Raw genomic sequence first — 71,178 nt, forward strand, 5'->3', positions numbered from 1 at the left:
GTCATAGGAACATGTATAAGTCATGAAGAAAGCAATAGCAACATACTAAACGATCGGGTGCTAAGCTAATGGAATGGGTCATGTCAATCAGATCATTCACCTAATGATGTGATCCCGTTAATCAAATAACAACTCTTTGTCCATGGTTAGGAAACATAACCATCTTTGATTAACGAGCTACTCAAGTAGAGGCATACTAGTGACACTCTGTTTGTCTATGTATTCACACATGTATTACGTTTCCGGTTAATACAATTCTAGCATGAATAATAAACATTTATCATGAAATAAGGAAATAAATAATAACTTTATTATTGCCTCTAGGGCATATTTCCTTCACTAGGGCCCGAGTGCCATGATTTCATATCTGAACCTATTATGTTTTCATGAATATATGTGAGTTCTTGATCCTATCTTGCAAGTCTATAGTCACCTATTATGTGTTATGATCCGTTAACCCCGAAGTGACAATAATCGGGATACTTACCGGTGATGACCGTAGTTTGAGGAGTTCATGTATTCACTAAGTGTTAATGCTTTGGTTTGGTACTCTATTAAAAGGAGGCCTTAATATCCCTTAGTTTCCAATAGGACGCCGCTGCCACGGGAGGGTAGGACAAAAGATGTCATGAAAGTTCTTTTCCATAAGCACGTATGACTATATTCGGAATACATGCCTACATTACATTGATGAACTGGAGCTAGTTCTGTGTCACCCTATGTTACAACTGTTGCATGAGGAATCGTATCTGACGTAATTATCCATCACTGATACATTGCCTACGAGCTTTTCACATATTGTTCTTTGCTTAGTTACTTTTCCGTTGCCACTATTACAATCACTACAAAACCAATACTGTTAATTTTGCTGTCGTTACCGCTACTATCATATTACTTTGCTACTAAATACTTTGTTGTAGATATTAAGTCTTTCAGGTGCGGTTGAATTGACAACTCAACTGTTAATACTTGAGAATATTCTTTGGCTCCCCTTGTGTCGAATCAATAAATTTTGGTTGAATACTCTACCCTCGTAAACTGTTGCGATCCCCTATACTTGTGGGTTATCAAGACTATTTTCTGGTGCCGTTGCGGGGGAGCATAGCTATATTCTTTGAGTCACTTGGGATTTATATCCGCTGATCACTATGAAGAATTTGAAAGACAAAAGAACCAAGATTTTTTCCCTCAACTACGAGGGGAGGTAAGGAACTGTCATCTAGCTCTGCACTTGATTCACCTTCTGTTTTGAGTAAACTTGCGACACCTACTCCTGCCATTCATTCTGATATGTCACATGTTATTGATGATTCCACTTCTGCTATGCATGATGCTTATGATGAAACTACTTCTATGCTTGATAATACTGTGCCACTAGGTGAATTTCTTGATGAACAACTTGCTAGGGTTAGAGAGAATGAAATTATTGAAACTGATAATATTGATGAAAGTGATGATGAAGATTCTCCCCCTAGATATGAATTGCCTGTTGTGCCTGAGGGCTATGTTATGGATGAAGAAACTTCTAGAGACTTTTTAGCTTGCAATGATAGATATGATCTTAATAAATTGTTAGCTAAGCTTAAAGAAAATTCTTTGAATGCTAGAATGAAATATGACCCTGATTTTGCTACTTCACCTATCTTTATTTTTGATAAGGATTATGATTTCTCTGTCGACCCTGAGTTAGTTACTTTGGTTGAATCTGATCCTTTCTATGGCTATGAATCTGAAACTGTTGTGGCACATCTTACTAAATTAAATGATATAACCACCCTGTTCACTAATGATGAGAAAACTCGCTATTACTTTATCCTTAAGTTGTTTATGTTCTCATTAAAGGGTGATGCTAAAACATGGTTTAATTCTCTTGATCCTGGTTGTGTGCGTAGTCCCCAGGATATGATTTATTACTTTTCTGCTAAATATTTCCCCGCTCATAAGAAACAGGCTGCTTTAAGGGAAATATATAATTTTGTGCAAATTAAAGAAGAGAGTCTCCCACAAGCTTGGGGGAGGCTTCTCTGATTACTTAATGCTTTGCCTGATCATCCTCTCAAGAAAAAATGAAATACTTGATATCTTTTATAATGGACTAACTGATGCTTCCAGAGACCACCTGGATAGTTGTGCTGGTTGCGTTTTCAGGGAAAGAACTGTTGATCAAGTTGAATTGCTATTGAATAATATGTTGAGTAATGAAAGTGATTGGACACTTCCTGAACCAACTCCTAAGCCAACTCCGAAGAAAAGGTGTATTCTATTTCTCAGTCCTGAAGATATGCAAGAGGCAAAGAAACCTATGAAAGAAAAAGGTATTAAAGCTAAATATGTTAAGAATTTACCATCTATTGAAGAAATACATGGTCTTGATAACCCGACATAGGTAGTAAAGGTAAATTCTCTCGATAGATTTGATGAAGGTGATATTGCTCGTAATAAGTCTGCTAGCCAATGCATGGATGAGTTTGATAATTTTATTGTTAAACAAGAAAACTTCAATGCTTATGTTGGTAGACAATTGAAACGCAATGCTTATATGATTGAACACTTGAGTGATTATATGGCTAGAGTTAAAGGTGAACTTAAACTTATTAGTAAACATGCTTCTATGGTTACCACTCAAGTAGAACAAGTACTTTAAGGCTCAGAATGATTTTCTCAATGAATTAAATAATAAGAAAAATGATAATGATGTTAGAGTTATGACTAGAGGGGGTAAAATGAATCAGGAACCTTTGTATCCTGAGGGCCACCCTAAGAGAATTGAGCAAGATTCTCAGAGAACTAATGTTGATGCACCTAGTCCTTCTAAAAGGAAGAAAAAGAAAAATGATAGGACTTTGCATGCTTCTAGTGAACCTGTCATTGACACACCTGAGAATCCCAATGATATTTCTATTTCTAATGCTGAAACACAATCTGGTAACTAACATGAACCTAGTGATAATGTTAATGATGATGATCATGTTGATGCTCAACCTAGCAATGATAATGATGTGGAGATTGAACCTGCTGTTGATCTTGATAAACCACAATCAAAGAATCAACGTTATGATAAGAGACTTCATTGCTAGGAAGCACGGTAAAGAAAGAGAACCATGGGTTCAGAAACCCATGCCTTTTCCTCCTAAACCATCCAAGAAAAAGGATGATGAGGATTTTGAGCGCTTTGCTGAAATGATTAGACCTATCTTTTTGCATATGCGTTTGACTGATATGCTTAAAATGAACCCTTATGCTAAGTACATGAAGGATATTGTTACTAATAAAAGAAAGATACCGGAAGCTGAAATTTCCACCATGCTTGCTAATTATACTTTTAAGGGTGGAATACCAAAGAAACTTGGAGATCCAGGAGTACCAACTATACCATGCTCCATTGAAAGAAACTATGTTAAAACTGCTTTATGTGATCTTGGAGCCGGTGTTAGTGTTATGCCACTCTCTTTATATCGTAGACTTGATTTGAATAAGTTAACACATATTGAAATATCCTTGCAAATGGCTGATAAATCAACTGCTATACCTGTCGGTATTTGTGAGGATGTGCCTGTTGTGGTTGCAAACGGTACTATTTTAACGGATTTTGTTATTCTTGATATTCCCGAGGATGATAGTATGTCTATTATTCTTGGAAGACCCTTTTTGAATACTGCAGGGGATGTTATTGATTGCAACAAAGGCAATGTCACTTTTCATGTTAATGGTAATGAGCATATAGTACACTTTCGGAGGAAACAACCTCAAGTCCACAGTATCAATTCTATTGGAAAAATTCCAACAATTACTATTGGAGGTTTTGAATTTCCTCTTCCTACAGTCAAGAAGAAATATGATATTCTTATTGTTGGGGATGTGCATATCCCAGTTGAGGTAACCTAGTGTTATTTGAAATTTATCCTGTTTCATGCAATTCGGAATGAGTTTGTTAACAAGACATGATCAACCTTGTTAGTGGATTCCTTTTGATGAGCATGAGATGGATGAAGTTAGAAAGCACAACTCTCTGTACCCTCCTTTTACTTTCTGTTATTTAGATTAAATAAAGTAAAAAAATAGTATTTTCTGTCTATTTTCTGAATTATCCTTGTGATAAAAAATACCTCGAAAATAAAAGTTCTCCAAATGCCCTGAAAATTTAATATGATTTTTTCTGGAATATTTAAGAATTATTGGCACTGGAAACACACCAGGGGGACCCACCATGTGCCCACGAGGGTGGAGGGCGCGCCCTACCCCCTGGGCGTGCCCCCTGCCTCGTGGACCCCACGTGGGCCCCCTCCACTTATTCTTGCACCCACATACTTCGTCTTCCTCCAGAAAAAATCATCCACCAACTCAAACCCGAGTTCTAGCTCATCTTGCTGCCATTTTCGATCTCCTTGCTCAAAGCTCCATTCACAAAACTACTTTGGGTGATTGTTCTTCGGTATGTGACTCCTCCAATGGTCCAATTAGTTTTTGTTCTAGTGCTTTATTTATTGCAAATTTTTGTTGTTTAGGTGGCCCTGTTATTGAGCTTGCATGTCAAATTTATGTGGTCAAAAGTAGTTTTAATGCATGATATGGACTCTAGGCACTTGTAGGAGTAGTTTCTATCAATCTTGTTGAGTTTGGTTCACTTTTATTTTGAGTCACTAAAAATTTCAGAAATTTTTAGAAAAAGATGAAGAGATTTTTGAGGGGCTCTTCAAGCCGAAGCTCGAAGGATAAGCAAAGTGAAGAGAATAAGAAGCCCAAATATAATCTCCCTCATACTGCGAAAGTTCAACCGTGTGAATGGCCTTGCGACGAGTTCTTGAGAGAAGCCTGGATTTATGAAGATTTTTTTATTTGGCTGAGAATGCAGGCCTCACCAACTTCCTCCACGACCAGCTCGAACAGTATCTCCTACTCACTAATATTTTTGTGCAAAATTTTCATTTCCATGCTAGGAGGTCGCCACCTTCTGTGGATTTTTATTTGTATGATGAGTATAAGGAGATGTCACTTTACAACTTTTGTGGGGTTTGCAAGTTGCCCTTTGAGGGCAGCATAGAGGAACCACATCGTAATGATGTGGAAGGGTTTATTGATATGATCACTGTAGGGGAGACGAGGAAGGTTTCTGATGAAAGAATTACTAGCATACATTTTCCTGTTCTATGTTACTTTGCAATATTTGCTAGTAGATGCTTAATTGGCCGCGGGAACTGTGGATACCTTAGTGCCCCTGATATTGTTATTTTGCGCCATCTTTGTTTCATGATACCACTTTTAGTTTAGGCGCTATCATTGCTAAACGGTTAAATCTGAACCGCACAAAGGGTCCCGTCTTTGGAGGCATCTTTGCCTCGCACCTTGCTGCACACTTTAACATACCAATTAGGCATTATGAGAAATAGGAAAAGTTGTTGCCTCCTATTTTTCTAGATTATAAGAGTATGGTAGCACATGATTTTATTGTTAAGAATAAGAAGAAGATGCTTAACTATAGACTGATATTTGATAAAAGTTACTTTGAGACTATTACCTTGCCTGCTCCCTCTTTGTTCAACATATTTTCAAGCACGTACCTTGTTTTGCCGGAGGCCGTTCATGCATACCGGAGCCTGACATCAGCTCCAGAGCCTGAGCCGGAGCCACCACTTGATCCTCACTGTCAGTCTGTTTATCAGTGGGATCCGGAGGAGATCGCTAACCAGTGGCACCCTGAGGATCCTCCTCAGTACACCGGAGAGGGCAGCTTTGATCCGTGGGCATAGACCAACTTAGGTCAAAAGCCTAAGCTTGGGGGAGTACGTATTTCTCACTGACATTACATTCATGTTCACACACTCATGCCAGTTGTCGGTGCTCATACTTTTTCATTGTATTATCCATGCTAGTTTAATTTCTTTTTAAGCCTTCTTCTTGTGTGTTTGAAAAACCTTAAGAAAAAACAAAAAAAATTAGGTGTAGCTTTTAGCTAGTTTATTTTCCATGCTTGTAGTAGTAGTAATTAAAAAGTAAACCCAAAAAGATTTCTCGTTCTTCTTTTGCTTGTTGGGAGCTTTCCCGTGTAAATAGTTTTTGTTCTTTTCTTTTCTTTGGGGGTCGAGAGGAGAAGACCATAATGAAAATGTTGAGTGGTTCTTTTATGCATTATGGTTGATCTAACAAAGAGCCCATATTACCTTGTCTTCTCCCTTGAATTGAGTGCTTGCAGATTCTAGCTTAGTCCAATGCACGTGCACTATTATTATTATCCACACCATTCGGTCATGCAAGTGAAAGGCAATAATGACGATATATGATGAACTGATTGAGATGAGAAAAGCTGGTATGAACTCGACCTCTCTTGTTTTTGTAAATATGATTAGTTCATTGTTCCTAATTCAGTCTATTATGAATGAAACATGTTTGCAATGACAATTAGAGATTATAGTTGCTCATGCCATGCTTAATTTGCTAGGAGTTTATCATGGTTTACCTTGCGTGCCAACATGCTATTAAAATGGTTGTGATGTGGTATGATAGGGTGGTATCCTCCTTTGAATTATTCGAGTGGCTTGACTTGGCACATGTTCACACATGTAGTTGAAACAAATCAACATAGCCTCCACGATATTTATGTTCATGGTGAATTATATCCTACTCATGCTTGCATTCAGTGTTGATTAATTTTAATGCATGTTCATGACTGTTGTCGCTCTCTAGCTGGTCGCTTCCCAGTCTCTTTCTAGCCTTCACTTGTACTAAGCGGGAATATTGCTTGTGCATCCAACTCCATAAACGCCAAAAGTTATTCCATATGAGTCAACCATACCTTCCTATATGTGGTATCTACCTGCCGTTCCAAGTAAATTTGTATGTGCCAAACTCTAAACCTTCAAATGAAATTCTATTTTGTATGCTCGAATAGCTCATGTATCAACTAGGGATGTCTATATCTTCCATGCTAGGCGGGTTATTCTCAAGAGGAGTGGACTCCGCTCCTCATTCACGAGAAAATGGCTGGTCACTGGGATGCCCAGTCCCATGCTCAAATCAAATCAAAATAATTATAAACAAAACTCCCCCGGGATTGTTGTTAGTTGGAGGCACCCATTGTTTCGGGCAAGTCATGGATTGATGCTTGTTGGTGGTGGGGGAGTAAAAACTTTACCATTCTGCTTGGGAACCGCCTATAATGTGTGTAGCATGGAAGATATCGAGATCTCTCGGTTTTTATGTTGACAATGAAAGTATAACGCTCAAAATATTATTCATCTCTATTTTAAAACCGAGCTCTGGCACCTCTACAAATCCCTGCTTCCCTCTCCGAAGGGCCTATCTATTTACTTTTATGTTGAGTCATCATCCTCTTATTAAAAAGCACTAGTTGGAGAGCACCGCCGTCATTTGCATGTATTATTATTAGTTTACATTGAGTATGACTTGACTGGATCTCTTTTATCATGAATTATGATTTCCAGTTAGGCCTTGATCTTCAGAGGTGCTCTGCATTTATGTTTTGCGGTCTTAGAAAGGGCTAGCGAGATACCATCTTGTTATATCATATTATGATTGTTTTGAGAAAGTGTTGTCATCCGAGATTTACTATTTTACTCGCTAGTTGATTATGCCATTGATATGAGTAAACATGAGACCTAAATGTTATTGTGAATATGGTTAGTTCATAATCTTTGCTGAAAACTTGGATGTTGGCTTTACATATTTACAACAACAAGAGAAAACATAGTTTGTAAAAGTTTTTCTTTATCACTTTCAGTTTGTCAACTAATTACTTGAGGACAAGCAAAGGTTTAAGCTTGGGGGAGTTGATACGTCTCCATCGTATCTACTTTTCTAAACACTTTTGCCCTTGTTTTGGACTCTAACTTGCATGATTTGAATGGAACTAACCCGGACTGGCGTTGTTTTCAGCAAAATTACCATGGTGTTATTTTTGTGCAGAAATAAAAGTTCTCGGAATGACCTGAAAATCAACGAAGAATATTTTTGGAACATATAAAAAATAGTGGCGAAAGAATCAAGGCTAGGGGCCCACACCCCTATCCACGAGGGTGGGGCGAGCCTACCCCCCTAGGCACGCCACCCTGCCTCGTGGGCCCCCTGGTGCTCCACCAACCTCAACTCCAACTCTATATATTCACGTTCGGGGAGGAAAAAAATCAAGAAGAAGGATTCATCGCATTTTACGATATGGAGCCGCCGCCAAGCCCTAATCTCTCTCGGTAGGGCTGATCTGGAGTCCGCTCAGGGCTCCGGAGAGGGGAATCCGTCGCCATCGTCATCAACCTTCCTCCATCACCAATTTCATGATGCTCACGGTCGTGCGTGAGTAATTCCATCGTAGGCTTGCTGGACGGTGATGGGTTGGACGAGATTTATCATGTAATCGAGTTAGTTTTCTTAGGATTTGATCCCTAGTATCCATTATGTTCTAAGATTGATGTTGCTATGACTTTGCAATGCTTAATACTTGTCACTAGGGCCCGAGTGCCATGATTTCAGATCTGAACCTATTATGTTTTCATGAATATATGTGAGTTCTTGATCCTATCTTGCAAGTCTATAGTCACCTATTATGTGTTATGATCCGTTAACCCTGAAGTGACAATAATCGGGATACTTACCGGTGATGACCGTAGTTTGAGGAGTTCATGTATTCACTAAGTGTTAATGCTTTGGTCCGGTACTCTATTAAATGGAGGTCGCCATGGGAGGGTAGGACAAAAGATGTCATGCAAGTTCTTTTCCATAAGCACGTATGACTATATTCGGAATACATGCCTACATTACATTGATGAACTGGAGCTAGTTCTGTGTCACCCTATGTTATAACTGTTGCATGAGGAATCGCATCTGACATAATTATCCATCACTGATCCATTGCCTATGAGCTTTTCACATATTGTTCTTTGCTTAGTTACTTTTCCGTTGCCACTGTTACAATCACTACAAAACCAATACTGTTACTTTTGGTACCGTTACCGCTACTATCATATTACTTTGCTACTAAATACTTTGTTGTAGATATTAAGTCTTTCAGGTGTGGTTGAATTGACAACTCAACTGTTAATACTTGAGAATATACTTTGGCTCCCCTTGTGTCGAATCAATAAATTTGGGTTGAGTATTGTACCCTCGAAAACTGTTGCGATCTCCTATACTCATGGGTTATCAACCGATTCAACTAAAGTTGGAGAAACAGACACCCACTAGCCACCTGAGTGCGAAGCACGTCGGTAGAACCAGTATCACGTAACCGTACGCGTAATGTCGGTCTGAGCCGCTTCATCCAACAATACCGCTGAATGAAGAATCAACTAGTGACGGCAAGCAATATGTATATACCCATGCCCACAACTCCTTTGTGTTCCACTCGTGCATATAACATCTACGCATAGACCTGGCTCGGATGCCACTGTTGGGGAACGCAATATTTCAAAAAAATCCTATGATCACGCAAGATCTATCAAGGAGATGCATAGCAACAAGAGGGTAGAGTGTGTCCACATACCCTCGTAGACCGAAAGTGGAAGCGTTAAGTAACACGGTTGACGTAGTCGAACATCTTCGCGATCCAACCGATCAAGTACCGAATGCACGGCACCTCCGCGATCTACACATGTTCAGCTCGGTGATGTCCCTCGTACTCTTGATCTAGCTAAGGCCGAGGGAGAGTTTCGTCAGCACGACGGCGTGATGACGGTGATGATGAAGTTACCGACGCAGGGCTTCGCCTAAGCACTACAACGATATGACCGAGGTGGAAATCTGTGGAGGGGGCACCGCACACGGCTAAGACAACTGTCAACTTGTGTGTCTATGGGGTGCCCCCCTCCCCCATATATAAAGGGGTGTAGGAGGGGAGGGCCGGCCCTCTCTATGGCACGCCCCAAGGGGGATTCCTACTCCTAGTAGGAGTAGGTTCCCCCCCCCCTCCCTAGTTGGAGTAAGAGAAGAAGGAAAAAGGAGAAGGGGAGAAGGACAGGGGGGCCGGCCCCTCCCTAATTCAGATTGGGCTTGGGGGGCGCCCCCCCCCCCCACTTGGCTGCCTCCTTCTCTCTCCCACCATGGCCCATTAAGGCCCATTGACTCCCTGGGGGGTTCCGGTAACCTCCCGGTACTCCGGTAATTGCCCGAACTTATCCAAAACCATTCCGGTGTCCAAACATAGCCTTCCAATATATCAATCTTTATGTCTCGACCATTTTGAGACTCCTCGTCATGTCCGTGATCACATCCGGGACTCCAAACTACCTTCAGTACATAAAAACATATAAACTCATAATACCGATCGTCATCGAACGTTAAGTGTGCGGACCCTACGGGTTCGAGAACTATGTAGACATGACCGAGACTCACTTCTGGTCAATAACTAATAGCGGAACCTGGATGCTCATATTGGTTCCTACATATTGTACGAATATCTTTATCGGTCAAACCGCATAACAACATACATTGTTCCCTTTTGTCATCAGTATGTTACTTGCTCGAGATTCGATCATCGGTATCTCAATACCTAGTTCAATCTCGTTATCGGCAAGTCTCTTTACTCATTCCATAATGCTACATCCCGCAACTAACTCATTAGTCACATTGCTTGCAAGGCTTATAGTGATGTGCATTACCGAGAGGCCCAGAGATACCTCTCCGATACACGGAGTGACAAATCCTAATCTCGATCTATGCCAACTCAACAAACACCATTGGAGACACCTGTAGAGCATCTTTATAGTCACCCAGTTACATTGTGTTGTTTGATATCACACTAACTGTTCCTCCGATATTCGGGAGTTGCATAATCTCATAGTCATAGGAACACGTATAAGTCTTGAAGAAAGCAATAGCAATAAACTAAACGATCATAGTGCTAAGCTAACGGATGGGTCAAGTCAATCACATCATTCTCTAATGATGTAACCCTGTTCATCAAATGACAACTCATGTCTATGGTTAGGAAACTTAACCATCTTTTGATTAACGAGCTAGTCAAGTAGAGGCATACTAGTGACACTCTGTTTGTCTATGTATTCACACAGGTACTAAGTTTCTGGTTAATACAATTCTAGCATGAATAATTAACATTTATCATGATATAAGGAAATATAAATAACAACTTCATTATTGCCTCTAGGGCATATTTCCTTCAGTGCCTTCTCCCCCATATATAAAGGAGTAGAGGAGGGGGTTGGCCAGCCTCATGGGGTGTACCCCAAGGGGGGATTCCTACTCCTACTAGGAGTAGGTTCCCCCCTTTCCTAGTCCAACTAGGAGGGGAAGGAAAGGGAAGAGGGAGAGAAGGAAAGGGGGCCAATCCCCCCTCCCAATTCGGATTGGGCTTGGGGGGGGGCTTGCCCCTCCACTTGTCCGCCTCCTCCTCTCTTCCACTAAAGCCCATGAAGGCCCATTAACCCCCTCGGGGGGTTCCGGTAACCCCCCCGTTACTCCGGAAAATGCCCAAACCTATCCGAAACCTTTCCAGTGTCCAAACATAACCTTCCAATATATCAATCTTCATGTCTCGAACATTTCGGGACTCCTCGTCATGTCCATGATCACATCTGGGACTCCGAACAACCTTCGGTACATCAAATCACATAACTCACAATACATATCGTCATCGAACGTTAAGCGCGCGGACCCTACGGGTTCGAGAACTATGTAGACATGATCGAGTCACATCTCTGGTCAATAACCAATAGCGGAACCTGGATGCTCATATTGGCTCCTACATATTCTATGAATATCTTTATCGGTCAAACCACATAACAACATACGTTGTTCCCTTTGTCATCGGTATATTACTTGCCCGAGATTCGATCATCGGTACCATCATACCTAGTTCAATCTCGTTACCGGTAAGTCCCTTTACTCGTTCCATAATGCAACATCCCACAACTAAATCATTAGTCACATTACTTGTAAAGCTTATAGTGATGTGCATTACTGAGAGGGCCTAGAGATACCTCTCCGACAATCGGAGTGACAAATTGATACGTCTCCAACGTATCGATAATTTTTGATTGCTCATGCTATATTATCTACTATTTTGGACATTATTGGGCTTTATAATCCACTTTTATATTATTTTTGGGACTAACCTACTAACCGGAGGCCCAGCCCAGAATTGTTGTTTTTTTGCCTATTTTAGGGTTTTGAAGAAAAGGAATATCAAACGGAGTCCAAACGGAATGAAACCTTCGGGAACGTGATTTTTGGAACGAAAAAGATCCATGAGACGTGGACCCTATGTCAAGCAACCAACAGGGAGGCCACGAGGTAGGGGGCGCGCCTACCCCCCCCCCCAAGCGCGCCCTCCACCCTCGTGGGCCCCTTGTTGCTCCACCGACGTGCTCCTTCCTCCTATATATACCTACGTACCCCCAAATGACCAGATACGGAGCCAAAACCCTAATTCCACCGCTGTAACTTTCTATATCCACGAGATCCCATCTTGGGGCCTGTTCCGGAGCTCCGCTGGAGGGGGCATCGATCACGGAGGGCTTATACATCAACACCATAGCCTCTCCGATGAAGTGTGAGTAGTTTACCTCAGACCTTCAGGTCCATAGTTATTAGCTAGATGGCTTCTTCTCTCTTTTTGGATCTCAATACAAAGTTCTCCCCCTCTCTTGTGGACATCTATTCGATGTAATCTTCTTTTGCGGTGTGTTTGTTGAGACCGATGAATTGTGGGTTTATGATCAAGTTTATCTATGAGCAATATTTGAATCTTCTCTGAATTCTTTTATGTATGATTGGTTATCTTTGCAAGTCTCTTTGAATTATCAGTTTGGTTTGGCCTACAAGATTGATCTTTCTTGCAATGGGAGAAGTGCTTAGCTTTGGGTTCAATCTTATGGTGTCCTTTCCCAGTGACAGTAGGGGCAGCAAGGCACGTATTGTATTGTTGCCATCGAGGATAACAAGGTGGGGTTTTCATCATATTGCATGAGTTTATCCCTCTACATCATGTCATCTTGCTTAAGGCGTTACTTTGTTCTTATGAACTTAATACTCTAGATGCATGCTGGATAGCGGTCGATGTGTGGAGTAATAGTAGTAGATGCAGGCAGGAGTCGGTCTACTTGTCTCGGACGTGATGCCTATATACATGATCATACCTAGATATTCTCATAACTATGCTCAATTCTGTCAATTGCTCAAAAGTAATTTGTTCACCCATCATAAAATACTTATGTTCTTGAGAGAAGCCACTAGTGAAACCTATGGCCCCCGGGTCTATCTTCATCATATTAATCTTCCAACACTTAGTTATTTTCATTGCCTTTTATTTTACTTCGCATCTTTATCATAAAAATACCAAAAAATATTATCTTATCATATATATCAGATCTCACTCTCGTAAGTGACCATGTAGGGATTGACAGCCCCTTATCACGTTGGTTGTGAGGATTTATTTGTTTTGTGTAGGTGCGAGGGACTCGCGCGTAGCCTCCTACTGGATTGATACCTTGGTTCTCAAAAACTGAGGGAAATACTTACGCTACTTTGCTGCATCACCCTTTCCTCTTCAAGGGAAAACCAACGCAGTGCTCAAGAGGTAGCAAGAAGGATTTCTGGCGCCATTGCCGGGGAGGTCTACGCAAAAGTCAACATACCAAGTACCCATCACAAACCCTTATCTCCTGCATTACATTATTTGCCATTTGCCTCTCGTTTTCCTCTCCCCCACCTCAACCTTGCCGTTGTATTCGCCCTCTCTCTCTATCTCTCTCTCTATCCTCCCTCTCTCTCTATTTGCCTCTTTTTGCCCGTTCCTCGTTTGCTTGTGTGTTGGATTGCTTGCTTGTCACGATGGCTCAAGATAACACTAAATTATGTAACTTTACCAATACCAACAACAATGATTTTATTAGCACTCCCATTGCTCCTCTTACCGATGCTGAATCTTGTGAAATTAATGTTGCCTTGCTGAATCTTGTCATGAGAGATCCGTTTTCCGGCCTTCCTAGTGAAGATGTCGCTACCCATCTAAATAGCTTCGTTGATTTGTGTGATACGCAAAAGAAGAAAGATGTTCACAATTCCTTTTTCGCTTAGAGATCGTGCTAAAGCTTGGTTTTCGTCTTTGCCTAAAAATAGTATTGATTCTTGGAATAAGTGCAAAGATGCTTTTATCTCTAAGTATTTTCCTCCCACTAAGATCATCTCTCTTAGAAACGTTATTATGAATCTTAAGCAACTTGATCATGAACATGTTGCACAAGCTTGGGAGAGGATGAAATTAATGATACATAATTGCCCAACACATGGTTTGAATTTGTGGATGATTATATATAAAAATTATGCCGGATTGAATTTTGCTTCTAGAAATCTTTTAGATTCGACCGCGGGAGGCACTTTTATGGAAATCACTTTAGGAGAAGCTACTAAACTCCTAGATAATATTATGGTTAATTATTCTCAATGGCACACTGAAAGATCTACTAATAAGAAAGTGCATGCGATAGAAGAAATTAATGTTTTGAGTGGAAAGATGGATGAACTTATGAAATTATTTGCTAATAAAAGTGTTTCTTCTGATCCTAATGATATGCCTTTGTCTACTTTGATTGAGAATAATAATGAATCTATGGATGTGAATTTTGTCGGTAGGAACAATTTTGGTAACAACGCGTATAGAGAAAACTTTAATCCTAGGCCTTATCCTAGCAATTCCACTAATAATTATGGTAATTCCTACAACAATTCTTATGGAAATTATAATAAGATGCCCTCTAATATTGAATCTAATATTAAAGAATTTATTACTTCGCAAAAGAATTTCAATGCTTTGATTGAAGAAAAAATGCTTAAGATTGATGAGTTGGCTAGGAACGTTGATAGAATTTCTCTTGATGTTGATTCTTTGAAACTTAGATCTATTCCACCTAAGCATGATATCAATGAGTCTCTCAAATCCATGAGAATTTCCATTGATGAGTGCAAAGAATGAACCGCTAGGATGCATGCTAAGAAAGATTCCTTTATAAAAGCGTGTTCTTTTAGTTTCCATGATAATAAAGATGAAGATCTAAAAGTTATTGATGTGTCCCCATTAAATCTTTGTTTTGCAATATGATTCTTGATAATGATGGGACTGAATATGATCCACCTTTACCTAGAAGACGTTCCAAAAATTCAGAGCTTTTAGATCGTGATGCTAAATTTGATAAAAGTGGGATTGAAGAGATCAAAACTCTTGATGTTAATGAACCTACTATTTTGGATTTCAAGGAATTTAATTATGATAATTGCTCTTTGATAGATTTTATTTCCTTGTTGCAATCCGTGCTAAATTCTCCTCATGCTTATAGTCAAAATAAAGCTTTTACCAAACATATCGTTGATGCTTTGATGCAATCCTATGAAGAAAAACTTGAGTTAGAAGTTTCTATCCCTAGAAAACTTTATGATGAGTGGGAACCAACTATTAAAATTAAAATTAAAGATCATGAATGCTATGCTTTGTGTGATTTGGGTGCTAGTGTTTCCACGATTCCAAAGACTTTGTGTGATTTGTTAGGTTTCCGTGATTTTGATGATTGCTCTTTAAACTTGCACCTTGCGGATTCCAATATTAAGAAACCTATGGGAAGAATTAATGATGTTCTTATTGTTGCAAATAGAAACTATGTGCCCGTAGATTTTATTGTTCTTGATATAGATTGCAATCCTTCATGTCCTATTATTCTTGGTAGACCTTTCCTTAGAACAATTGGTGCAATTACTGATATGAAGGAAGGAAATATTAGATTCCAATTTCCGTTAAGGAAAGGCATGGAACACTTTCCTAGGAAGAAAATTGAATTACCTTACGAATCTATTATGAGAGCCACTTACGGATTACCTACCAAAGATGGCACTACCTAGATCTATCCTTGCTGTTTATGCCTAGCTAGGGGCGTTAAACGATAGCGCTTGTTGGGAGGCAACCCAATTTTATTTTTATTCCTTGCTTTTTGCTCCTGTTTAGTAATAAATAATTTATCTTGCCTCCTCTTTGGTTGTGTTTTTTGTGTTTAATCAGTGTTTGTGCCAAGTAGAACCGTTGGGAAGACTTGGGGAAAGTATTGTTAATCTTGCTGTAAAAAACCAGAAACTTTAGCACTCACGAGAACTGCTGCCATTTTTATTTAGAAAGTGCTATTTAGTTAATTATTTTTAAGATGATTAATAGATAAATTCCTCACATCCAGCAATTTATTTTAGAATTTTTGGGGTTCCAGATCTTGCACTAGCTACAGATTACTACAGACTGTTCTGTTTTTCATGTGTTGTTTGCTTATTTTGATGAATCTATGGCTAGTAAAATAGTTTATAAACCATAAAGAAGTTGGAATACAGTAGGTTTAACACCAATATAAATAAAGAATGGGTTCATTACAGTACCTTGAAGTGGTCTTTTGTTTTGTTTCGCTAACGGAGCTCACGAGATTTTCTACTTTAAGTTTTGTGTTGTGAAGTTTTCAAGTTTTGGGTAAGGATTTGATGGATTATGGAACAAGGAGTGGCAAGATCCTAAGCTTGGGGATTCCCATATCACCCCCAATATAATCTAAGGTCGCCAAAAAGCCAAAGCTTGGGGATCCCCCGGAAGGCATCCCCTCTTTCGTCTACTTCCATCGGTAACTTTACTTGGAGCTATATTTTTATTCACCACATGATATGTGTTTTGCTTGGAGCGTCTTGTATGATTTGAGTCTTTGCTTTTTAGTTTACCACAATCATCTTTTCTGTACACACCTTTTGAGAGAGACACACATGATTCTGAAATTATTAGAATACTCTATGTGCTTCACTTATATCTTTTGAGTTATATAGTTTTGCTCTAGTACTTCACTTATATCTTTTAGAGCACGGTGGTGGATTTGTTTTATAGAAACTATTGATCTCTCATGCTTCACTTAGATTATTTTGAGAGTCTTAAATAGCATGGTAATTTTCTTAAATAATCCTAATATGCTAGGTATTCAAGATTAGTAAAAACTTTCTTATGAGTGTTTTGAATACTAAGAGAAGTTTGATGCTTGATGATTGTTTTGATATATGGAGGTAGTGATATTAAAGTTGTGCTAGTTGAGTAGTTGTGAATTTGAGAAATACTTGTGTTGAAGTTTGCAAGTCCCATAGCATGCATGTATGGTAAATGTTATGTAACAAATTTGAAACATGAGGTGTTCTTTGATTGTCTTCCTTATGAGTGGCGGTCGGGGATGAGCGATGGTCTTTTCCTACCAATCTATCCCCCTAGGAGTATGCGCGTAGTGCTTGGTTTTTGATGACTTGTAGATTTTTGCAATAAGTATGTGAGTTCTTTATGACTAATGTTGAGTCCATGGATTATACACACTCTCACCCTTCCATCATTGCTAGCCTCTTCGGTACCGTGCATTGCCCTTTCTCACATTGAGAGTTGGTGCAAACTTCACCGGTGCATCCAAACCCCGTGATATGATACGCTCTTTCACACATAAACCTCCTTATATCTTCCTCAAAACAGCCGACATACCTACCTATTATGGCATTTCCATAGCCATTCCGAGATATATTGCCATGCAACTTTCCACCATCCCGTTTATCATGACACATTCATCATTGTCATATTGCTTTGCATGATCATGTAGTTGACATTGTATTTGTGGAAAAGCCACCATTCATAATTCTTTCATACATGTCACACTTGATTCATTGCATATCCCGGTACACCGCTAGAGGCATTCATATAGAGGCATACCTTGTTCTAGTATCGAGTTGTAATCATCGAGTTGTAAATAAATAGAAGTGTGATGATCATCATTTAATAGAGCATTGTCCCGATAAAAAAAAGAGAAAGTCCAAATAAAAAAGGAAGGCCCAAAAAAAGAGAAATGAAAAGGGACAATGCTACTATCTTTTTTTCCCACACTTGTGCTTTAAAGTAGCACCATGATCTTCATGATAGAGAGTCTCTTGTTCTGTCACTTTCATATACTAGTGGGAATTTTTCATTATAGAACTTGGCTTGTATATTCCAACAATGGGCCTCCTCAAGTGCCCTAGGTCTTCATGATCAAGCAAGTTGGATGCACACCCACTAGTTTCTTTTGTTGAGATTTCATACATTTATAGCTCTAGTGCATCCGTTGCATGGCAATCCCTACTCCTTGCATTAACATCAATCGATGAGCATATCCATAGCTCATTGATTAGCCTCGTTGACATGAGACTTTCTCCTTTTTTGTCTTCTCCACATAACCCCCATCATTATACTCTATTCCACCCATAGTGCTATATCCATGGCTCACGCTCATGTATTGCGTGAAGGTCTATAAAGTTTGAGATTACTAAAGTATGAAACAATTGCTTGGCTTGTCATCGGGGTTGTGCATGATGAGAGCATTCTTGTGTGATGAAAATGGAGCATGACTAAACTATATGATTTTGTAGGGATGAACTTTCTTTGGCCATGTTATTTTGAGAAGACATAATTGCTTAGTTAGTATGCTTGAAGTATTATTATTTTTATGTCAATATTAAACTTTTGTCTTGAATCTTTCGGATCTAAATATTCATGCCACAATTAAGAAGAATTACATTGAAATTATGCCTAGTAGCATTCCGCATCAAAAATTCTATTTTTATCATTTACCTACTCGAGGACGAGCAGGAATTAAGCTTGGGGATGCTTGATACGTCTCCAACATATCTATAATTTTTGATTTCTCCATGCTATATTGTCTACTATTTTGGACATTATTAGGCTTTATTATCCAATTTTATATTATTTTTGGGACTAACCTACTAACCGGAGGCCCAGCCCAGAATTGCTATTTTTCCCTATTTTAGGGTTTCGAAGAAAAGGAATATCAAATGGAGTCCAAACGGAATGAAACCTTCGGGAACGTGATTTTCGGAACGAAAAAGATCCAGGAGGCTTGGACCCTACGTCAAGCAACCAACACAAAGGCCACGAGGTAGGGGGCGCGTCTACCCCCCCCCCCCCCCCCGCCCGGCGTGCCCTCCACCCTCGTGGGCCCCCTGTTGCTCCACCGACGTACTCCTTCCTCCTATATATACCTACGTACCCCCAAACGATCAGATATGGAGCCAAAACCCTAATTCCACCACCGTAACTTTCTGTATCCACGAGATCCCATCTTGGGGCCTGTTCCGGAGCTCCGCCAAAGGGGGCATCGATCACGGAGGGCTTCTACATCAACACCATAGCCTCTCTGATGAAGTGTGAGTAGATTACCTCAGACCTTCGGGTCCATAGTTATTAGCTAGATGGCTTCTTCTCTCTTTTTAGATCTCAATACAAAGTTCTCCCCCTCTCTTGTGGAGATCTATTCGATGTAATCTTCTTTTGCGGTGTGTTTGTTGAGACCGGTGAATTGTGGGTTTATGATCAAGTTCATCTATGAACAATATTTGAATCTTCTCTGAATTCTTTTATGTATGATTGGTTATTTTTGCAAGTCTCTTCGAATTATCAGTTTGGTTTGGCCTACTAGATTGATCTTTCTTGCAATGGGAGAAGTGCTTAGCTTTGGGTTCAATCTTATGGTGTCCTTTCCCAGTGACAGTAGGGGCAGCAAGGCACGTATTGTATTGTTTCCATCGAGGATAACAAGATGGGGTTTTCATCATATTGCATGAGTTTATCCCTCTACATCATGTCATCTTGCTTAAGGCGTTACTTTGTTCTTCTGAACTTAATACTCTAGATGCATGCTAGATAGCGGTCGATGTGTGGAGTAATAGTAGTAGATGCAGGCAGGAGTCGGTCTACTTGTCTCGGATGTGATGCCTATATACATGATCATACCTAGATATTCTCATAACTATGCTCAATTCTGTCAATTGCTCAACAGTAATTTGTTCACCCACCGTAAAATACTTATGCTCTTGAGAGAAGCCACTAGTGAAACCTATGGCCCCCCAGGTCTATCTTCATCATATTAATCTTCCAACACTTAGTTATTTTCATTGCCTTTTATTTTACTTTGCATCTTTATCATAAAAATACCAAAAAATATTATCTTATCATATCTATCAGATCTCACTCTCGTAAGTGACCGTGTAGGGATTGACAACCCCTTATCGCGTTGGTTGCGAGGATTTATTTGTTTTGTGCAGGTGCGAGGGACTCGTGCGTAGCCTCCTACTGGATTGATACCTTAGTTTTAAAAAACTGAGGGAAATACTTACGCTACTTTGCTGCATCACCCTTTCCTCTTCAAGGGAAAACCAACGCAGTGCTCAAGAGGTAGCACAAATCCTAATCTCGATCTATGCCAACTCAATAAACACCATCGGAGACACCTGTAGAGCTTCTTTATAATCACCCAGTTATGTTGTGACATTTGATAGCACACTAAGTGTTCCTCCGGTATTCGGGAGTTGCATAATCTCATAGTCATAGGAACATGTATGAGTTATGGAGAAAGCAATAGCAATAAAGCTAAACAATCATTTATGCTAAGCTAATGGATGGGTCTTGTCCATCACATGATTCTCTAATGATGTGATCCCGTTCATCAAATGACAACACATGTCTATGGCTAGGAAACTTAACCATCTTTGATTAACGAGCTAGTCAAGTAGAGGCATACTAGGGACACTCTGTTTGTCTATGTATTAACACATGTACTAAGTTTCCGGTTAATACAATTCTAGCATGAATAATAAACATTTATCATGATATAAGGAAATATAAATAACAACTTTATTATTTCCTCTAGGGCGTATTTCCTTCACCATTAGGCCCAATAACTTTCTCAGGTGGTTCCGGTAACCTCCCGGCACTCCAAAAAATCCCCGATCTTCTTCGGAATGATTCCCGTGTTCGTATATAACCTTCCAATATATCAATCTTTACCTCTAGAACATTTCGAGACTCCTCGTCGTGTCCATGATCTCATCCGGGACTCCAAACAAACTTTAGTCATCAAAAACACATAACTCATAATACAAATTGTCATCGAACGTTAAGCGTGCGGACCCTACGGGTTAGAGAACTATGTAGACATGACTGAGACACATCTCCGGTCAATAACCAATAGCGAAAACTGGATGCTCATATTGGCTCCTACATATTCTACGAAGATCTTTATCGGATAAACCGCATAACAACATACGTCATTCCCTTTGTCATCGGTATGTTACTTGCCCGAGATTCGATCGCCGGTATCATCATACCTAGTTCAATCTCATTACCGGCAAGTCCCTTTACTCGTTCCGTAATGTATCATCCCGCAACTAACTCATTAGTCACATTTCTTGCAAGGCTTATAGTGATGTGCATTACCGAGAGGGCCCAGAGATACCTCTCCGATACTCAAAGTGACAAATCCTAATCTCGATCTATGCCAACTCAACAAACACCTTTGGAGACAGCTGTAGATCATCTTTATAATCACCCAGTTACGTTGTGACGTTTGATAACACACAAGGTGTTCCTCCGGTATTCGGGAGTTGCATAATCTCATAGTCAGAGGAATATGTATAAGTCATGAAGAAAGCAATAACAATAAAACTAGACGATCATAATGCTAAGATAACGGATGGGTCTTGTCCATCACATTATTCTCTAATGATGTGATCACGTTCATCAAATGACAACACATGTCTATGGTCAGGAAACTTAACCATCTTTGATTAACGAGCTATTCAAGTAGAGGCATACTAGGGACACTCTGTTTGTCTATGTATTCACACATGTACTAAGTTTCCGTTTAATAAAATTCTAGCATGAATAATAAACATTTATCATGATATAAGTAAATATATATAACAACTTTATTATTGCCTCTAGGGCATATTTCCTTCAGTAATAGTAGTAGATGCAGGCAGGAGTCGGTCTACTTGTCTCGGACATGATGCCTATATACATGATCATTGCCTTGAATATTGTCATAACTATGCGCTTTTCTATCAATTGCTAAGAGTAATTTGTTCACCGTATGCTATGTATTTGAGAGAGAAGCCTCCATTGAAAAATATGCCCCCGGGTCTACCTTTATCATATCATAAAATACAAAATACCATTGTTGCAATTTTATTTCTTTTAATTTTTTTGCAATTTATCTATCTACCACTACAAGATTTGATGCTTGCAAATAACGAGTTCAAGGGGATTGACAAACCTCTTGCCCGCATTGGGTGCAAGTATTTGCTTTTATGTGTGCAAGTGTTGTTCACGAGGCTTTGCGTGATTCTCCTATTGGTTCGATAAATCTTGGTTCTCACTGAGGGAAATAGTTATCTCTACTGTACTGCATCTCCCCTCCTCTTCGAGGAAAATCCCAACGCAATTCAAGCGCTCTGACATCAAGGAGGTAAAGAAGGCCGAGAGGTTTAATATGTTGGTGGCGGCAATAAGCTCAACCTCGAACAGAAGATAGAGACCGCGGCCGCTTTAGAGGATAGGAAGATGTTGAACTTGAAGATGAGGGATTTGGATTGCGATACAAGGATGATCGTGCAAGATGTTTGTATTAGGTTGTTGAAGCGCATGACAGCCGAGCTGCAGGCGGCCGAGAAAGAGGCGGATAGTGAGGAGGAGCCGGCCCCGGAGTGAGCGTGGAAGCTCGGATAGCCGGTCCAACAGGGCAAAAAATGCACGGACTGTCGAACTGAAATTCTTTTGTGATCGGGAATGTAAAAACTATGCATACTTGCCCCCTTTTTTGGTTGTTTCCGGACACTATGTGGTCGGGCACGCGCTATGTGATCTGGTGCTATGCGTTTGAATTTGAAATTGGCCGGATCTAGGTGATGAAGTCAAATCCAGCTGATCTCGAATAGGGGGTCCCAAGCTGGTAGCCTTGGTATGATGATATCAGAAGACACATGGATTTGCCCATATTCGGGCTCTCTCGGAAAGATAATACCCTATGTCATGCTTGATTGTATTGATTTCGAGGAAGTACAAGTTACAGGTTAGTTTGCCACAGATCATGTTTGTATGAGTTGTATGATTACAATGATCTCTCGACTAGCCTAGTCTCAGCTTATATAATGTATCGGAGGCTTATGATAACAGGAGTCCTAGTCGGCTGCATTGGTAGAAGAGTCATCGTCTTGTGTGTCAAGTCTGAATCTTACTTGTATACGTCATTGGCTGCCTGAAGTGGCCTGGGACAGAACCGGCAAAAGGAGTCAGGCGTGGCCCACCTGGCGAGAGTCGACATGATAAGCATCCCCTGATCTAGAACACCATCACTAGGTAGAAGTTTAGGGGATGCGGTTGGATGTCCAGCTTCTAAATCACTATCAGCGAACTGATTTTTGTCTGTCCGCGAATAGATACTGATACAGTATCTGATTTAGCGGACCGATATAGATACCGTGTCCGATTTAACGGTCACCATTGGAGATGCCATAAAGCCCAGCAGCCTGGTGAGAGTCGACCAGCGGCAGAAGATAAGCGTGGAACTAAGAAAAGCTTTTTCTTCACCTCAACGGGAGGGGTACCTCAGGATAATCCCTCGTTCATTGTTGCTTCCTTGAAGAAGTGTCGTATCAGTTGGACCATCACCCGAAAGATTTGCACGGCAAAACCCTCGGTGGCGTGTGGGGCGTAGTCGTTTCTCGATTTTCTGCTGATTATGGTTCAGGGTAGGTTAGCGTGAGGTGCGCTTAGTGCGTTTCTGCAAAGCTGTTATACATCCCAGCAAACCACATTTTTGCTTTCCATAAAGCAGGGCGCATAGGCTTTGTCTATAAAATTGCCCATTCTGTCTTCTTTCTTTTCTTTTTTCTTTTCTGGACAAGAGAGGAGAGAGGGGTCCAAGCTGCATTAATAATGACTAATGAGGCGGTGGAATACAGCAACATACGAAAGGACCCAAAACAAACAAGCCACTAGCCCGTAGCTGGAAGATGATGTGTATCCCATGGTCGGCGTGCCGTGCAAATATGTCCCCGGGGTTTATGCGGCTCCGCGGCCCACGCCATCCCACCGCCCGCCAAGCGCATTCAAGACCGTCGTTCGGTCCTACTCTTTGCACACGAGCGCAAACGTTTTGAGAACATCATCAAACTCTGGGATTATTGGAGGACCTTTCCTTGGATTCTAGGGCCGTGAAATGGGCAGGAAATGGCACGCCGTCGCGGCACTGGGCATGGCGTACGCTGTCGCCGCCGCCGTCGCCGATGGCGACAAGGGCCTCTCCTTCGCCGGCACCATTGCAGGGCCGGAGGAAGCGAGCTCCCCGCGCAAGCTGGCCAGCTTGTACGGAACCACTTATCACCACGTCTGGCCGGTAAGTTTTGTCTGTACAGTTTGTTCAACTCTGTGTTTTTTCCTGGGGAGTTTATTTTGTAAGCTAGCTGTTGTGACCCCTTCTGCATGCACTTCCTTTCTGACGCGTGAATCGTCAGTAACTGGGTTGCATGCCATGTTAATTTGGTCGGCTTTGCTATTTCTCAATTGCCTGAGAAATTTGGGAGCGTCAGTCGATTCCGATGAGGCCCAGTCATGACCTCGATGGAGATGTGGATGACACGACTGTTTCCGGCGTAGGAGAGGATGAGTGGATGACCGTCTGCAAGGTGAGAGAGGGGCTTTTTCGTTTTGGCCGCTGCTTGGATTAGATTGAGCCCGAGCTTGAGACACGGATGCCGCAGCGTCACTGGTGAGGCCTCATCGGGAGGCAAAGTTTCGTGATTTGACCCTTTTTCAAAAGCTATTCGAAATCTGGAAAAAAATCGAGATCTGACTCTTTTGCTACCGCCAGAGTCCATGGCAGTAGGGTCTAACAGCCTACCGCCAGGGACTTTGGCGGTAGGAAACATCTCTACCGCCAAACTGGCTGGCGGTAGCCTGCATAACCCTACCGTCAAGGTGGTTGGCGGTAGGCACGAGCACGCACTGTGTTTAATACTTAGGCGGGTTTTGGCGATAGGGCATGCAACCCTACCGCCAGGTTCCTTGGCGGTAGGTTGTTATACCCTACCGTCATGGTCCCTGGCGGTAACAAAAGAGTCAGATCTTAATTTTTTTTTAAACTAGGGTCAGATCTCGAATATGTTTGGAAAAAGGATCAAAACAGGAAATTTAGCCTCATCGGGATATGCAGAGGAGCGGCAAGGGGTGGAAGGAAGAAGAACATTTTTTTCGAAAAGGGAAGAAGAAGAACTTTTTTTTTGCGGTGGAAGAAGAAGAACATTTGCCGTTAGATTTTTATAATCCAAAGGCGGAAAGATAAAGAAAATCGACCGAAAGTAAAATGATTTTCTGGTGCCTGACCTATATGTGCTCCCTAATTTGATGTATTTTTTTTTGACGGAAACGTCTTTATGGCTAGCTTATTAATTTCAAATAACACTTACATTATCCATGAGAAAACGAGAGATCAAACTAGGGGATGAGTTCAACAACATGGTCAATGGATCAATATGTCCCTGTTAAGCAATCATATGAGCGACCATGCTTGGCTCTTTCTTACAATGTTAGAAAAGAACCTTCCTGAAGTCACCACATAACCGCCGACACTCTTCTACAATAGGGCCAATCACCATTACATGATCTACGTTGAGATTAAGAGCATCCACAACGATCAGATTATTCATATGCACGACGATAGAGCTACCTCCAATCAAGAGAGCGAGCTTCAAGCCCTCGGTTAGAGCAGCCACTTCAGCCGAAAAAGCGCCCACGACATGTTCTAGCTTCGCTGTTGGATTTTGGTGCTCCCTAATTTGGTGCATTTGTTTGTACGTAGCCCATGAAATTTGGATGGCGAATTGTGTTAGGGTCATTCATTGGATTCTTCGGGGCAGCATTTGGCAGCGTTGGTGGAGTAGGCGGAGGCGGGATCTTCGTTCCAATGCTAACGTTGATCATTGGCTTTGATCTGAAGTCATCAGCAGCGATGTCAAAATGTGAGGATACAATTCATTTATTGTGCTAGAACTTGTTTCTCATTGTTCAAGAAATATTGTCGTTCTTAATTTTTATATTCAGTTTGCAACGACTCCCTACATAATGGTCATTATTGTGGTATTTTGCATATTGTGACATTATATACCTCCATTCGTAAATAGATGATGTAATCTTCTTCCGTAGATAGATGATATTTTAGAGATGCACAGTTTTTAATATGTTTGACCATTCCTTGTTGTATACTTAGTATATAGCATTTTGTACCATGAAAACATTTTTCGTGATAAATCTCATGGTACATTTCCACTTAATAATATAAATTTGTATACATAAGTTAACTTCTGATTTTTTTTACTACACGCTTTCTAGTAAGTCGGCATATTTACGGCTGGGTGTCGTAGCTTGTAATGTGGCTTGGTATGTTCTCCATATTTAGTGTAGAAACATCTGCTCAGATTTTTTTTAATCAAAGTCAAGTGAAACAATTTGAATTTTACCAATAAAGTGTGATCCTGATTTGAAATGACATCATTAGTCTTGAGAAGGTCAAAGTTACCTCTTGCTCTCCGGCAGGTAGATTATCGTATAGCAGTTAAGCATGGATTTGCTCAAATGTACTCCGTTGATCAATTGAACATGGATTTGCTCTTAACATCTATCATAATAATATAACAAGTGAAAATATGAAAACCATCACCAAAGAAGCATGTCCAAGGATGTTATTTTGTGATTGTTTCATTTTTCAAAAAGGAGGAGAAATCCCCCATTTCTAAGAATCTCTTCCCCAGGTATGATCACGGGAGCTACTGTTTCAACCGTGTATTGCAATCTCAAGCTGAAACACCCAACTTTGGACATGCCAATGATAGACTATGATCTAGCCCTCCTCATACAGTCCATGCTCATGATGGGGGTTAGCATTGGAGTTATTTGCAATGTGATATTCCCCGACTGGCTTGTCACGGTCCTCTTGATCATCCTCTTTCTAGGTTCTCAGTCTTTTCTTCAAACTGCCGATGACACTTTACCCTTTCTAGCAAGTAGCTGACTTCATAATGCATTTTAAATTGAAATTACAGTTACTTCGGTTAAAGCTTTTCTGAAGGGTGTTGAAGCATGGAAGAAAGAGACGGTGATAAGAAGGGTTTGGTACATTTTTCGTACGTTTTTTTTGCGGTACCTATCTTTTAAGGATGCTAACATGTTACTCATTTCAGGAGGCAAAGGCAAAACAACTAGAGCAATCTAGTAAGATCAATACACTTATTCATCATTATTAACAAAATGTAGAAAATTCTTCATATTTTCTTGATTTACCAGATGAAGATACTAGATATACGCCACCGCCTACAGGACCCGATCCTGCATCTGACACAAAAAAAAACCCACAGATGAAGCGGTGATTTCCCCCCCTACCTAGCAGAGATATCAAGTACTATATATGTATAACACAAGAGCTCGCTTGATGATGTAAGTATCATTTTTTTAACCATATGTAGGTATCCATTTGGAAGAACATTTACTGGAAGGAGTTTGGCCTTCTGGCGTCCGTTTGGGTAGCATTCCTTACACTTCAAGTCACCAAGGTGATAAACTAATTCTCTGGTCTACTTCATGTTTTTTATGTCAATGTACATTTGTTTTTATATATAAGACATTGGGCTCCACGCTCTAATTCTTAGTTTTTTCCTACCTTATCTATTAAATATGAATAAGCAACCTGAATCTACACATGAGATATTGAAAATTGGAGAATACTACCAGAACCCGATATTAAATTCCAAATACCCTTTTGTGTATATCCTCGCCAGATAGGAATCAAGCAAATATGCCCTTTTTGTCTATTATATTTAGCCATGTGGCTATCATTATTAATTATTATGTAATAAAACTCGTGTTTTATACACAAAATCGTTTGCCAAGCCATGCCAATACAAGACTTAGTGCTTACACTTCCCTCACAAAATTTTAAAAATGTGGATTGGTCCTTATGGTGTCACAATGCCAGTGCAATTACAATAAAGCTAAAGTGCTTCGCACCAACCTTAACAAACAGTTTATCTGTCACACGTGTAAGTTGTAAATTTCAACAATAGCAAAATTTAGAAAGAGTGGTAATATTCCTTAGCTAACAAGATAACATGGTTTCATAATATTCAAGACAATGGAAAAGGATGGACATAATTTAAGGTGGGGTGAGCTCCTTCACTTGCCCAGCTCAGCCAACAGAAAGATGATCCAACATCCCAGACTACAAGACTGCTTCCTCACCGTTTCACTTCCCCTATCAGACGTAGGAACTCGACCTAGCCAGCGATGCATACATATATAATATATTTTTGGTACAATATTAGGTAGCGCGGCTGCCCCACCTTATCCAATGGGGTGCTCCACCCATGACTCTAGATAAATCAGGGTGACAAAGTCAAAGTTTTATCTTTTTATGGCCCAGTAAATCATTCGAGAATATAATACATGTTTGATAAAACAATAGCATGACAATGCATCACAAAATATTAGATCAAGGTGATCAAGGAGAGGTAAGATGCCTTTGTGATGATCTAGTCAACTTCTTTGTTATCTTGTCCTAGTTCAACATTGTCACCTACTTACCATAAAAGCAAACATAAGCAAATGTCGGGGGTTGGGTGCGACATATGCCAAAGGATGGTTTATCATGGTGGGGGCGAGTAGAACGTCGCCGGTGCCTGAAAACGGGATGAGGCGAAGACATGCACGCCGGCGAATCTTACCCAGCTTCAGGGCTCTCCGGGGAGATAATACCCCTACTGCTGCTCTGCGGGGTCTCCGCATGATCACTACGGCAAAGTGTTTACACGATTGCTCCTTGAGCTGTTTCCTGAAGGTAGGAGAAGGCAAGGCTAGCTCTCTCCTTCCTATATGGTCTGGTCTAGTGCTAATGGATTCCAACCCTTTACATGGGTGCCCTGGGGGGTTTATATAGGCCTACCCCCCAGGGGTACAATGGTAATCCGGCTGGGCGCGGGCCCAGCCGTCAGTCTCTCTGGCCGCCATCTTATCCGCCTACTCCTGGGGCCCGCCGACTGGTGGGCCCCGCCGACTGGCTCGGTACGGAGCCGACAGGCCGCGTCCGCCGCGGGCGGGTCTTGCCGACTGCAGATTACTGTAGCCGTGCTTCTAATGACGCGGGCTCGGTCATGGGGTCGTGGCAACAGCTCCGCCGTCTGGCGGGCGATCACTGTTGCCATTCCCTGTCACATCTGATTGATGGCGCGTGGGACCCGGGGGAGGAGCTAGCCGACTCCCGGGGGCCGACTCCCAACGAGTCCGACTGGTGGTGCACTTGCCGTCTTCTGGGGTCCCGCTGGCTGGTGGGACCCGCTGCCCCAAGGTCGTACGGACAAGCCGTCGTGGGCGTAGGATTCGGTCCACCGGCGCTGATGGCAGGGCTGGCATGGCAACAGTGCCACACCACACGAAGATCTCCGCGAGTACGGCGTACTGTAGCCATGCCTGCCTCTAGAAAGGGGCAGGAGCAGGCTTCACTGTAGCCACGCCCCTGCCCTATCCCTCTTGATGAGGACAGGGGCTTTGTTGGAGTCGCGGGCCGACTCCCCAAGGCCGGCTTCTCGGGAAGCCGTCAGTCAAGAGTCGGCTTATCCTGAAGTCGTTCCTGGGGCTCGTCCGCGAGTGGCTAGTTGGTTGCCTTACTGCCGACTTCTCAGAAGGCGGCTCTTCATCCCGGGGTCTTGAGGGGCGCAGCCTGCCCCGATGTCTTGAAAGGTTCTGGGACTCGGGTTAGCCTACCCGTGGCCCATTACTCCGACAGTAGTCCCCGAAGCTGATGAGGCGCTGCGGACGATCGGCCGAGGAGCCTCAGCAGTTTCTCTTTCCGGGTGCCCGAGACATGGATTTTGCTTTACTTCTGCCGGGCCGACTAGAAGGAGTCGGACTCGCCCAATTCTGACTTGCGCAATATTTCGAACGTCGCGGCGGGATCCAAGTAGCGTGCAGGCTAAGCTTCCTGGCCGCCGCCCGTTCTGGGCCTGTCATGTGGCAATACACGGCCGGGCCAGTCTGCCAGCCTACGTGCGTGAAGGGACAGGCCTGTAGGCGGGGCCCGCCACTACCACACCTCGGCGCTCGAGCGGATCCGCTGTGGTCCAAGCGGACGGTTGGGATTCCCGTGAAGTTACTGCGCAGTAACTTTGGTTGTGGAAACGTGGGGGTCGTGGGGTCATGGGCGCAGTAAATCCCACGATCGCCCCCTCGGCTTCGCAGCCCATGAGGCTATAAGTAGGGGGAGGAGGGGGCGCGGCGAAGCACGCGCGCCCCTTCTCCACGTTACTCCTTGCTCTTCTTCTTCTTCTTCTTCCTCGCACCGCCGCGCGTCCAAGCTTTGCCGAACGTCGCGGCAATCCGCTCTCGATGAGTTCTTCTTCTGCCGCCGCGCCTCCCTCGGTGCATTCCGGCACCTGGGATGGCTCAGAAGTCCACGACGATCACATCGAGTTCCTCCGCAAGACTCGTCGGCTTCCCGGCAAAGATTAGTGCGGGTACGCCTTGCGCCGAGAGGGGAGATCTCTCCGGTGCCGGAGGAGGGCGAGCGGGTTATCTTCCGCTCGCACTGCCTGCGTGGATTGGGGCTGCCGGCGAGCAGCTTCTTCCGCTCCTTTCTGGAGTTCTACGGCCTCCAGCCGCACCACCTCACACCCAATACGGTGGTGCTGCTGTCCGCCTTCGTGGCCTTGTGTGAAGGCTTCCTCGGAGTCCTCCCCACCCTCGAGCTCTGGGGGGAGTTCTTCTTCTCCAAGCTCGGCACCCAGGCTGCAGGCGTGCCGGCTCAGTGTGGCGCATTCATCGCCATGCGGAGGTTGGGGGCCGACAACCCCTTCCCCACCATCAAGCTGATAAAGTCGGTGAAGATGTGGTAGCGATCGTACTTCTACGTGAAGAGCGTCTTCGCGAGGGGGCGATTGGGTCAACCTGCCGGCCTTCGAAGCCGGCCCGCCGGCTGGGAGACTGCCCAACTGGTCGTTCCGGGCCAAGTCGCTAACGCCTGTGGGAGCCGGCGCCGTCGCACGACTCCGAGTGCTGACGCAATCGGAGGGCCTGACCGGTCCAGACCTGCTGGCCGCCTTCATGGCGCGCCGAGTTCTCCCGCTCCAAGGCCGCCCCCACATGATATGCCAAATGAGTGGGCGCCGTGACCCGAGTCGGATGTGCACCAAGGACATGCCTCACGAGGAGGTGGCCTATATGATGAACTACCTCTTGGATAGCAAACTGCTGGAGGACTGGCGGTTCGGCAAGCAGCCGTACTCCCGCGCCAAACCCCCACCTACAGTGAGTTGCCCTTTCTTTCTTTCTTCGAGTTGTCTTCTTTCTTGCCGAGTTTGTTTTGTGCGACCTGACCAGTCGGCTTTGGTCAGAATCCCCTCCTCCATCCACCAGCCGGCACCTCGGGGTCGGCCCGCGAGTTCCTTGCCGACCGGGCGGAGAGCGACGTCGACGACCCCGATCTGGGGGCGGCGGCTTTGGAAGACGACGCCGAAGGAGGAGGCGGCCCGCAGCTCGGGGCCAGTCTAGAGGATTGGCCTGACGATGATGAGGAGGTCGCCCCCTGCCCCGGCCAGGAGCCAGCCATCCCGACGCGGGCTCTTCTGCCGCGCCGGGTGCTCCAGGCGGCGGGAAGAAGCGCAGGGCCGTGCCGACTTTGTTCGGCAGTCGGCCGAAGAAGCCCAAGAGTTTGGCTGCGGCGACCAAGCGGGACGAGGCGGCCGCGAAGGCCATCCGCTTCCGCAAGGAAGTAAAGAAGCCGCCACTGGTCTCCGCCTGAGTATTCCGTCTTAACACTTTATTCTTTCTCTATAGCTTTGTCTGAGTCTTTTACTGGCTTCCTTCGCTTCAGGGCTCCCCTCACTCTTGAGAGGGTTGTCGCCGCCTCTGTCATGGGGTCAGCGGAGACGTCCGCCACCACTCGGTGGATTGACCCCGCTGCTGACCTCCGGGAGGCGACGGAGCGGAACGCGCAGGAGAAGTGCAACGAGGAAGAGGCCGCCCGCCTGGAGAAGGTGGAGGCCGATAAGGCGGAGGCCTCCGCCAAGAAGAAACTGGCGGAGGCCGAAGCCGTCGCCGCGACGAAGCGGCAGGCTGAGGAGGCCGCGCACCGCCAATCGGCAGTGTTCGTCACCCCGCTGAACTCTACGCCGCCGCCTCCGGAATTCACGGGGCAGACTGGGGAAGCCGGCCGCGAGAACCCCGTCATGGAGAAGGAAGGCAGTGACTCCTCCACGCCGGACGTGATCGTTCCGCCGCCGCCTTCGCCGCCGTCTGGGAGCGCGCAAGGCAAACAGCCAGCGGACCCTCCGGTGTCGCTGACTGAAGACGAGGCCGTGGCGAGGCTACTCCTTCAAGTCGGCTCGCCAACGCGCCGCCGTCTTGAGAAAGCGACCTCGGCGCCATGTTCCCTGGAGACCGGCACCGCCAGCTCAGTGATCCCGGATGCCGAAGCGACGAGCGCCGCGCCCATTGGGTGGGTGCGGGGAGGAGGCACAGGGCCGCTGAACCAGGCGCTTCTGGACGTCCAAACGAAGCTTCGAGCTGAGGGCGACGCCATCCAGAACTGCACCAAGGCGTACCTGGCATCACGGGCAGCCGTCCAGGTATGTTTTCTCTTTGGTCCTTGTTTTCTTGTTCCTCTCTATGAGAGCGCGCCGGCGCACCCACTGGGTGTAGTCCCCGAGTTTCGGGCCGGCTGCTGAGCAGGCGGCCCGGAACTCCAATTGGTGAGCTCCGGGTACTAACTTTTGTCTAAAATATTTGTCGCAGGACTACCACAACCTCCGCGTTACTGCCTTCAACCGTAACATTGAAGAGCTGGGCAAGCGGACCGCCGACTTGTCGGAGAGCCGGAGTAAGTCCTTTTTCTTCTTTGCGGGGGTACGCTGGCGCACCCGCGGGCTGTAGTCCCTGAGATTCAGGCCGACTGCTGAGCAGTCGGGCCGGATCTCCCCAGCGACCTTCTTTATTGATGACTTAACGCCTTCTTTCTTCCTTCTTTTCAGAAGCCAACGATGTTCTTCAATAGCATCTGAGCAAAGCCAACTCCGTGTTGCGCGCCAAGGGGGAGGAGTGCAGCAAGCTCGCCACAGAGCGTGATCTGCTGGCCACACAATTGGCAGAGCAGAGGGACCTGCTTGCGAATACGCAAAAGGAGGCGGAAGAGGCGGAAGCCGCCCTCCTGGGCGAGTTCGCGAGCAAGCGCTCCTCCTGGACTGACAAAGAGGCAATGCTGGCCTCCGGCTTCCATGAGATTGAAGACATTGTTGATGGTGAGTCTCTTTTACTTTTTTTCGAGCTGCCGATTATAAGTCGTGCCGACTCCTGGTTTTTGACTTGCTTCTTCATTTCTTCCGTCTTGGCAGACTTCTTTCCCGGGCATTCGCAGGCTGCCATCCAAGCCATCAAGGCAGATCATGAAGGTCGGAGGGCGGAAGGCGCAGAGATCACCGCCGACGCTCCCCGAACCCTTGATGAGCATATCCTGAGCATCGAGGCTCGCCTTCGGCCGACTCACCGGATGCTGCGCTGGCTTCAACATGTCGGCGCCCAGGCGATTGCCGCCCTGTGGTCGGACATGCAGGCTCCACGCACCCCCGGTCAGACTACCGACTGGCTGGAGGTCGCGGCTGGTCGTCTTGAGGCCTGGACGGGTTCCTCGGCCCAAGCTGGAGCGCGCCGGGCCTTGGAGTTCGTCAAGGCGTGGTATCCGGGGCTGGACTTAGACCAGCTGGCCACACTCCGGTCGGAGGCCCAGCCGGAGCTGGCAGCCACGGAAGACGCCCTCGTCAAGCGTGCTGTGGCGATCGCCGAGTACACCGACACCAGCATCTTCATCCCTGAGCGGTCTGAAGACGGCGAGGAGGTACCGCCGGAGTGGTTTGGGATGAACCCAGACTACGGCGAGGACTCGGCGGAGGTGATCGGCTCCAGTGTCGAGGAGGAAGGCGAGGCGGAGGACGGAGGCGATACGGAAGCACCAGAAGACGGAGCAGACGGCCAGCCTCAGCTCGACCGCGCCTCCAGCAACGAGCCGTGTGCGACCAAGCCGACTGCCGCCAGAGGCAATCAAGCCAAGACTGCCCAGCCGGCCGCCCCAACGCCTGGCGCTGCCGCCTCTTTCGACCCTCCGAATCCGTCTGCTGCTTCCTAAGCTACCGCCTTATCTTTATTTTATCTGCTTTAGTAGTCTTTGAAGAACTTGTTAATTCGCACAATTCCACCCGCGGGGTGTATTTTGAACTTCTGCTCGAAGATTCGTCCAAGGGCCTATGTTATGTAAATATTTATCCGAATTCTATCTTTTCTTGCTCGTCGCTCTTTTGGCCTTTTCCTTTGCCGCTTTCCCTTAGTTGCCTGTCTTGCCCGACTTTTGGCCTTTTCCTTTGCCAGTCAGACAGACGCTCTGCGGACTGCTGTTGGATCAAATGCTTGGCTACTTTGGGAAGGCAAGTACTTAGCCATTTTTAGAGTTTTTGAGCAAGTTGAATAGAAGGCGGCAAGCCGACTATTCAAGAGTCGGTTTGCGAAAAAAGGCTGGAAGCCGTCTTAAGCTATGTTTTATGCTTTGAGTCATTAGCCATTTTTCATGCGAACGCCCATTCTACCTTACTCCTGCCCACCGTACAGTCGCTCTGCGAGCTGCGGCTTCTGACAGGAGATGGCTTAGGCACCACACACTACTTGTCCGGCTGCAGGAAGCATTTCATAGTGCAAGGCGGCAAGTCCCCGGGCTGACCTGTCGAGCCCGGTGCCAGGCGGCATAACAAAGAGTAATATACTCGTAGGCGTAATTTTTATCATATAGACAAAAGAGGGCAGTCCCCGAGCTCGTCTCGGGGGGCCCGAAGCCTTGGTACTTTAATACAAAAGGTAGCATGGTACATACTGCATTAACTGTAAAATCTTCGAAGGAGATTTGCATCCCATGGCCGCTCCGTCTCTTTGTCGAAGTCGTCCCTCTTGCGTGCTCGGGGCTTCTGAGCGTCAATCAGGTAGTAGGAGTCATTGCCCAGTACTTTGCTGATGATGAAAGGGCCTTCCGAAGGCACCGACAGCTTGTGCTGGCCGGCTGTTCGCTGGATCAGTCGGGGCACAAGGTCGCCCTCTTGGAAAGATCTCGGCTCGACCTTCCTGTTGTAGTATCGGCGCAGGTTCTGCTGGTAGATGTTGGACCGGCTGAGTGCCAACAGCCGGCCCTCTTCCAGCAGATCGACGCCGTCTTGACGTGCTTCTTCTTCTTCCTCCTTGGTGTACATGGTGACTCGTGGGGAGTCGAACTCTATGTCTGTTGGGATGACGGCTTCAGCACCGTAGACGAGGAAGAAAGGCGTAAAGCCGGTTGACTTGTTTGGAGTCGTGCGCAGGCTCCAGAGGACGGCTGGCAACTCATCGAGCTAGCAGCCAGCCGAACGCTCCAGAGGCTCGACCAGTCGGGGCTTGATGCCGGACAGGATGAGGCCGTTTGCTCGCTACACCTGGCCGTTTGACTGTGGATGGGCGACGGACGCTAGGTCCAGTCGGATGCCCTGTGTTGCGCAAAAATGGGCCAAAGCGCCTTTGGCAAAATTTGTGCCGTTGTCGGTGATGATGCTGTGTGGTATGCCGTACCGAATTGTGATATCGGAGATGAAGGTCATGGCAGTCAGACCGTTCAGTTTCTTGATTGGCTTTGCTTCTATCCACTTGGTGAACTTGTCCACTGTGACAAGTAAGTGAGTTAAGCCACCTCGTGCCGTCTTGAATGGTCCCACCATGTCTAGACCCCAAACTGCAAAAGGCCAGGCAATGGGGATGGTCTTGAGTGCAGAAGCCGGCTGATGTGGCTTGGAGCGGAATTTCCGGCACCCTTTGCATTTTTGGACCAATTCCTTGGCCTCTTCTAAGGCCATTGGCCAAAAGAAGCCGTGTCGGAAAGCTTTGGCGACGAGTGCTCTTGAAGCCGCATGATGGCCGCACTCGCCTTGGTGGATGTCTTTGAGAATTGCTTGGCCTTGCTCTGGCTCTACGCAGCGCTGGTAGACACCAGTGACGCTGCGCCTGACCAGCTCTCTGTTGACTATGGTGTAGGCTGCCGCTCGACGTTGTACTTGCCGAGCTAAGGTCTCATCAGTTGGCAGCTCTTTGCTCACCAGAAATTTGAGGATGGGCTGGGCCCATGAGGGTGCTGCTATTTCTTTGGCTGCCAGAACTGCGACTTGGACGAGGGCGGCTGGGTTGGGAGGCGGCGGGTTGGAGTCAACAACCGCTTGCTGGGTTAACGAAGTCCCCGGGCTGACTGGCGCGGCTCTTGGGCCGAGTTCTGGAGTCTTCAAGCCCGCCGCCGCCGTCCCCGGGCCGGGTTCTGCAGTCCCTGGGCCGGCCTCGACTGTGGCGGCTTTGGAACCGACTGCCGAAATCCTCGTACCATCTGTCGGGGCTCTGGAGTCGGATCCGACTTCTTCGGGAGGAGCCGGCACGAAGATGGAGTCTGATTCTGGTGAAGGCTTGACAGACGTCTTGAGGAGGTGTTGAAGGGCAACGCCGGATGGTATTGCTTGGCGGGTAGAGCCGATTCGTGCCAAGGCGTCTGCTTGGTCGTTGTCGTTTCTTGGCACATGGAGGAATTCGCACCCCTCGAAATACCCACTGATTTGCTGCACGAGGAAACAGTAACTTGCCATGTTTGCATCTTTGGCGTCCCAGTCGCCAGACGACTGCTGGACCACTAAGTCCGAGTCGCCATAACACAAGATCTGACGAATACCGAGTTCTTTGGCAAGCCAGAGCCCATGAATGAGCGCCTCGTACTCGGCGGCATTGTTGGAGGCGGCAAAATGGATTTGCAATGCGTATTTGAGATTGTCGTCTTTAGGAGAAGTGAGGACAACGCCGGCTCCCAAGCCGGTGCGCATCTTGAAGCCGTCGAAATGCATCCGCCAATGGGTGGAGTCGGGCGCTGGAGGTAGGTACTGGGTCTCGGCCTAGTCGACGAGTAAGTCGGCCAGTGCTTGTGACTTGATGGCGGTGCGGGGCTGGTAGTGGATGGTGTAGGGAGCCAGCTCTATGACCCACTTGGCCACTCGGCCAGAAGCATCTCGGCTTCCGATGATCTCGGCAAGCGGGGCCGTGCAGACCACGGTGATTGGATGCTCTTGAAAGTAAGGCTTCAATTTCTTGGCGGTAAAGTGCACGCCATAGCACATCTTCTGGTAGTGGGGATAGTTCTGCTTGGAGGCTGACAGCACTTCGCTCAGGTAATATACCGGTCTCTGGACAGGTAGTGCCTTGCCTTCCTCCTTGTGTTCTACTACAATGACCGTGTTGACTACCCGGCTGGTGGCGGCGATGTACAGGAGCATAGGTTCCTTAGGAGTCGGAGCCACCAGAATGGGTGGAGTAGTCAGCATCTTTTTCAACTGGAGAAAAGCTTCGTCCACCTTGTGGTTCCACTCGAAAAAAATGGTCTTCTTCATGAGTTGGTATAAGGGGAGATCTTTCTCGCCCAGCCGACTGATGAATTGGCTGATGGACGCCAAGCAGCCGGTGAACTTCTGCACGTCCAGCAGTCGGCTGGGTACCTCCATCCTCTCGATGGCCTTGATCTTTACAGGGTTGCACTCTATGTCGCATTCAGAGACCAGGAAGCCAAGGAGTTGGCCGGCTGGTACTCCAAAAACGCACTTCTCGGGGTTGAGCTTGATCTGGAATCGGCGCAGGTTCTCAAAGGTCTCCTTGAGGTTTTCCAGCAGTGTTCCATGCTTTCCGTCTTCACCACCACATCATCCACGTAGACGTGGGCGTTTCTCCCGAGTTGCTTGAGGAGGCACTTCTGCATGCAATGCTGAAAGGTGGCGCCGGCATTCCTCAAGCCGAATGTCATGGTGAGGTAGCAGAAGGCTCCAAACGGCGTGATGAAGGCGGTCTTTAGTCTGTCAGCCGGGTTCAGCTTGATCTGGTGATATCCTGAATATGCATCCAAAAAACTCAACAGCTCGCATCCGGCGGTGGAGTCTATCACCTGATCAATTCTTGGTAAAGCAAACGGGTCCTTGGGGCAGGCCTTGTTGAGGCTCGTGTAGTCAATACACATTCGCCACTGCTTGTTCTTCTTCAGTACCAGGACCGGATTTGCTAGCCACTCTAGAAAGAATACTTCCATAATGAAGCCGGCTGCTAGGAGTTGGGCTATTTCTTCTCTGACAATTCTTCTCTTCTCTTCTGACAGGCGGCGCAGGGGCTGCCTGACCGGCTTTGCATCAGATCGGACATGTAACTTGTGCTCGGCAAATTCCGTCGGCACACCTGGCATGTCTTTGGGGGACCATGCGAAGATGTCCCGATTCTCACGGAGGAAATCGACGAGCTCGCCTTCCTATTTGCTATCGAGGTTTGCGCCTATGACAGCGTACCTCTCTGGGTGCTCTGGGTCCAAGGGTATCTTCTTTGTCTCCTTGGTCGGCTTGAACGAACCCTCAGCCTCTGACTCCTTTGGGTTAGGCGACACCTCTGGCTGCTTGCCGGCCATCGCCACAACCCGTTCAAGGAGTCACTTCTCGGCTGCGATCACCAGGGACTCGGCTAGCCGACTGCTCTCAGCCGCACATGCAGACGACTTCCGGTAGTCACCGGCTACGGTCAGAATTCCCCTGGAACTGGGCATCTTCATTTTGAGGTAGGCATAGTGGGGGACTGCCATGAACTTGGCCAGGGCGGGTCGGCCAAGTAGTGCATGGTATGGGCTCTCGGGGTCCACCACCTCAAACCAAACTGACTCTCGGCGGAAGTGATCCTTGTCTCCAAAGAGGACGTCCATCAGGATCTTGCCAATTGGTGAGCAGGAAAGCCCAGGAACAATGCCGTGGAACACAGTCCGGCTGTTCTGAAGCTGTCTTTGCTTGATTCCTAACTTCTCCATGGTGTCCTTGTACAAGATGTTGATGTTGCTGCCTCCGTCTATCAGAACTCGCGAGAAACAAGCAGCTCGTCTATCCGTGGCAAAGGTGGCATCTAAGACCAAAGCATAAGATCCTGAACTCGGCATCACCTCTGGGTGATCAGCTCTGCTCCAGCTGATAGGCTTCTCGGACCAGTGCATGAACTCTGGTGTCTCTGATGCTACTGCATTCACCTCTTATCGCTGCAGTCGCCTGCTGCGTCGATCATCAGCCATACTGGTATACACCACGTAGGCTCCGTGCTCTTCGGGGTATTCGTCTTGTACTACGCCGACTGGCCTGACAGCCGGCTGCTGGGGCGGAGGCGGAGTCGGCTGCCCAGTAGGCGGGGGAGGTAAGAGGCCATCTCCCTTGGCGATCCTGGTGAGCCAGTGGCACTTCCGGGTGGTGTGGTTTGACAGCTTCGCGCCGCTATGGAATTTGCAAGGACCATCCAGGGTCTGCTCGTATGAAAAGGCCGGCAACCAGTTGGGCTTGCCACCTTTCTGTCGCTTAGGTGGAGGCTGCCCATCCAGCTGCTGGGCTTCAACCGTCGCGACCTGCCGGCTGCTGGAAGCCGGCTGCGGGGTCTTGCGCTTGTGGTCGCTCTGCTGTTGCCGCCGACTGGCGTCTCCCGCCGGAGTTCTTGGAGCCTGAGGGGCCACTTTGCCAGTTGCGCTAACTTGAATCTCCTCCTTCATGGAGGAGTCGGCCGTGGCGTACTTGTCTGCTATGATCAGCAGCTCGTCGAGGGTTTCTGGCTCGTCGCAGAGGAGCTTGTGCTTGAGGAGGGTGCCTTCTCTGCACCCGGCTGTGAAGTACTCGATAGCCTGCACCTCGTGCACGCCCTCGCAGGAGTTCCGAAGCTCGGCCCAACGCGTGAGGTAATCGCGAGTCGACTCGTTGGGACCTTGCATGCACAAGGAAAGCTGCCGAGGCTTGGGAGGACGCTTGTACGTGCTGGTGAAGTTGCGGACGAATGCTTCGGTGAAGTCAACCCAGCTATTGATGCTGCGGGGCTTCAGGCTATTCAGCCATGTCCGGTCCGTGCCCTAGAGCATGAGCGGAACGTATTTCACGGCGACGCGCTTGTTGCCGTTTGCTATGCTGACAGCCATGGAGTAGTCGACCAGCCAGTCTTCCGGCTTCACGGAGCCGGTGTACTTGGGCGTGTCTCTTGGAAGCGTGTACCCTTTGGGAAAGGGCTCGTCTCGAATGCGGAGCCCGAAACAAGGCGGACCCAACTCGTCTTCTTCTTCTAGCGCCAGGGATCGGTGAAGTCGGTCGATCCGGTGGCGGGCGTCGTTTTCCCTGACTCCCTCGCAGCAGCCAAGGCGGTCGCCGAGAGTCGGATGATCAACAGGCGGCAGGGAGACTCGCCTTTCCTTGCGCGGAGGGTGAGGCGGACAGTCGTCCCGTCGTTCCACTACTCTCGGGCGGCCGTCTTGGTCGCGCTCTATGGTAATGTGAGTCCGACTTTGGCTGACAGTCGGATCCTTATCTCTTCTCCCTCGGGCACCGCCAGTCGACGTCCGAGACATCACGCCTTGATCTCGTCGAAGGTCGTCATTTTGCCGTTGCGGCGCCTCCGTGCGACAGTCGGCCTCGTTCTGCGCGGCAGCCGCGTCGAGGAGCCGCTGGACTCGCTCCATCATCAGGCGGCGCTCTTCGCCCTCGAAATTGTCCAGCTCGTCCGCCGCCGCCTGGGCGGCTCGAATGTTCTCCGCAGGCGTGGCGTACACAGGGCGACTTGCCCCGAACAGGTTGGCAATGGCTACTCCGCGCTGCTGGACCGCGCCGAGGCGGCTGGGCCCAGCTGGGGCTGGCGAGCTGCCAACAGCGCGATCCATCTCCTGCTGGTAGGCTTCTGACAAGCGTCTCATGCTAGCCAGCTTCTTCGCGCCTTCGACAAGCTGAAGGCGGCGCGCCTCCAACGTCTCCGCGTCAGCGTCTTCCAGAATGGGCGCAGTCAGGTCTTGTAGCGCCGCGCCAAGTGGGTCATGCGCTCCTCCGCCGAGAGGCTCGTCTTGACTAATGACGAGCACCTCGGTGACGGTGCTTCCGTCGCTCTCCGCGCGAGGGAGAGGTTCGTCCTAGACCACCACATTAGTGGGGAATGCATGGAGCGACGCGGTGTCGGAGTCGACCAGCATCATGTCGGTGGAGCCTACAGACTCCAAGTCCACGACAGGCTCGCCGGAGACGTGAAGTTGATCGAGGAGGCCCGCGAGGAGGCTCTCAGAGCCGCCCGTGCCTGCGTTGGATGCAGGTTCGTCGGAGAGTCGAACCTCGCCGACAAGTTCGGCGAGGCAGCTGGCTATGCAGGCGATCTCAAAGCCGTGCATCACGTCAGCACTGACTCTGTCTGGCGTGCCTGGCTGGCTGCGCTCGCCAGGGAGGAAAAAGGTTCCCGTCCAGAACAGGTCTCCGGACGGCGGTGCACCAGGCCCCACGGTGGGCGCCAAATGTCGGGGGTTGGGTGCGAAATATGCCAAAGGATGGCTTATCATGGTGGGGGCGAGTAGAACGTCGCCGGTGTCTGGAAACGGGATGAGGCAAAGACATGCACGCCAGCGAATCTTACCCAGCTTCAGGGCACTCCGGGGAGATAATACCCCTACTGCTGCTCTGCGGGGTCTCCGCATGATCACTACGGCAAAGTGTTTACACGATTGCTCCTTGAGCTGTTTCCTGAAGGTAGGAGAAGGCAAGGCTAGCTCTCTCCTTCCTATATGGTCTGGTCTAGTGCTAATGGATTCCAACCCTTTGCATGGGTGCCCTGGGGGGTTTATATAGGCCTACCCCCCAGGGGTATAATGGTAATCCGGCTGGATGCGGGCCCAGCCGTCAGTCTCTCTGGCCGCCATCTTATCCGCCGACTCCTGGGGCCCGCCGACTGGTGGGCCCCGCCGATTGGCTCGGTACGGAGCCGACAGGCCGCGTCCGCCACGGGCGGGTCTTGCCGGCTGCAGATTACTGTAGCCGTGCTTCTAATGACGCGGGCTTGGTCATGGGGTCGTGGCAACAGCTCCGCCGTCTGGCGGGCGATCACTGTTGCCATTCCCTATCACATCTGGTTGATGGCGCGTGGGACCCGGGGGAGGAGCTGGCCGACTCCCGAGGGCCGACTCCCAACGAGTTCGACTGGTGGCGCACTTGCCGTCTTCTGGGGTCCCGCTGGCTGGTGGGACCCGCTGCCCCAAGGTCGTACGGACAAGTCGTCGTGGGCGCAGGATTCGGTCCACCGGCGCTGATGGCAGGGCTGCCATGGCAACAGTGCCACGCCACACGGAGATCTCCGCGAGTACGGCGTACTATAGCCATGCCTACCTCTAGAAAGGGGGGGGAGCAGGCTTCACTGTAGCCACTCCCCTGCCCTATCCCTCTTGATGAGGACAGGGGGTTTGTTGGAGTCACGGGCCGACTCCCCAAGGCCGGCTTCTCGGGAAGCCGTCAGTCAAGAGTTGGCTTATCCTGAAGTCGTTCCTGGGGCTCGTCCGCGAGTGGCTAGTTGGTTGCCTTGCTGCCGACTTCTTAGAAGACGGCTTTTCGTCCTGGGGTCTTGAGGGGCGCAGCCTGCCCCGATGTCTTGAAAGGTTCTAGGACTCGGGTTAGCCTACCCGTGGCCCATTACTCCGACAGCAAATACACACAAAAATGAGTTACTAAGTGCAGGAAAAAATATGCGCGAAGATGGAGAGATCCAGAATAGGGTTGGAATTGCAAAATTTGGTTTTATATTAGTATTGAATATAAAAGAATTACCACATGATGAAATTGACATGGAAGGTTAATCTATGTAAAAGAGAAAAATGCCATCGTCTTACAAGTGGCAAATGGGACCAATAGTCACTCCAGCATAACTGATAACTTGACTGTTTATGAAAGCAACAAGTGAAAATATGCACTAATGATTGTCCATTGACATGATACATAAAACATAAAGGTCTCATGTACGCCTATTCAAAGGTGTAGTTATGCCCCAAGGCTGCTTGGGCCATTACCTAGGTCATGTTGCTGGATTTTGATTGTAGCACATTCGACATTGTTTAACAATGTAGCACGTGTTCGGCCTGGGCTTGCTCGGGCCTGGCCCTGTCCTGGCTGTGCCACTGCACCTATGATTAGTTCGTGAGTGAGACCATAGATCAGACAACACATGTGGATATCATGTGTAAGATCAGGGTTACATCAAAACTAATGCACGACATGCTTGAGTTTTGTTATCCATGGGTTCTATATTTTTCTCTCCTTCTGATCCTTTATAATTCAAGGTCACCAAATGGATTGCTTCTATTATTTATTTTTCTCCTCTCTGATTAATGTGAGACTCTTTAGGAAGAATGTAATTAGTATTGATATAGTAATGTAATAATAAATAATGAAATTTACCATCGGTATTTTTGCATATCGGTTTTTGGGAACTCTAAAAATAATGATGTTAGAGAATTCTAGCATATCCCCTAGCATGAACTTCCAAAAGCCACTCATTGGGAGCCTCCCAAAAAATCAGGGTATTGGGAGGTTCTCTTCCAGCATATCCCCTAAACTTATATCATAATAAGTTCTGTTAGCTAATTATCACTCCTTTATGCATACAAACATCATTTCAACTACACTATTTATGTCATATTAATTCAATCATTGATGTTCAGCCATACAAATCCAACAACATTTCAATCCATAATTTTTAAATCTTGAAATTTTAAAATTCAAATTAAGAAAAAACATAGGTCCAAGTGAAGTAAATAATTTAATAAAAACATGATGGTGCATGTATGAACTTGCCATGAAGTTCCCACAAGGGCTCCACAGGGTCATCTTAAAGTTGCTTACGCATATGTCAGTCTTCAACCTTTCTACGCGCTTTAAGAGATCTCTATATTATGTCTTTATGATGCTCAAGCATTCCAGGTATTCGTATTTAATAATACATAAAGTTCTCATTTTTGGCCTCTCTCATTCTCTATTATCTTTTATGCATGATTATATTTTTGTCATGGTCCTTCATAGTGTCTTTTGGTCCCATAATCTATTAGAACTGCTAACAATTGCAAAGCAACCTTGCAACACACTAAAGGCTCTTTCAACATTCTTTCTAATAGCTTATTTATCCTTGGCAAGCTCTTTTGTTGCCTTTGGGGTATGTGTTCACAAATCTGGACCATGAGAGATAGATATCATCTGCAAGATAGCGTCACATATCATACTAGTGACCATTTACTTGAAAGATGCAAGGTGGAGCATTCCCAACAAAAAGACTTACAAACAAAGGAGAAATTTGTTGGATTTGAGGTCATTATAAGAGCTAGGCATACCAAAGTAACAATGCCAAATCCATAGATTGAGGGATGCAACGACTTCAAGTATGATTCTTGAATCATGACAACGACTAGGGAATCACCCATGCCACGTTGTAGGGCAATTCCTCCATCTTTAGCACATGCAATCCATGCTCTCAAGCATCCTCGGGAACCCTAATTGATGTACCAATATCCATCAGCCTTGGAATGTCGTCTACATTGGTTGTTCTCAAGTACTCACTTCCGCAGAGCTCAATCACAAACTTTGCAAATTTCCCTACGCTCTTGATGGTGTCTTCATCTATGGTGTAAAGGTATTCATTTGTAGCTTCAGCTGGGGATCTATGATCATGCGCATTGCTGACATTATCTTCTAAGAAGCACATGTGCCAAGTTCTTTGGTTACATTTCTCTTCTGCTTGAGATAATCATGATTGTGTTCCACGACAGTTGCAATTCACAGGAAGAGCTCACTAGACATTCTAAAACGTTGCATGAGGAGTGCGTCGGGATACACCAAGTAATCCCTTACGAGACACGCATCAACTTCTTCCTAATACAGAAGATTGCACACACGCCTTGGCTGAGAACCATGCCTAAGTATTTTGTTGGTCTCCTCGTCGTGAATGATTAACTTCCATCCCCATCTTGAATTCATCTTCCTCCTCCTCCTCGGATGAAAGTCTGAGAAAAACTCCCAAACAAGACTCCTCATTTGTGCATTGAATTAAACAATTAAACAGATGCAGATCTTCAAATGCAGTTTTGCTAAAAAATGAAAAGAAAAAGCATGCAACCATTTAGTTGAACACTTTGTGTGCGTCGCCGACGGAAGCTCGTGGTGGCCTACGGGAGCTCAAGGACGCTGGGAAGTGTGTATGGGGGATTGAGATGATTCTCCGCCTTGCTGAAGCTCGTGGCACGACATGGCCGCAACATTGCCTCCCTAAACGGCTACACGTGCGGCAACGGTAGTGAAGAGAGTTCCATCTCGTGTGGTTGGGAATAGTGGAGGCGAGGATACTCGTCTCGGATGGCATGTGGTGTCTCCGGTGGGAGGAGGAGGGACAGCGATGGTTCCGATGATGATGATAGAAGGTAGTGACCGGGCAGTGAAATTTCTGCCATGGCATTTTCTTGTTTCGGAGTGGGATTGAGATGCCCAAAACTTCCCCGAGTATTAGGAGCTAGATGATAATTTTTGGGAGGCCCCAAAAACTTTTGGGGGTCTGCCAGAGTAATAATTGAAGTCCTTTTGGGAGTTGTAGGTGTTTGAGGTGTTTGTTAGAATTGCTTTTAGTACTGTTTTCGGAGAAACTGTAATCCTTAGGTTATCCGTAGTGCAAAGTATCATACACTAATATCATGCATATTGCAACTCCATAGTACATAGTATCATAGGTTAGTATTTGATATGATCTTATTTACTGTTTTGTATGACGCATGGTAGCACATCACTTTATTCTTTCATGCATGCAGAACTACGTGGCAACTTGCTCCACATGGTACTGGGTTTTGACTGTCCTCCAGGTAAACCTAACCGTGTTTCTTCACCTCATTAATCAACCACATTCCATACAAAATTGATCCGTAGTTACGACTTTTATGGTTCTGGGATTCAAGGAAGTTCCTATGCCAATGGCTAAACTGCCTGAAAATGTCATCACTATCTAGTATAACTAGGTGATTTCCCCGCGCGTTGCTGCAAGATTTTAAAGACTAATTTGGATACATTCTAAATGAAATGATCTAAATCGAAAGCTATTATTTTTTAAAGTAATTATATGTGAACAAAGAGTATGCATGTACATTGGACTATTGAAGATGGAACAATTAAATTAGGGTATGCATGTGCTACAAAATAATTATAGTGGATGATGAAGTGGTACATTTTATAATGTGGAGGGCTGCATGTTGAGAAAATTAGACTTAATGTGGATCAACTATTTGTGTATTATAGACTTGAAAGCAATTCTCTCGCAGGTTGTAACCATCATCCTTTTTGTCTTCGCTTTCGATTTGCATCTTCGCTGCAACAACTAAGGCCCTGATCGGTACCGCTCCACTCCACAACTCCAGGAGCGGAATTGGCGAAGCTGCGGTTTCCCCTCTCCGCAGATTCTGGGAGCGGGTGATTACCGAACAGGGCCTAACATACATATTGTTGTCATCTTGTATCATCTCGTAGTCAGCGCTTCATATTACAGCCATCCCTCCCGTGTTACACTAACACAGCTCCTTGCCTGTTGGATATGTAAGCAAATCCCGGTGTCAGTTGGTGTTATGGCCGGTTTAGCTAGGCCCACCGGGCATCTTAGCCCACAAGTTATCTTAGGTTAATTCTTACGCAAGTTATCTTAGGCAAGTTATCTTAGGCAAGTTATCTTAGGCAAGTTATCTTAGGCTAAAGTTATAAATACTAGTTGTAAGACACCGTTTGAGATTAAGCAATAAAGATAGTTCTATCATATTGCCCGGCTCCAGAGGAGCCGGAACCCTAGCCGCCGCCGGCCTTCTTCTCCCTCGCGACGACGCCAACACGCCGGAGCCGCCGCCCTCGCCCCCAACCCTCACTATTCTGCCCGTATAACCTACGGAGTAGAGCCGGTAGGAACCCTAGCCCTACCAATTTGGTATCACCATGTCTTCACCGCCTCCAATTCCGCCACCGCCGCCACCGCCGTCGCTGCCCGTCAACTCCTCCACCGCCGTCGCCTCCGCGCCGGGCGCCACGGCCTCGCTCCTGGCGGGCGTCACGGCGTCGCTCTCGGCGCCGCCCCTCCAGGCACCCGGCACCGCGCCGGGCCACGGGCGGCCACCAGCTCCCGTCCAACCTACGCCGCCGCCATCACCTCCCCCGCAGAAGCAGCAGTTCACACCGGAGGCAATGGCCGGCGTCCTCACCGACCTCGTCGCCGCGGTCCAGGGCATCCGCCTCTACCTGGCTAGCCCGTACGGGCCGCCCCCGCAGCTCCATCCGGACGTGACCGCGGGACAGCCGGCGCTGCCATGGTACTCCGTCCCCGCGGCCATCACCGGGGGTTACCCGGCGCTGCCCTCACCGGTGGCTCCGACGCCGCCTTGGCCACAGTGGCCGACACCAGCGCTCGCGGCGCCACCCGCACCGCCAGCAGCCGCCCAGGGCCTGCAGTGGCCGGCCTACTCCGTCCCCGCGGCCATCGCCGGGGGCTACCCGGTACTACCATCGCCGGCCGCTTCCACGCCTCCCTGGCCCCAATGGCCGACGCCAGCGCTCACGGCACCACCCGCGCCACCAGCAGCCGCCCAGGGCCCGCAGTGGCCGGCCTGGGCTGCGCCACCCACCGTCTCGCCGTCCCTCCCTGCGGCCACCGTGCAGGTGCCACCACCGCCCCTGCCCAGCCCTAGCCTGGGCCGGTCCGCGCCGAGCGGCCTTCCGATCCAGGAGGTCCGTTTTCCCTCATCACCGTCTTCGCTTCCAGGCTGGCTCCACAGGACGTCCCATCCACCGGCTTATACGGAGGCCCGGCCGTCGTTGGGTTCCCAGTTGCAGCCCGAGGCGTCAGGCGCCACGGGGAACTACGCCGACCTTCCCACCATGGACCGGGCGCCGTCATCAGCCCTCCGCCCCACCGAGGCAGTGGGCCATGGCGCGCCCCACCAGCAGCCGCCCCGGTTCGCCAAGCTCGATTTCGCCACGTATGACGGCACGGAAGACCCCCTCAACTGGCTCAACCAGTGTGACCAGTTCTTTCGTGGGCAGCGCACCCTCGCCTCGGACCGTACCTGGCTCGCCTCTTATCACCTCCGCGGCGCCGCGCAGACATGGTACTACGCTCTCGAGCAGGACGAGGGCGCCATGCCTCCTTGGGAGCGCTTCCGCCAGCTATGCCTCCTCCGCTTTGGGCCCCCGGTTCGCGGGAGCCGCCTGGCGGAGCTCGGCCGCCTTCCCTTCACCTCCACGGTGCAGGACTACGCCGACCGTTTCCAGGCCATGGCATGCCATGCGTCGGGGGTGACGGCACAGCAGCGGGCGACCTCTTTGTCGGTGGCCTTCCGGATCACATCCGCGTGGACGTTGAGCTTCGGGGACCCCAGGATCTCCAGTCGGCCATGTACTACGCCCGCGCGTTCGAGCGCCGCGCGGTGGCCATCCAACAGGAATCACCGTTCCGGACCGCTGGGTCGCTACCCGGGCCGGATTCCGCACAGGCTTCTGCGGCACCCCTCGCCGCAACCGCGGGACGCCCGTTCCGCCGGCTCACCCCAGCCGAGCTCCTCGAGCGTCGCCGCAAAGGATTGTGCTTCAACTGCGACGAGCCCTACACGCCCGGCCATGCCTGCCCGCGACTCTTCTACCTGGAGGCTGCAGACTACATTCCGGAGGACGCCGTCGCCGCTGACCTGGCCGCCCCAGCTGTCGAGAAGGTGCTTGACGCTGGCTGATCGCCTCGAGGAGTTCCGCAAGCGCTTCCCACCTTACAGCTCGAGGACGAGCTGTTTGTGCAGGCGGGGAGAAGTGTTATGGCCGGTTTAGCTAGGCCCACCGGGCATCTTAGCCCACAAGTTATCTTAGGTTAATTCTTACGCAAGTTATCTTAGGCAAGTTATCTTAGGCTAAAGTTATAAATACTAGTTGTAAGACACCATTTGAGATTAAGCAATAAAGATAGTTCTATCATATTGCCCGGCTCCAGAGGAGCCGGAACCCTAGCCGCACCAAACCCTAGCCGCCGCCGGCCTTCTTCTCCCTCGCGACGGCGCCAACACGCCGGAGCCGCCGCGCTCGCCCCCAACCCTCGCTATTCTGCCCGTATAACCTACGGAGTAGAGCCGGTAGGAACCCTAGCCCTACCAGTTGGAGTGTCCATGTACCAGGCAGCAGGTTTGGTGCAAGGGAAGAGGGCGCTATCATCAAGAGCAAACAATCAAACCAGCCCGAAAGCTCATCAGATATTAGTATACTGCTTGTTTGGTGTCACCGCCGGTGTCCTTGCCGGTCTGCTTGGGGTCGGTGGGGGCGTCGTCATGGGGCCTCTCTTCCTGGAGCTCGGTATCCATCCTCAGGTGAAAAGGAGAAAAAATACTTTGTTCATCGCAGAAACAAAAACTTTGTTTACCAGATGCTTCAACCATTTGATGGTGTTCTATTTGTACTTTTCATTCATTCATTCATCGCATATTTGAGCTGTTGGTATGTGCCATTACACTGGTGCAGGTCTCGAGTGCGACGGGCAGCTTTGCGATGATGTTCTCATCTTCCATGGCGGCCGTGGAATACTACCTCCTGAAACGGTTCCCTGTACCGTACGGTACTGTCTCTTTCTCTGTTTCTCCTATGGGGGTAGTGATCATGCACTGCTATCTTACTATTTTTGTCTGAAATTTGTGCAGCTCTCTTCTTCACTAGCCTGACATTTGTTGCCGCGATTGTTGGCCAGCGGGTCGCAAGGAAATTGGTCAATTGGCTAGGGCGGGCATCATTTATCATCTTCATATTGTCCTCCATGATCTTCGTCAGCGCGATTTCTCTAGGTACCTTTACCGATTTCCCTCTCACTGCAACCATTCCATTCAGGTTACGTGGTCTCATACCCAATACGAGAAGCTCTTAAATCTACTGTCTTCAGGTGGAGTCGGCATCTCCAAGACGACTCACAAGATGGCGCGGCACGAGTACATGGGATTCGGCAACATTTGCAACTATCATGCGTAGGAAGGACGCATACAAGAACAGCGTGATGATTGTGCAGTTTCAGTGGATGGAATACTGTGATGTTTGCTTGCAGATGCCAAGTTAAACCACATGGCCAGGAGATAAGAATTCCAGCCAGTACCTTCCAACGTACGAGTTGTATTTGCTAGTCACCCAATGTAAATGTACCTTCAGATGGATAAACCGTAATTCTTAATAGATTTATGCTATTTCTGACTTCTGGTAAGTTTAGAGCTCCTACTCCATCCCATAATGTAAGATGTTAGTGTAAAAAAATGTCTTACATTATGGGACGGAGGGAGTACTTTTCAGAATGCCTTCCTTCATAGGAGTCAAAAAGTAACTCATGTTAATTTCTGCCAGCAGATAAAAGAACACACAAGCAGCAACAATTTCAAACAACTCAGATATTACAGGTGCGCAGCACAAAACATATCATCCGTTCCTCTATACAGTTTATGCCCAACACTTGTGTGATCATATTGTGCTTATTCACCATATGCTTTATTCCAAGATATCCGCAAGCAAGCAAGCTGACACTTCTACAAAAACGCCAGGATCGGCAAAACTAACTCGTCTTATGAACACACACACACACACACACACACACACACACACACACACACACACACTTATCAGCGTGGACGCAGCACAAACATGAGAACTGGAAGAGTTTCCTTATTACCTCAATTTTGCATAGGCGGTAGGCAGCACGCATACACATATCAAAGCTTCTTCGGGAACTTGTATGTTTTCTTGAGGAACTTTGTGGCCGCCTCATCATACCGGTAGCACAAAACTCGCAGGATAGTGTTCGGGTCATTTGCGCTCCACTGGGCGGGCACACGAGGAGGTTTCGGGAAGCTAGATTTGGTTGGAGATCCCTGGCGTTCAGTAATCACTTGCTTGAAACGCTGGATGAGGGATTCTGTATCTGTTCGTAGGAGTGGCAGAACGCTCTTCACCTCCGATGAAGCCTTGTCAACCAGTTCATGTGGCAGGCCATCACCATTTGCCAAGTACAATCCTCTGAGGGCTCTGAAATCATTCTCTATGATCTGAGCGTCTTGAAGGGTGAAAGCACGTGTAGGTCCACCAGCAAGAAGCACCAGCAGGAACCCATCAAAGGAAGCTTTCATCAACGCGGTTATGAGATGGTCCCGCGGCTCATTACGCATTATGCCAGATATCACCCCAAGGGTAGAGTGAAGTTCTCTCAACAAAGGCTCCACCCTGTTTGACGCAGCACCACCAACATACAGCATGTCCAAGAGAACATGACTCAAATAACTGAATACCACCTTATGTGCTGTTGCGTCACACAGCTGACGGATGCCGTCTTGGCAACTTGCCTGGGATAGCTCAAACTTGATGTTCATTCCGTCAGTGGTGCCAATACCATCCTGAGATAATTCACTGTTCCGCAAACATTTTTTCGCCTTCTTCTTCAGATTCTCCACCTCAGTCCGGATGTAATGGAATGTATTTATTTGTACACAGAGTTCAGAAAGATCACATCCTTCCGACTTTCCAGTAGAAGATCCAACTTGCGATCCGCGATTCAGAAGAGCATGTGGCTTTTCCTTTTTCTTGAATAATTTGGATCCAACGTCGCATCTTGTTAAATGAGGCAGTTGTGGAGTAGCAGTACTCTCGGTCCCTGTACACCAATGCTAAATGAATCCACCCTCGGTAAATTGAAATAATTTTACGGGAAAATAAGCTTCATGCTCAGACATACCATGGCAAGCTTTCGCTTTCGAGACATAATACTGTAGAATCCCATCTAGTCCAGCTGTTAAATCAGAAATCAAAGTAGAGTGCATTGATATGGGCAACTGAAAAAACGCATCTAAAATTTCATCAACCATCCTTAGCATCTCCATGGAAGAAGGAGCAAAGCTCTGCCTGTTAGCTTTTGGATTCCATGTCTGCATGCAGATTCACAAAATTAGAAGAATACTGGCATAGTGGTACGGTTATTCTGTAGTGATACCAGACTATACAGCATTGCGCAAAATAATGTGACAGAGCTCTTGGCATTCAATGATATCGACTATCCAATAGATGGTTGAGAATGGCTGCATATCAAAATATGCTAATCACTCAAGAAAGATATGCAATTGCAACATGGGAAAATGCACCTTCTATTATCCATATTAAAGTACAACACTAGTAGTTTATAACGTGCATCAGCCAGCTGCAGAAATAGACCAGCTGCAGAAATAGACTAATCTGATATAATAGCAAATATGAATAACATTGTAAAAGGCTAAATAACTGAATTTGCATGGTTACTACTATAGAAGTATAGATACGGTATGGGACATTGAGTAGGATCACCTCCTGCTGTAAACTTTGGTCAACCCATTCTTTAAGTTTGTCCACTCGTTCTTTCATCCAACCTTTGACCAGAGCAGAAATTGCATTTTCAGCTTCATACGGTGGCATCTGTCTAATCAATGACTTGCCTCCGTCATCACTATCCAGAAAGTCTTCAACTGCAATATTAACCAGATTCTTCTCTAACTTGTCAGCAGCGTTAAGCACTTGAGCCGTGTCTGGTGTGAACTTTGTACGCCCAACCATAAATTGCTTCAGCTCATTACCAAAGCAAGAATGAAGGGTTGTAACTGCAACACCAGAAGCAAGCGGGTGCCATTTCTTCAGTATTGGACTGTAGATATTTTTCTCCTTCGAAGCAAGGTCACTAATATCCTTCGCGAGGATTGCAAGAACTGGCACAGGATTCCTTGATGATCGCTTTGAGTCTGCCTCATCCATTCTCTGCATAAATCAACAGAGCGTCAGAATCAATGCATATTACTGGCATGAACACCAGAACGAGTGTCAACAGGCCAATATTAAGATCAAGCATTTTTTTAACGCTCCCTAAAACTATAAATACGCAGATTAGTATTGCTGACAGTGATCAGTGATGTTTAATGTCCAATTTTGTAGCACGTTTAAAAACCATTGTCTCATGGTGACATAAAAGAAAATGGTGATAGTAACAATAAATGAGTATGAGACTTGCATTATTCGTCCTTTGAGTGAAGTGAGCCCAGCAGAACAATTCACAGTTTAAACTTACTTGAGCAAAAGCAGTACGGAGCGAGGACCGTATATAGGTTTCGATCTTGCCACGCACCACATCAGTCTTTTGTTTCCTTTTACCAGGGTATTTTTGAGATATATCTTCAAGAAGAATCTTCGCAGCTGAGACTCCTATTGCGACAATACCTTGCATCGAAACAATATTGCTAGCATTGAAAGTTTCATGGTAAGCTAGCAATCTTTTCTCTGTCCAACCCGTTATGGAACTTAAAATGGAGATCAATATGTCACAGTAATCTGGATCTTCTGTGGTTTTTGCATCTTTTACAACTACACTTAATTGATTCTCTGCAGCAGAAAGTAACTCCATATCTACTTGGTCTGATGTGGCAAAATGGTTGAACAACGCCCAGGTAAAGCAGAGATTGTGAAGCATCTGATTAATCCCAAGAATAACCCAAGTCTTCTTCAATAACCCCATCACTTCATCAATTTCATCAACCACAGTACAATTCTCACAATCAAAGCAAGCTTCTACCAACATTTGATAGATATGAAGATTGAATGGAAAGCCATCTGCCCAGTGACATTCATCAGAAATTCCACCTAGGGACCTACCAGCAAGGGACTTCACCGCACTGGATAGTTCCTGCATCGATTCCAAGTTCTTCTCGGTTTTAAGTGACTTATCATATGCTCTACTTATTATCTCTTGCAATGTCTGTGCATAAATGTCTGATTTGCTCAAGGGAATAAGTGGGTGAACCAGCAAACCAGCCTCAAGAAGCTTCAAGTTCCTAAACTGCCAGGCCTCGTACTCATGTGGATCAGGGAAATCTGATGCTTTAGATCGCTGCAGAAACTCTAAGGGCAAAATCATTGATTCTGCACGTCTACCTAGCTGCTTGAAGAAGAAAAGGTGGAATTAATCTTAATGGCCAAACTATTTTTGTACATGACAGAGATCTCTATTGTTTTACATGAATAAGTTCACATAGATGACGGTGGCTCAACTATACAAGTTAATGGTGCTCAAAGCAATTCACTTCCTAAAATAGAATGACTGCCAGTGTTAGAGCTTGACAAGTCCAGAACAAACAAGAATGTCGTACCAACTTAGCTCTATCTTGAAAAAAAAAACTAACATACAGTTCATGTCTGATATGTCTAAAAGGAGACATGCATTTCAGGTTTTGCATGTCAATAATGACCTGAAATCAGAACAAAATAAGAATCAAAGGTACCCAAACAAATCTTAACGAGAGGGATATAAATATTAAATTCCATTTTTCAGTGGGTCCACATCTCACAGGTAGAGCATATATTGGTTATGATTTCAATGCTCAGTTTCTGCTAATCTATTCAGGTTATTGTTGCCAAAATGCTATGTGAGCAGTGAATAACTGAAGTATCTTTTTCCTTACATGGAATGACTGAAGTATTGACAGTGATAAGAATGAACGACTGATACAAGTCCATGAAAATATCCAATGGCAAATTATTCTTGACAGTTCACAGAGATTGTATCAGATAACTTATACCATAACTGCTAAACACCGCAACTGAAGTTTGAACAGTTCACCTTAGGAAACACAATTAGCAAATTTACACTCAGAGCTTGACGGGATGAAAAAAAAATGAATATCACTACTTGTTTGATTTCATATTACACCCACAACATTATCTAAAAAAACTCATATGCAGAACCGAATACCAGGTTGACATGGACAATTTTTCTCCGTTGCCAATACCGGTCATAATTGGAGCCTATGTCTGCACTCAGGCGGTCAGGCCCCATGTAAAAGCAAGAAAACACCATCATTAAGCAACCATTGGAGCATAAAGTACAGGCTGCCAAAGGACAGAGACCATGAAGAAGGGAATAGGTACTTGCATCAATGATTCATGCAATATATCACTGCATTAAATTGTCATGCAGCAAAAAAAAACGAGCAAATTCCTTTCCACTTAATTACTCTACCTTATAAAAAAGCAGCTGGTCACCACATATCAGTTGCGATCTTAACCAATATAATACCTCAAGGAAAGTAAATTCCATATGATCTTCCCAATCTCAAGATCACCAAACTTAGACAAGCCACTGGCCGCTCAACGATCACACTATTTGGCCTACCAATCACACACCAATGACAGGCTAACACCAACCCAGACGAGAGATCTAATACAACTGTGAAGCCCACCGACACTGCAACAACCAGCGAGACAAGCAATCGAAAATAAATAAAGGGAAGCCACATTTCGAGGAAGCGAGATGCGACCTGGCCGGCGGCGATGCGGAGAAGCCCGCGGCGGATCCTCGAGTCGGCCTGCTCCGTGACACGTAAATTGACCCGCACCAGCTCCATCACCGTCTCTGGCCTCCGCGGCGCCTCCGTCCCGGCCTTAGATGACGCCGAGGGGCTGAGCCCGAGCGACCTCTTCACCTTGCTGGCCGCCGTCGACGTCCGCGAACGCTGCAGGCCGGAGGACGACGACGAGGAGGAGGTCGAGGTGGATGTGGAGGAGGTGGAACGGGCGCTGGCGGAGGAGGGGGCGGACTGGGGGATGTAGATGAGGGGCCTGCCGCCGGTGGCGCGGGAGGCGGCGACGAGGACCTCGTAGGCGGTGGTGCGGAGGTCGGCGTCGGAGAGCGGCACGCCGAGTCCGGGGAATGGGGCCGCGAGCGGCATCGCGGAGGAGGAGGTTGCGGTGGCAGCGGTGGCGGCGGCAGTTGCGAGGTCGCTCGAGAGGGAAGAGGTCCAGGAGGCGGAGGCGGAGGCGGAGCGGGAGTCGGGGAGGAGGCGCGCCATGCTGCCCATGCTTTCGGCTTTTTTTTCTTCTTTGTTTATTGTCATAGCTGCTGATCGGTTTTGGGGTTGGTTGGGGTGTGTTGTGTTTGAGTGAAACGTCTCGTTTGCAACAAACCACCGTATTACCCACAACCACAAATCTACTTTTATTTTCCCTTAGAATTAGACAAAGTTTCTTTTCCTTTTTTTGCGGGGGAGAATTAAACAAAGTTACCTGTGAGCAACTCCAGCAACGCCCCATCTTAGAGCCGTCGGGGCAACTCTAGTGCGGGACAAACCTCTCGCAAATGTCTGGATTGAACGGTTCACGCATTCTTACCCATCTAATGTTGGTCACAAAAAATGTATGAACTGATCCAGAAATCCCACAAACTGAAATCAACTCATAGGAGATTTCACGGAGTTTCAACATCCGCCACAACAAATTTCGATAACATGGACCCACCCAAATCGACTAGTGGAGTCTGCGCATTTGCACAATCACGCCCCTCCTCCCGTGTGAAAGCATGTCCTCTCCTGCTCCTTACGTCCCGATCATCATCTCCTCCCTCCGCTCCGTCGTCCGTCGACACGATAGAGTCGTCGGGGAAGCCGATGACGATGTTCGCCTGCAAGGTCGCATATGTAGGACCCAGGCCCGGATGTGTTCGCCTGCAAGGTCGTGTATGCACTATGCAAGGCCGGGGCCCCAAGGCAAAGGAGAAGGCATACAAGATGTAGAAGGCGGCGGCGGCCGATCAAGCCGACACTCATCGTCCAAAGTGCACCATCTTGTACCTCTGGCCCGTCTAGCTGAAAGCCGACCTTTTACCACGTCGCGCAGAATTACCGCAAAAGTCCTTGTCCTCCTTCACCTCCGGTCATCAAGCACCGTCCACCATCGGCCTCAACAACGACTATCTCTTCACAAATTCTTATTCGGTTGACTCTTGTTCTTGAGTTGACATTGTTATAGCTTGTTGTGTTCTTCACAATTATGCACTATCACAAGGGATTGATGACTTTATTATACCGGAAGTGACATGGACCATCCGACCAATTCGAACATCAAGGCAACTAGCAAGTGACACTAGGGTCATGGTGGACCGTAGGCTACAAATGGCAGCTGCAAATGTGGAAAGATGGACAACTAATGTATGCTAATCTATGAGTGTGGCACACTCCATGTATCTGTGATGTTTATGGCTGGGCAGATTGTACCAGTTACTACATTTGAACCATGTATTTGTGATGTTTATGCAACTACATTTTAATTTATTTGATGGTTGGATAGATTGTATCTTTTACTATATTTGAACCATGTATTTGTGGTGTTTATGCAACTACCTTTGAATCTATTTGATGGCTAGATATTGTATCATTTACTATATTTGAACCATGTATTTGTGATATTGATGCAACTACATTTAAATTTATTTCTTGGATGGACAGAAATGGACTCCGGGAGTGTTGAAATCACTACTGCAAGTCGAAATTCCGGGAGAGCTGGGATCATTGTATGGATCAATTCCATGACCAAAACCATGCTTCGGTTTTTTTGCTAGTCTTGTTGCTGATGGGAAGAGAACTTCAAGTGGATTCAGGGATGTGCACAATAGACATTGTGATGCTGTTTTGAATGAGCAGTTCAAGCTAGCTGTCATCGGGGATCAAAACAGAGACCATCTCAAGAAGTAGAGGAAGATTTGGGGAAGGGTAGTCAATTTGAAGAATTTAAGTGAACTTCTATCGGATGAAGATACTTGCACAATTAGGCTCCGCGATGAGCACTATGCAGGGCATTGTATGGTATGCTTCTCACCCACAAATCTAATGCCATTTTATCTCTGCATTATGCTAATCATTTGCACATTGTTTGTAGACCCACAAAGCTGATGCCCCATTCTTGAATACCTCAATGGAATACTATCATGTCATGTCTTCCATTTATGGGACAACCGGGGCTAAGGGGCTGAATGCTAGGTCTGGTAATGATCTTCTTTCTATTAATCACGAAGGCGAGGAGAATGGTGAGGTTAACACATCACCAAATGTTGTTGAGTCTTCTCACCCCAAAGCACCACCCAAAAAGAAGGCCAAGGTAAAGCGCGTTGTTGATGATCCACTAGTTATCACTCTCAAAGATGGGTTCAAACTTGTGGCTGGAGCGCTTGTGAAGTCTAGTGGAGATGATGATGATGATATACCCGATGACCTTTGGGATGAAGTCTCCACATTGCCAGATTTTGATGAAGAGCACCTAGCCCACTAGTATGCTCATCTTGTGGACAACTTCAAGACTGCAAGAGCCTTCATGAAACTTTCCCAAACCAACAAAGTTGTTTGGGTGAGTAGGTATGTGAAGAAGAACTTCTAAATTCAATATGGTTGTATGGCTGTCAAGTATGTGAACTTGACATGTATGGTTGCACTTTGGTTGCTTTTGGAGAATTCGTATGAGACATGTATGGTTGTCAAGTATGTGAACTTGACATGTATGGCTCTATTGCACTTTAGTTGCTTTTGGAAATTTGGTATGTGAAGTAGACATGTATGTCAACTATGTGCACCTTGTTGAAATTTGTGTTATATGTGTTGTCATTTATGTGTCAAGCTTGTCAATATATCTTGTTATGTTGTCTTTCTTGAAAATACAAATGAAATCCTGCCAAAATTTTGAATTTTATGGCATTCCATTTTTCATTCCGTGCTTCCAATCAAACACCGGAACGGAACCAAATCATTCTACTTTTTTTCTCCTACCAAACACACGACTCGAACCGACCCATTCCTCGGGAATAGAACCATTCCATTCCATGATAGTTGATTCCCCAACCAAACACACCCTTTATGTTTTGCGTCTCTAAACTTTTACTACTCATAATTCTTCATGCATGTTTATCATGTTAAACTTATATGCATGTTGACATTACTCAGAGTTCACAGTTTGCTATGCATTGTCATGTTCTTCATGATAAATCTCATTACACTACTAGTTTTGATTCCACGATATAGGGGGAATTCGCCACAATTTCAACATGCCATATGCATTTGCATTCAAAAGAAAATTCTTCAATATGCACATATTCATGACGAGTTCTCTCTATATAATGGAATCGAAATCCTTAGTTTTACTTCAACTTTTATTCGTCCCTGTTGAGACTTTAACCACTTTTATTGATCACCAAAAGGGAGTGATTGTAAGTGCATATAGTGCCCCCCTTGTAGGTTTTGCCGGATTAATGACAGAAGTGGTTAAGGAACTAATGTGTTTGTGAGTATATGCAAGTGAAACTTCGCGAGGATTTGGTTTAACCTATGATGTATGACTCATAAAAATATTTTGACAACACTGAAATGTTTGGTGTGCTCATTGTAGAATTGGCGTGAAGATTTGTAGTTCTTTACTAGTTCATTTTATTCTTCTTCGAGTCAGTAGAACAAACCATAGTGTTAAGGTGTTCCAAGTGTTACTGAGACAGTCTATCTTTAAGTGTGGTCAATCGAACACATCTCTTCATAGTTGAAGCCTTGAAAATATCCTTCCAGCCACAGTCTTCAAACTTGCATGTCGAAGGTGATTCTGCGAACACATGAGTTCATTCGCCAAAGAGTTAGGAAGCATATTGTAAGGTTGTCCTACTACGAAGAATTTGAGAGTTCAGATTTCCGACTATTATGACAGCTCATGACAACATGTTGGTATGCGTGTCTTGTCCAATGGTTGTATCGGCCCATCAGGTAGTGACCCCGGCTATAAATAGCCTCTACCTCCACTCATTTGCGGTTGGCTGCTCCGCATGATTCGAGACAAGTCTGAGCAAACCATCTTCCTGAAGAATTTTGAGTAAATCCTAAGTGCGGAAAACCCTAGAGCTAATAGGTAAATGATTGAGTATCACTGAAGAAAGTTCACTGAATACTTGTTAATCTTGAAGACCGAGCATCTTCGAGACGGTTAAGTGTTCGTTTAGAGCATCCAACCTGTGAATTTGCCGAATAAAAAGTTTGTGACGGTCTGAAGATCACCACAAGATCTACCGCAAGTGTTGGGTGAGTTTTAAGTGAGCTTGGCTCAAAGAGAATAGGGTGGGGACTTCCGTGTCTTTCGAGCTTTGGCACAACCCCTCCAACTAGAAGTAGAGTTGTGCCAACTTGATCCGAGTCAACAAATCATGTGCCTTCACTCCTTTTATTAACTCTACTTTGTGCAATATGCCTTGTGTAAGGAATTTGTCTCCTCCTCTCTCTGAAGATTTTCTCCGAATGCTTATCTTTCCCGTTGCTATGCACTATGCTTAGTTCTGTATTCAGTTTTGTTGTATTGAAGTGTTTCTGCCTCTTCATTAGAAGTCATACTGCTACTTCGTTTTCATGCTATCATCTGTTTTGTTATCATTGTTTCAGTTCTGATCGGATGTATGTTTAAGTTTACTGCTGCCTAGCTTAAGTTTTCCTTTAGTACTTCTTCGGTATTAGTTCTTTGTTTTCTTCAAAGAATTAACCCTTTTGAAGTAGCTCTTTCGAAAAAATTGTTGAAATCTTCCATTCACCCCCCCCCCCCCTGGTTGATTAACTTGATCTTACAGTATCTTAGATAACTAGATGATTTTCCCCGCGCGTTGCTGCGGGATTTTAAAGATTAATTTTGAATATGTTCTATATGAATAAAATGATCTAAATCGAAAGCTATTATTTTCGAAAGTAATTACATGTGAACAAAGAGTATGCATGTACGTTGGACTATTGGAGATGTAACAATTAAATTGGGGTATGCATGTGCTACAAAATAGTTTTAGTGGATGATGACGTGGCACATTTGGTGATGTGGAGGGCTGCATGTTGAGAGAATTAGACTTAGTGGAGATCAACTATTTATGTATTATAGATTAGTTTTGCAAGTGAAAATTTTCTTTACCTTCCTTTTTGTAAAATCTTCAAACCATGTCAGACATTCACTATCATGCACAACATGTATGCTATTGTTTACTTTTCTGCTTTACGTTGGACAGTTTTTTTACTTGGAATTTGAAAATAGAGCAGATGTGTTGGAAAGCATGGATCCACCACACTGGTGCCCATGTGGCCATGCCCAAAATTAACTGTAATTATCATGCACAACATGTATGCTATTGTTTACTTTTCTGCTTTACGTTGGACAGTTTTTTTACTTGGAATTTGAAAATAGAGCAGATGTGTTGGAAAGCATGGATCCACCACACTGGTGCCCATGTGGCCATGCCCAAAATTAACTGTAATGCACATAGAACAGATGGAGTACATTATTGTTTCATAAAAAGCATAGCCCTTACATGTTACAACCATGGTGTCTTTATTGGGAAGAAAACACATACAACTCATTGTGACAATGGTGGCAAAAGAAGCCCCAGCTCCCAGTGACGAGAGTTCAGTCTTGGCCTACTCAAATGCCGCCGTTCCCTGGCAGCCGCCGTCATTCTTGGCGACATTACCACTTCTTCAAGCAATCTGAAAACTCACAGCGATATATACGTTAGTATCGGTAGTATAAACCGAAAGGAACGAAGAAAAGAAGTTGGAATTTGATTAGAGAAAGTTATATTTGCCTTGAGATGCCTCTTGGCAGCATCAAGCAAGGCCAGCGGGACATTTTGGGTTTGCTTATACGCTTCGATCATGTTCATCTCCTCGGTGTATCTCTCAAGGTTGGGCCTGCCTTTGGCGATCTCGTAGTTCCTCAAGTGAGAGTAGTATATCTGAACCCTCTCCAAGATCGTCACGTAGGCAATATCCACCTGCAAAGATAAATTGAAGCAAGCATTGTCACAACTCACAAACATTCCGGTGGGAATTAAAGCAGAAGGCATTTGGATTAAGCTCGAATGGATTAGCATAGCATACCAAGCTAAATTGGCCAAGGAAGAACGGGCCGTCGCTGAACTTGGACAAGGCAGCTTCGATCTTGTCTAGAGCAGCAACTGTCGAACAAAAGGATGTAATTACGCTCGAGCAATGTGAACTAATCCGAAACGGCATTCCTATGATTCGGAAAGTAGTTGCAGAGATGGTTCTTAGTTACCAGCTTCGTCTGACATGGCCACTTGGGAGATCAAGGGCGAGTAGAGTGCTTTGGTAAAGGCGTCAGCGTAAGCAATCAGCTCATCGGCGAACTGCCTCTTTGCGGGATCCTGGCAATCGACACATCCAAAGATTACAGCAAGACTGAAACATCATTTTCTTCCCTACGGTGAATGGGCTATATCATCTGATCTTACTTGAGGAAGCAGTGCCGGGCCGTGGAAGTTGCTGTCGATGTACTTGATCAAATCCAAGCTCTCTCCGGTGACCTTGCCGTCGTGCTCCAGGGAAGGCACCTTTATATGGAGTGGGGGGAAGACGATAAAGGCATCTGTATAGGATGATCATATATGTCGGTGAGGTGTGTGTGGGCACGTACCGTGCCCTGTGGGTAAACCTTCTCCTTGTACCATGCTGGCTTGTCCTCCAGATTGATGGCGACCAGCTTGATCTCCTCCTGCAGGCCCTGCACAGAACGACGCACGAAAAAAGAACAGGGTTTCCGTTTGTTCTTCTTCTCCACGCAAGGTTCAGTGATGGATGGAAGATGTGACTTGGCATCGGCCTGCAAGTACCTTGCAGTTCCGGGTAACCCAGGCGCGCTGAGCAAACGGGCAGATGTAGCAAATGTACAGTCTTCACGTACGTACGTCGTCGCACCGCACATAATCAACCGACAGCTCGTGAAATGGATCCTGATGGATGCAGAAGTGAAGCTTACTAGTAGTGGTAGGTGGTTGGTTACCTGGTGGTGCCATCGAAGAGGGGAGGGGGCTCGGAGACGGCGCCCAGTGCAGGCGGGAGCACTTCTTTCGTGGACCTGGCCGGTGCTGCAGCTGCGGCCATTGCGATGTAGGAGTACGTAGTACGTGGCAGGGACGGGACAAGTAAGAGGCAGTGGTCGCTCGAGTCGTCTGAATGAGTATCTGATGCGTTGGTTTGGTGACTGGTGAGCGAGTCGTCCCCTCCCGGGTAGGGTATTTATGCGTCGCCGGGAGGAGATGGGAGCCAAGTTGGCGACCGGAAGAAATGGGATGACGGAAGGAAGGAAGGAAGGAAGGTCTCTTCCGGCTAATCGTACGTCTCCGTCATCGGGGACGATCGGGTCGTGCACCTAGCTATCTGTTGGTCCCACCAAATCGGGCTGCGGTGTGTTGTCGCTTTTGACGGGGGTGACGTAACTGATTGGATCATCATCTTCAGCGGCAGCCCGCGCGGGTGTTGTATAATGACGTTTGTTCTCAGCATTTGACGTAATCGATTGGGTCATCTTTCGGAGGCGAATCTGCTTCCAGTAGAATGGCTGCAACTGCTATTTATTTATTTTTGAAATAGAACATTCCTATAAGAGCAAGTACAATAGCTCTTAGTCAGCTGGCTTTAAGGTCTTGTACTCCCTCCGTTTCTTTTTACTCCGTATATAAGATTTGGCCAAAGTCAATTTGATCAAATTTATATTAAAAAAATATGAACATCTACAATACTAAAACTATATAATATGAAAATACGTTTCATGGTGCATCTGATAATATTGATTTCATATTGTTAATGTTTATATTTTTTAATATAAAGTTAGTCAAACTCTACAAAGCTTGACTTTGACCAAATCTTATATGCGGACTAAAAAGAAATGGAGGAAGTACAATGCAAGGTGTTTAGGAGAGATGCTTGTGGAGAAATAAACCAAACTTTTTTTAAGCACCGGTGCTTATTTGTACAGGGCAGACGCTTAATTAAACGTCTCTCCTGTAGAAATAAGCATTGGTGCTTCAAAAAATCCGATTTATTTTTTTAAGCACCCTCTGAGCACCTAGCATTGTACAAGGCCTAAGCCTCTCCACGTCACAAAAATCTTATGTGAAGAAAAGAGAATGCAGCCAACGCTTCACTTGTAGTCGGGCTACAGCGCAAGAAAAGGGAGATGAAACTACATGCAGAGGTGTGAAAGCTAAGGGCATGTACAATGGTGTTATCTTAGGAGTGCCACATAGGATAAATGATGAGGTGGAGGAGAGAGAACTCATAAGAAAAGGCTTGTCTTCTCTTATTTAAGATAAAACAAAAGATGGTCTCTTAGCACAATTTGTCTCACCATGTTTTAAGGAGTTGCTAGTTATTAAAGATAAGGCTAAGATATAACCCATTGTACACATGCATTTTTGTCATCTTTAAATTACATGCAAAACTTAAGATAAGACTGTCTTATCAACCATTGTACATGCCCTAAATAGCGGGTCTTTCCTCGTCTCTCTCCAAATCATGTATGTTTCTTTGCCTTCCTCCACATGCAAGCTTTTGTGAAGACTTTAGATGACATGGTGTAGGCTGCGTAGGTATATAGCCAGCAGCCGGCTCTCTTATTAATCTTGCTCTAATAACCGTCGGTTTTTGATGAAAAATTTGTCCCAAACAGATCATGTAAACGAGGCCGATCTGTAATTTTTTAAGGGGGCTTCGAAAACAAGCCCCCAATCCACTATATTTATAATACGAGGGCCAATTTTACGGGATACCACAAACGAGCCAACGCTTTGGCGGGAGGGAACTTTCACCACATCCACCTCCCGCTCCTAAACCTCCGTCGACCCTGGCCTCAATGCTCCTTCACCGACGCGCCTCCTTCGGTCGTCACATGACGCCATGCAGTGGTCGGACCCCCTGCCATCCATCCCAAGCTCGCATCAGCCGAATCGGCCCCGGCCCACGTCCGCCTCCCGCCATTGTCGCGCCATGCCATGGCCGGGGAACTCTGCAGCGGACACACCTGAAGGAGATGCGCCGGACAACATCGTCGCTACCACTATGGACCATCGTTGCACCGTGTGTGTTGCCCGAAGGAGCGCCACAGTGGAGCCCTCCTACAGCATGTCAACGTCCTACAACGCCTGGATGGGTGTCGCCGTAGGAGCGCCCGCGGTGTCGCAACTGGAGTAGTCGCTGAGGGAGTCCTGGATTAGGGGGTCCTCGGACAGTCGGACTACATACTTTGGCCGGACTATTGGACTATGAAGATACAAGATTGAAGGCTTAGTCCCGTGTTCGGGTGGTGTCGTGGTTCTAAGACTGACAGTAGAATAGGGGGGGGGGTAGGAATGTAGAGGCAAGATCCTAGCTATGGAGGAGTTGTACACGCGAGTTTTACGAGTTCAGGCCCTTCTCAGAGGAAGTTAAAGCCCTACGTCTCGGAGCCCGGAGGCGGTCGACTGGATTATATGCGTGTGTGTTACAGGGGGTGTGAACCTTTGTCCCAGAGGAGGGGGGTGGCTTATATAGAGTGCGCCAGGACCCCTATTCCCCTCCGTTACACAGGGTTCAATGTTCATAAAGGAGGAGCGTTACTGGTAACGTCCAAAGTAAAGTGCTATAAATGTCCATAAAGCTATGACTTAAACCCCGACCGTTGCAGAGTGAAGGGCTACTCATCTTCTGGTGGTTGAGTGGATGATGGTTTCTCTTCGACTGCTTTTGATTCCTTGTAGAGATGTCCTTGGGGAGGGTATGTTGGACAGATCCATGACCCTACCCTAGGTACATAACTTCATCATTAGCCCCCGAATGGATCAGGGTTTGAGTGAGGAAGGAGTTGGGAACACTTCCGACTCATTCTTTGTGCTATGAGTATACCTTGTTCTGGAGCAATGAACTGAGGAGACGACGTCGACTCCTTTTTCAATCGCCTTGGTCCATTCTTGGTTTTTGTCGAGTGAATTTTCACGGTAGAATTCTGAATGATAATGTAGAGGGCGTTTTCAGTCTGGCAAGTTGCTTTGCTCTCCGCGGATTTCACGGGATTCGAATTTCGGTAAGCGTGCCAGACGGGCGAGACCGTGGTAATCGGGACGGATTAGGCAAGTCTCCTCGATCTCCGCGCCACCTTTTTCGCCACATACTGCGCGTGCGACTGTTACAGGATTTGTTTAGATCGTCTGGGCCCATCAGTCAGTCACTCGGGGAACGACCTTATAAAAGGCACCGGACCAGGCCTCTGCCCCGTGCGCTCCCATTCTCTTTTCTTCTTCCTCCGACCTCTTCGCCACGCTCGCTTCTGCTCTCGTCGCCGGACCCTCGCTCGAACTCGATCCGTCGCCATGGGGAAAGAGAAGACGGTGGCACTGGAGTGCGTGAAGAAGGCGACCGCGAAGGCGAAGGGCAAGCGGACCAGCCGGGGCGGATCCTCGTCGAGATCCGGCCTGCCGCCGGGCTGGATCCAGGGCGACTGGATCCGCTCGACTATCAGCCAGGACGACCTCGACGACCTGGTGGAGGAGGGACTGATCCCCCACAAGTCGGCGCGGCTCCCGAGGAACGAGACCGAGCCGCAGCCAAGGGAGGGTGAGTGCATTCTCCTCGCCACCCACGTAGATCGCGGATTCTCACTGCCTCCCCATCCTTTCTTCCGGGGCTTTCTGAACTTCGTTGGAGCTCAGCTCCACCATTTCACTCCAAACACCATAGTCTATCTGGCTGCTTTCGTGTCAATGTGTGAAAATTTCTTGGGCTGTCGACCGCACTGGGGTCTTTTCAAACACATCTTCACCTGCCGCTCCCAGTCGGTCAAAAAGGCCAATCCGAGTGATGAGAGGACGCACGTGATCCAGATGTGCGGGGGCCTGGGGATCCAGATGAGGAACAAGAGCACCTTCCCAGCAATGATCCTTCCCAACTCGGTCTGGGGTTGGCAGTCGACTTGGTTTTACGGTAAGGACCAGCCGACCCCGGGTCAGTCGACTGGACTTCCTCCCTTTTCTTTGGCTCGAGTGGAGAAGCCCTCCCCCTGAAGGTGGTCCCAGAAGAGAAGGCACAGGTCAAGGTGCTGGTCGAGCGGGTCGTCCAACTCGTCCGCGACGGGGTGACTGTGATGGACCTGCTGGAGGTCTTTCTCGGTCGACGCATCCAACCGCTTCAGGCACGTGATCATCCGATGTGGATGTACTCTGGGCTCGAGGACTCCACTCAGATCCACCCGGAGGACGTCAGCGAGGACACCTTGGAGAAGTGGTTGATGGGAATCACCAACAACAAAGACAACCCTCGGGGGTCTAGGAGGGTGATTCCATTCGACCACTCACGTCAGCCGGAGCAGGTACGATTCTGTTTTATCAAGTATCTTTCCGATTCACTGTGTGACATCTTGTTGATGGTCGACTGAATTTCTTTTAATCGTTGTCTTTTCAGGCCCTCATCGACATGTACTCAATGCCCAACGGAGTGCAGGAGCAAGACGTCGAGGAAGGAGCGAGCGGGGACAAGAGCGGCGAAGGGCACTCGGATGCCGAGGAGGACGAGGAGGGCGACAAATCGACTGATGACGAAGAGGTCGACTCGCCTCCTCGCAGGGAGAGGAGATCCAAACACGCTCATGACCCGGCGAGCGCTCCGGGCCTGGTGGCCGCGCCGATTGGGCAGTCTTCGAAGCGTCCCAGGACGTCTTCCCCAATGCCGATTCAGAAGGCTCCGAAGCAGCCCAAAGTTGTGCCGCCTCCAGCGCCGAAAGCACTGAAAGCCACCTCCTCCAAACTGCCAAAGGCTTTTCCCAGGATCAAAGTGACCGTCCCTACCATCTCCGGGTAATCATCTGACTTGTTCTTTTCGTCGACTCGAGTAACAGAACGTAACCGACTGGATGCGGGTCTTTACAGTGCTGCTACATCGGGAACCTCTTCTCTCCAGTACCGAGATGAGGAGATGGAAGACGCGGTTACCTCTAACCCAGGTAGAAACTCTTATGATCTTGTTCTTGATTCCTTGGTCGATTGAGTTCTAGTGGTTCACTTGGGGTCGAATGACCTCTCTTGCAGCTCCACCCAACGTCATCGATCTTCTAGATGACGATGAAGATGTGGCTCTTAAGCCCAGGAAGAGCAAGAAGGTAGCAGCCGGCAAGATGTCTCAGCAAGGGCCAACAACACCACCACCCGTCCATCAACCTGAAGACGCATGTAGGGCCTCTGTAACCTTCGCTGCACCCTTGTCGAGTGAGCACCCCTCACCGTCGACTACACCGGTGATTCCTTCAGTCGTCCAACTCCACGCCACGGAGCTCCAAGCTGCCACACCTGGGTCGTCTGCTCTCTTTTTCACCAGCTACCCCGTCCCAGACAACCAGTTGGAAGCGGCTGCGGAAGCCATCCGACAGGCTGACGTGATGATGGAGCGGGTGAAGACGGTGCATGAGAATAGCCAGGCTGCCTACGATGCCAGCGCTGCTCTTCGGGCCAATGTCCAGGTAAGTAGACTTTCCGACTGCTCTTATTCTATGAGGATATGCTACCCGAAAATTTTTCTTCTACACAATCTCCTGTTGTTTGCGTCGAATCAGAGCACCCGCTGGGTGTTTTGTTGTCTTTGGTAGTTGCGTTCTTCCACTCGGTCTGGGCGAGTAGGATCTGAATTGGTGGGGGCACGCTAAGTGCACCCACTGGGTGTAGTCCCCGAGACCGCGGTCGACTGCTGGCAGTCGACTGGGGTCTGAGTTCTACCTTTCTTTCTTTTCTTCTACTCGACTCGGGCGGACCGGTCGAGTAGGATCTGAACCGGTGGGGGCACGCCAAGTGCACCCACTGGGTGTAGTCCCCGAGAACGCAATCAACTGCTGGCAGTTGACTGGGGTCTGAACAGCTTTTTTGGACTTGATCCGGGCGGACCGGTCGAGTTGGGTTTTAATCAACAGGGGCATGCCAAGTGCACCCACTGGGTGTAGTCTCCGAGATTATAGTCGACTGTGTGCAGTCGGCTGGGGTCTCAAGTGACTTGTTTAGGTTTTATTCACTCGGAAGTAAACAACCTTTGATCTTGTCGACTGACCCATCTTTTGCCTTCTGTAGAAGTCTTGTACTCTTATTTCCAAGTTTGCCGAACTTGAGGAGAAGCAGAGGCAACTCAACCTCGACTTGGAATTGGCCCGGTAGAATCTGAAGAAAGCTCAAGACGAAGCTGCTGGTATGGAAGGTAACTGCCTGTCGACTGTCTTTCAATATATTTCTTCGATCTCTTGTTTGATTCGATTTCTTCTTTTGCAGTGAAAATGAAGTTGGCTCTGGAGAAGAAGGACTCGGACCTCGCCACCGCGCAAAATGCAGCCCAAGATAAAACTGCTCTCGCAGACCAGAAGCTGGCTTCAGTCGCAACGCTGGAAGGGGAGGTGAACAAGCTGAAATCTTGCCTCAATGAAGCTAACCGTGAAGTGACTAGTCTGAAGAAGGACAAGGTTGCCCTGAATGAAAAGCTGGTGTCCGCGATCCGCAAGAGGAATGACACGGAAGCTTATCTGAGGACTCTTGCCAAGAAGCTCTATCTCACGCTGGAAGGTATTTCTTTTAAACCGACTGTGTTGATGCTTGCAAACGGATCCTGCTCGGTCGACTCATTAATTTTTGGCTGCTGAATTCTTTCAAGACTTTGACGAGGAAACTGGAAAGGTCGAGACGGGTCTGGACCCTATCACTTCTCCAGTTTGCGACAAAACTGCAATGAACGTGCTCCGACTGGAGTCCTGTATCGCCAGCGCCACAAGCTACCTCGTGCGCCTGAAGGAGGCAGTCTCCCGAATCGACTCATCGCTTTGGCCAAGGGCGACACTTCAAAATGACCTGGAATCCCTGATGGCTCGACTGAACGACCTGACCGACTGCAAGAATGGAAGAAGTCCTCCGCCCGGTGTGGTGCCGACGTGGCGTTGTCCTTGGTGTGAGCCCACTGCAAGGAGGCTCATGAAGACAAGCTGGCTGCGATCAAGGTTGCTAACACCAAAAAGCATGACTTCCAAACTTTCATCGCTGCTGCTACTCGGATCGCGGATGGGATCGACCTGGACGAATTCATCGAGCCTGCCAACCCTCCTCCTACCAAGTGAACAAACTTATGAGACTTGAATCTGCTTTAAATTTGCCTCGGAATGTCGAGTGGTTGTTGTAACCGTTAAACTCCTTCGGGCTTGGCGCTCGAATACTTTTGGTTTGCTGCTTGGAACTTTAGGATTTATCAGAATTTGGTTTATCTCTGAATACGCTTGCGTTTTGCCTTCGAATGGACTTTGTTAACTGCTCGGAATAGTCCTTGCGCTGGAGATCTAGCTCTGAAGTGGTGGCTCCAGTCGACCTGCGCTTCGGCGTCCTTGCGGATAGGGATGGAACGCACATTGTACTTGTGGCGTAGCTCCGAAGGAGAAGGTTGCAGTCGACCTGCACCTCGTCGTCCTTGCGGATAGGGATGGAGCGCACGTTGTACTTGTGTCGTAGCTCCGAACCTCCGAGTGGGAGGGTCGCTCCCCACTCGGTAGGATTTTACAAATTTAGGCGAGTACTGGATTGCAGCTAAGCCTCCGAGTGGGAGAGCTTAGGCGAGTACTAGACTGCAGCTAAGCCCCCGAGTGGGAGGGTTGTTCTCCACTTGGTAGGATTTTTTAAACTTAGGCGAGTACCGGACTGCAGCTAAGCCTCCTAGTGGGAGGGCTTAGGTGAGTACTAGACTGCAGCTAAGCCTCCGAGTGAGAGGGTTGCTCTCCACTCGGTAGGATTTTTTAAACTTAGGCGGGTACTGGACTGCAGCTCAACCCCTGAGTGGGAGAGCCTAGGCGAGTACCAGACTGCAGCTAAGCCTCCAAGTGGGAGGGTTGCTCTCCACTCGGTAGGATTTTTTAAACTTAGGCGGGTACTGGACTGCAGCTAAGCCCTCGAGTGGGAGAGCCTAGGCAAGTACCAGACTGCAGCTAAGCCCCCGAGTGGGAGGGTTGCTCTCCACTCGGTAGGATTTTTAAACTTAGGCGAGTACTGGATTGCAGTTAAGTCTCCAAGTGAGAGAACTTAGGCGAGTGCTGGACTGCAGCTAAGCCCCCGAGTGGGAGGATTGCTCTCCACTCGGTAGGATTTTTTCAAACTTAGGCGAGTACCGGACTGCAGCTAAGTCTCCGAGTGAGAGAACTTAGGCGAGTACTGGACTGCATCTAAGCCCCCGAGTGGGAGGATTGCTCTCCACTCGGTAGGATTTTTTCAAACTTAGGCGAGTACTGGACTACAGCTAAGTCTCCGAGTGAGAGAACTTAGGAAAGTACTGGACTGCAGCTAAGCCCCCGAGTGGGATGATTGCTCACCACTCGGTAGGATTTTTTTCAAACTTAGGCGAGTACCGGACTGCAGCTAAGTCTCTGAGTGAGAGAACTTGGGCGAGTACTGGACTGCAGCTAAGCCCCCGAGTGGGAGGATTGCTCACCACTTGGTAGGATTTTTTCAAACTCAGGCGAGTACCGGACTGCAGCTGAGTCTCCGAGTGAGAGAACTTAGGCGAGTACTGGACTGCAGCCAAGCCTCTGAGTGGGAGGATTGCTCACCACTCGGTAGGATTTTCTTTCGAACTTAGGCGAAACGGATTCGCGGCTAAGCCCACCCACTGGGGGATTTTAGAGGTAAATAAAAGCAACAACAATCATGCGAGAAGACTGAAAAGCTCTTGCCTTTGACGAACAAATTAC

General features: G+C 47.0%; 3 protein-coding genes and 1 pseudogene across 5 annotated transcripts; 2 read left to right on the plus strand and 2 right to left on the minus strand.

Moving 5' to 3' along the window:
* Window positions 1-23,897: 23,897 nt before the first annotated feature.
* LOC123085515 (sulfite exporter TauE/SafE family protein 3-like) lies at window positions 23,898-49,998 on the plus strand (annotated as a pseudogene).
* LOC123085514 (uncharacterized) lies at window positions 31,973-34,130 on the plus strand. The gene is made up of 3 exons (XM_044507160.1): window positions 31,973-32,750; window positions 32,902-33,168; window positions 33,262-34,130. Exons 2-3 carry the CDS (start codon window positions 33,126-33,128, stop codon window positions 34,047-34,049), a joined length of 831 nt encoding a protein of 276 aa, XP_044363095.1. The 5' UTR covers window positions 31,973-32,750; window positions 32,902-33,125; the 3' UTR covers window positions 34,050-34,130.
* Window positions 49,999-50,135: 137 nt separating the features above from the next.
* Window positions 50,136-55,740, minus strand: LOC123085513 (protein unc-13 homolog). The gene is made up of 5 exons (XM_044507159.1): window positions 55,146-55,740; window positions 52,904-53,767; window positions 52,153-52,596; window positions 51,551-51,740; window positions 50,136-51,469 (listed from the first exon to the last, which is right to left on the minus strand). Exons 1-5 carry the CDS (start codon window positions 55,719-55,721, stop codon window positions 50,535-50,537), a joined length of 3,009 nt encoding a protein of 1,002 aa, XP_044363094.1. The 5' UTR covers window positions 55,722-55,740; the 3' UTR covers window positions 50,136-50,534.
* Window positions 55,741-60,913: 5,173 nt separating this feature from the next.
* Window positions 60,914-62,715, minus strand: LOC123081849 (protein IN2-1). Of its 3 annotated transcripts, XM_044504363.1 has the most exons (8): window positions 62,458-62,714; window positions 62,288-62,348; window positions 62,092-62,178; window positions 61,910-62,008; window positions 61,714-61,822; window positions 61,536-61,612; window positions 61,241-61,429; window positions 60,914-61,142 (listed from the first exon to the last, which is right to left on the minus strand). In XM_044504363.1, the coding sequence occupies exons 1-8, from the start codon at window positions 62,556-62,558 to the stop codon at window positions 61,134-61,136; spliced, it is 732 nt and encodes a 243-aa protein (XP_044360298.1). In that variant the 5' UTR covers window positions 62,559-62,714; the 3' UTR covers window positions 60,914-61,133. The 3 variants fall into 3 exon arrangements, with proteins under 3 accessions (XP_044360298.1, XP_044360297.1, XP_044360296.1); XM_044504362.1 differs by having other exon boundaries at window positions 62,092-62,348; window positions 62,458-62,715; XM_044504361.1 differs by lacking the exon at window positions 60,914-61,142 and having other exon boundaries at window positions 61,151-61,429.
* Between the last annotated feature and the right edge of the window lie 8,463 nt (window positions 62,716-71,178).

The sequence above is a fragment of the Triticum aestivum genome, chromosome 4A (genome assembly GCF_018294505.1).
Source record: "Triticum aestivum cultivar Chinese Spring chromosome 4A, IWGSC CS RefSeq v2.1, whole genome shotgun sequence".
Classification (NCBI taxonomy): domain Eukaryota; kingdom Viridiplantae; phylum Streptophyta; class Magnoliopsida; order Poales; family Poaceae; genus Triticum; species Triticum aestivum.

Bases quoted from the DNA above. Each gene is read 5' to 3' on its own strand.
- LOC123085514 (XM_044507160.1), top strand. From the start codon at position 33,126: ATGCTGGCCTCCGGCTTCCATGAGATTGAAGACATTGTTGATG. The intron at 33,169-33,261 runs GTGAGTCTCTTT...CCGTCTTGGCAG, and splicing joins GATTGAAGACATTGTTGATG to ACTTCTTTCCCGGGCATTCG.
- LOC123085513 (XM_044507159.1), bottom strand. From the start codon at position 55,721: ATGACAATAAACAAAGAAGAAAAAAAAGCCGAAAGCATGGGCAGCATG. The intron at 52,597-52,903 runs GTAAGTTTAAAC...TGATTTATGCAG, and splicing joins TCCGTACTGCTTTTGCTCAA to AGAATGGATGAGGCAGACTC. The intron at 51,741-52,152 runs GTGATCCTACTC...ATCTGCATGCAG, and splicing joins ACCAAAGTTTACAGCAGGAG to ACATGGAATCCAAAAGCTAA.
- LOC123081849 (XM_044504361.1), bottom strand. From the start codon at position 62,558: ATGGCCGCAGCTGCAGCACCGGCCAGGTCCACGAAAGAAGTGCTCCCG. The intron at 62,349-62,457 runs GTAACCAACCAC...ACGTACGTGAAG, and splicing joins CTCTTCGATGGCACCACCAG to ACTGTACATTTGCTACATCT. The intron at 61,430-61,535 runs GTATGCTATGCT...TTATCTTTGCAG, and splicing joins TCCTTGGCCAATTTAGCTTG to GTGGATATTGCCTACGTGAC.